Genomic DNA, 72,089 nt, shown 5'->3' on the forward strand with positions numbered 1-72,089 from the left:
GGGATGTGTAGTTTCACAACATCAGGAGAGCCACAGGTTGGCCAAGCCTGCCCTATAGTGTGTAAGCTTGCGAGTAGGGCCCTCTGACCTCTTTGCCCGTTATTCCCAAGTCTTGTTTTTTTCCCACTTGCAACTGCTGGCGCTAAATAAATAAATAAATAAATGTATCTTTAGAATTATTTACTGTTCCTCTATATAACAAGACGTTAACATATAAGTGCTCACTGCCCCAGTCAGATCCATTGAGAGAGAATGACAGTTACATATTGTCTTTATACACAGGAGTTATGGAGTCCTTGCACCCACTGTTTATAGTAAATATGCTTTGAAAATAGTTTGTTGTGTAACAACAAAGCGATCACAGTTAAGTTACAAGATGGACAGAAACATTATGGGTTTGACTGTGACTTAAGAGCAGATCCAGCAAGTGGGTGCAGGATTTGCACTTGGAAAGTCCATTAGGCATAGTCGGATCATCCATTAGGCAACCAAAACTCCCGCCTAGGGAATAGGGGGCAATGAGGGTCCCAGATTACCCCAACCTCTATTTATGTTTAGTTTTTTTCTACAAATGGAGGCCAAAACCGTATACAGTGTTAAGAACTTTCAACTTGTAATATCTGGAAATACGTTTTCCTTCTTAGGAGGGACTTTTTTAAATTATAATTCTTAATAAAATTTGTGTATGGGCCGAGGGCCGATGTCTCAGCCTGCCAGGCCTCCCCCTCAATAGAGCAGTGTGTGCACCAGGACCTGACTGAAAGAGCAATGACCAAACAGTACAGTGGAGGGAGATATATATATATATATATATATATATATATATATATATATATATATATATGCAGTTGTTGAATTATCTTTGCGTGGCCCCAAATAGATGAACCATGTTTCTTGTGTATAATCAATGCCATACTGCAATGCAGCTATGGACCCAAAGATTATGTCCAATGGTGCCATTGGAAGATCCTCATCTAGGGCAAAGAGAATTATCACCTGTAGAAACGGACTAAGAGGAGTAATGTAGACCCGGTGTAATATGTACAAGTGAATCTGCTGGTAATGTAAAAATAAAGCAGCATTGTTAAATCTATTCAACATCAAAGTTTGCTTCTTACCATGGGTACAGACAATCTCCTAGCCATTCCAGTTTAAGGGGATTCAGTCCACCAAGGGTTAAGGTCAGAAGGAGGCGGGCACAGAAATTGGGCGCCCATACGAATATGCTGCCAGCGCAGAGGAATACACATCTCAGCATATCAGCAGAAATTCCCTATTTTGTCTGTTCTTTTGTTCAGAGTAATATATATATATATATATATATATATATGTCAAAGAAATTGAAGAAGCGGGGAGCGCCAATAGTGCATTAAAAGAGTAAGGGAATTTTATTTTTAAAAATCCAAATGGGTAACAAGTAAAACCCGTACCATAAAAGGCGGTCAACCCACCGCTCGTATAACCGGCATAAGATTTACCCCACTGTGCAAAGCGGCATTCTTTAATTCCAAATCCAAATGTCAGACCACGCCCATACGCGTTTCGTCATTCGACTTCGTCAGTAGGCCTGGTCTTTTTGTTGTTCACAGCGGTTATATCAATCTTCCCAATAGGATGTCAGTGCTCAAGTCGCCTGGCCACAGCACTGACATCCTATTGGGAAGATTGATATAACCGCTGTGAACAACAAAAAGACCAAGCCTACTGACGAAGTCGAATGACGAAACGCGTATGGGCGTGGTCTGACATTTGGATTTGGAATTAAAGAATGCCGCTTTGCACAGTGGGGTAAATCTTATGCCGGTTATACGAGCGGTGGGTTGACCGCCTTTTATGGTACGGGTTTTACTTGTTACCCATTTGGATTTTTAAAAATAAAATTCCCTTACTCTTTTAATGCACTATTGGCGCTCCCCGCTTCTTCAATTTCTTTGACAGGACCATCACCCGTCCGGGATCGGGTATTATTGGGGAAGCGACAGCTGGAAATTCCAGAAGTACACACTGACAAGGGACTTCCATCAAATGTTCTTGGCAGTCAGTGAATTTGAGGAACATTGTCCCTAGTTCATTATTGGACTTGTAGTTCTACGGGACTCTCTATATATAGAAAAATTTTTACCTTGTCTTTTGCGCTCATACTATCTGTTTTCACATATATCTATATATATATCTATCTATATATCACACACATCTCCATATGATGGATCCGGCACTCCAGACTTGAAAAACAATATTTGCTCCGGTGCCCTCTTACAGGGGTAAGCACTCCCGAATGTACAGCAGACAAGAAGAAGCAGCATTCGGAGTCTTCATAACGGTGCAAAACAGCAACTAGGCTTTAATATTCAATGTTTCAGGGTCTCCCCCTTCATCAGTATAACACACAATCAAATAAATACATTGATGGCTGGACTGTGAAATGTGTGAGGTTCTCCTGAAGTGCTCAGCTTTCTGCTGTGTAGTTAGGGCCTAATTCATACCGGATCGCTGTGCTGCAAATTACACTGTCCTGCGATCAGATAGTCGCCGCCAAGGGGGGAGTGAAAATTCACCCTGTGCAATTGTACGGCTGCATGTGTACGCTGTGCGAAAATTCCCCACAGTCAGTGGACAGCTATAGAACTGTTTGCATCACCCTCGCCATCAAATGTTTTTCCCATTCTGTGCAGTGTGCGCGTAGCTCAATACTTACTCCTCCAGTGCGAAGGAATCCGGCTGATCGAGGCCGGAGCCGACATCACACCCCCTCCCTGAAAACGATTGGGAACGCCTGTGTTTTTCCAGACACTCCCAGTTACCACCCACAGATGTCCGCTTCCTGTCAATCACCGTGCGATTGAAATTTTCGCACCATCCTGTCACTGTTTGGCGACGCACGTGTGAGTTGCAGTGAATCCGCTTACGCAGTAGTTCAATAACCGCCCACTGTGCGAACACGCACAGCAGCGCTCAGGTCTGAATCGGGCCCTTAGTTATCGGCATCATTTTTACTTTTGTAAATCTGAAGCCTAGATTTACCTTCGTGTTTTGTTATAGGCATAGTCAGCTTAGACTACACCCCCCACTCATTATTATTAACCAACAAGCTCTTGGCACCAGCTGGTGACTTACATTACATGTGCTTTCTTTGTCCTACCATCTACACGCAGGGTGCTGCCATACTGATGAGGAACGAGGTTTTAAAAACGGTTTAAAAACACACTATTGTTTCAAGAACAGTCAGTAACGTGTGCCATAGCGGCCTAGGCAACCTCTGGTGGGCATTGCCTGGGAATATAGTAGACAGGTCTAAAAAGTCACATTCTACCACATGTAGCAAGTACGGCCTGTACGCATGGAGTCTGCCAATGTCTGGATTGTGGAGGAGGGATGTAGCGCCTGGAGCCTAGTTGATAACGTTACCTCAGAACATCTAAAAAAAAATTGCTCCACAGAGTTCATATCTAGTGCTTGAGAATACTGGGGCAGATGTATTAACCTGGAGAAGGCATAAGGAAGTGATCAACCAGTGATAAATGGAAGGTGATAAATGCACTAGCCAAACAGCTACAATATGTAAATTACAGTTAGGAACTCATTGGCTGGTGCGTTTATCACCTTACACTTATCACTTCCTTATGCCATCTCCAGGTTAATACATCTGCCCCACTATTAGATATGTATATCATCAGTGTCGTGGTCCTCAACCCATTGTATGAACCACACATGTTCGGTTGCCCTGGAAGACACCGTTCCCCTCAGAAAACAAATGCTGCAACATGGGGTCAAGATGATCACTTGTTACCGTTATGTAACATTTAGACTAGCCTTCCCCCACAAAACCTTAGGGCTGTAGTGCTAGAATGATTGTGGAGACATGGTGGGAGGGCAATTCATTTGACCCTTGGTCACCTTCCTCCACTGCTCATTATGCCATAGCATGTCCATTGCTGGGTGCGATGTGCTGTTCATGCACTGTTACCTGGTGTATATTGGCGTTCAGGTCAGAACAAACTGAAATGCTCAGTCAATGAGTCTACAGTGGCTCAGTTTGTAGTGTTAGCTCATGGTGTAAAGCAACAAAAAAAAAAAAAAAAACCCAACCACACAGGTGAGCAACCGCATTACACATCAGGTGCCTGGTGGACTTCACCCTTTAGAGACTTTGTGGCTCCTGAAACACAAATTCAGATTTTTTGGCAACAGCAACTCCTGCCAAACGCAGCCCAGCAATCACTCCTCTTTCAAAGATGGTATAGAAGCCAGTCATTTCTATCATCAACCCTATTACACACAGCGGATTGCATGCAGAGTGGAAGAAACTGCAATAAGTTTTGCACTGTGAGGTGTACTCTCACTTTTTTTGGGGGGGGGGGGGGGGGGGGTTGTAACTGGGTGACTTTAAATGTTAAGTTTGCTGTGGGTACAGTCTGCATATCTGCCTACCCAGAGGTAACGTACGCAAGGATCCGACCATTTCACACAGCTGGGGCTGGCCCAAATGCATCTCTGGTCCTGGGGACGTACTCAGCCCTAGATGCTTCTGGCTCAGGCAACAGGACAGCGGCTCGTTGTGGATAAGACACAGATTCCAGTCACTGAATAATAAGTCAGCACTTCTGTTTCCATGCTCCTTGCAATATGATAGATTTATCATACTGTGAGGTTTCCTCTCTTTAATACACTGCTGCCTCCAAGAGGAGAAAGCCAAGCACAGACTAGACTAGTACAGTCTACTTTTAAAGAGACACGATCATCTAAAGCTTTATTGTAAAGTGTGACTTCACATTTAGTAACCCAGTTTGGGACACTGCTCTATAATTACAGAATCTGTGTGTATGTGCAAGTTCAACCGCCTCATTTTAAATCATTGCATCAACTTCAAATAATAATCACACCCATCGTACAATGGTACCAGTGATTGATTGCTCAGTCATAAGGTCTCCTTTTAAAAAGACAACCCAGGACAGGAGATGCTGCTTAGACCCTTTGCTGAAAGACGTCAAAGAGCCTTACCTCATGCAATTTATGATGGTATGTATAATAAATGATTATTATCAATATCAGCTATTTAGTTTGAATATTGCCTGTAATTTCATTTCTGAGCACTAGGATCCCCCACATGGCGTACTGGACATAGGTGGTACACAGGAATGGGAAGGATAAGTAGGTGGGGTGTCGACGACAACACACTAGCAGTATTATTAAACTTCTAATATTTTTTTTTATTATCCTCCAAATAAAATGGTCACTATTTGACCCCAAATTCCTGGTCAGACAGCTCTCCATCACAGAAAGTCTCCTGGCCTGACTTACTGGTGTAGGCCTCGAGCATTACAGGTCATCACCAGGCAGGTATAACCACAGGAGGCCATTGCTGACTTGGGTACAAAACATTTTTTATTATTACACACGTTATGCTGGTAAAGAGCAGGAGGTATGTTATTTGCATTTTAGGATTTGGTCCTTTTCACTGCGTAATTCTGGAGGACTAAAAGGCATCGTACTGCAAGAGGTCACTCAGCCCAGCGTGTGCTTGTCGAACAGGTACTCTGCCATGCCAGGGTGGCTCGCCCACAGCTTCTTCAGGCTGGTGATGTGGTCTCCGATTTTCTTCAGGGTCTCTACGCTTTTAGACAAGAATGGCGACTCCAGGAAATCTGTCATCTGCAAAGAACAAGGGTTTCCCGAGTTTAGGGACCTTATATGCATGCAATAGGAGGACTGTGTTGCTATAGGGTGCAATACCCACAGATCACTCATTTAGGATTCTATAATGGGTATGCTCATCTATTATACAGTGTGGATTGAAAGTTTGGGCACCCCAGGCAAAAATTCATTTTAATGTGCAAAAAGAAGCCAAGGAAAGATGGAAAAAATCTCCAAAAGGCATCAAAATTACAGATTAGACATTCTTATAACATGTCAAAAAAAGTTTGATTTTATTTCCATCATTTACACTTTTAAAAGAACAGAAAACAAAAAATGGAGTCTGCAAAAGTTTGGGCACCCTGCAGAGTTAATACCTTGTACTGCCCCCTTTGGACAGCTGAGACCTGGCAGTGTCATGGATTGTTCTCAATCATCGTCTGGAAAGACCAGGTGATGTAAATCTCAAAGGTTTTAAAAGCCCAGACTCATCTGACCTTGCTCCAACAATCAGCACCATGGGTTCCTCTAAGCAGTTGTGTAGAACACTGAAACTGAGAATAGTTGACGCTCACAAAGCAGGAAAAGGCTATAAGAAGATAGCAAAGCGTTATCAGATGCCCATTTCCTCTGTTCGGAATGTAATTAAGAAATGGCAGTCATCAGGAACAGTGGAAGTTAAAGCAAGATCTGGAAAACCAAGAAAAATATCAGACCGAACAGCTCGCAGGATTGTGAGAAAAGCAAGTCAAAATCCACGTTTGACTGCACGATCCCTCCAGGAAGATCTGGCAGACACTGGAGTTGTGGTACACTATTCCACTATAGAGATACTTGTACAAATATGGTCTTCATGGAAGAGTCATCAGAAGAAAACCTCTTCTACGTCCTCACCACAAAAATCAGCGTTTGAAGTTTGCAAATGAACATATAGACAAGCCTGAAGCATTTTGGAATAAAGTCCTGTGGACCGATGAGGTTAAAAATCGAACTTTTTGGCCGGAATGAGCAAAGGTACGTTTGGAGAAGGAAGGGCACAGAATTTATTGAAAAGAACCTCTGTCCAACTGTTAAGCATGGGGGTTGATCAATCATGCTTTGGGGTTGTATTGCAGCCAGTGGCACAGGGAACATTTCACCAGTAGAAGGAAAATGGATTCAACAAGATTCCAGCAAATTTTGGATGCTAACTTGATGCCATCTGTGAAAAAGCTGAAGTTAAAGAGAGGCTGGCTTCTACAAATGGATAATGATCCTAAACACACCTCAAAATCCACGGTTGATTACATCAAGAGGCGTAAACTAGAGATGAGCGCCTGAAATTTTTCGGGTTTTGTGTTTTGGTTTTGGGTTCGGTTCCGCGGCCGTGTTTTGGGTTCGAACGCGTTTTGGCAAAACCTCACCGAATTATTTTTGTCGGATTCGGGTGTGTTTTGGATTCGGGTGTTTTTTTCAAAAAACCCTAAAAAACAGCTTAAATCATAGAATTTGGGGGTAATTTTGATCCCAAAGTATTATTAACCTCAAAAAACATAATTTACACTCATTTTCAGCCTATTCTGAACACATCACACCTCACAATATTATTTTTAGTCCTAAAATTTGCACCGAGGTCGCTGTGCGAGTAAGATAAGCGACCCTAGTGGCCGACACAAACACCGGGCCCATCTAGGAGTGGCACTGCAGTGTCACGCAGGATGTCCCTTCCAAAAAACCCTCCCCAAACAGCACATGACGCAAAGAAAAAAAGAGGCGCAATGAGGTAGCTGACTGTGTGAGTAAGATTAGCGACCCTAGTGGCCGACACAAACACCGGGCACATCTAGGAGTGGCACTGCAGTGTCACGCAGGATGTCCCTTCCAAAAAACCCTCCCCAAACAGCACATGACGCAAAGAAAAAAAGAGGCGCAATGAGGTAGCTGTGTGAGTAAGATTAGCGACCCTAGTGGCCGACACAAACACCGGGCCCATCTAGGAGTGGCACTGCAGTGTCACGCAGGATGTCCCTTCCAAAAAACCCTCCCCAATCAGCACATGATGCAAAGAAAAAGAAAAGAAAAAAGAGGTGCAAGATGGAATTATCCTTGGGCCCTCCCACCCACCCTTATGTTGTATAAACAAAACAGGACATGCACACTTTAACCAACCCATCATTTCAGTGACAGGGTCTGCCACACGACTGTGACTGATATGACGGGTTGGTTTGGACCCCCCCCAAAAAAGAAGCAATTAATCTCTCCTTGCACAAACTGGCTCTACAGAGGCAAGATGTCCACCTCATCTTCACCCTCCGATATATCACCGTGTACATCCCCCTCCTCACAGATTATCAATTCGTCCCCACTGGAATCCACCATCTCAGCTCCCTGTGTACTTTGTGGAGGCAATTGCTGCTGGTCAATGTCTCCGCGGAGGAATTGATTATAATTCATTTTAATGAACATCATCTTCTCCACATTTTCTGGATGTAACCTCGTACGCCGATTGCTGACAAGGTGAGCGGCGGCACTAAACACTCTTTCGGAGTACACACTTGTGGGAGGGCAACTTAGGTAGAATAAAGCCAGTTTGTGCAAGGGCCTCCAAATTGCCTCTTTTTCCTGCCAGTATAAGTACGGACTGTGTGACGTGCCTACTTGGATGCGGTCACTCATATAATCCTCCACCATTCTATCAATGTTGAGAGAATCATATGCAGTGACAGTAGACGACATGTCCGTAATCGTTGTCAGGTCCTTCAGTCCGGACCAGATGTCAGCATCAGCAGTCGCTCCAGACTGCCCTGCATCACCGCCAGCGGGTGGGCTCGGAATTCTGAGCCTTTTCCTCGCACCCCCAGTTGCGGGAGAATGTGAAGGAGGAGATGTTGACAGGTCGCGTTCCGCTTGACTTGACAATTTTGTCACCAGCAGGTCTTTCAACCCCAGCAGACCTGTGTCTGCCGGAAAGAGAGATCCAAGGTAGGCTTTAAATCTAGGATCGAGCACGGTGGCCAAAATGTAGTGCTCTGATTTCAACAGATTGACCACCCGTGAATCCTTGTTAAGCGAATTAAGGGCTGCATCCACAAGTCCCACACGCCTAGCGGAATCGCTCCGTGTTAGCTCCTTCTTCAATGCCTCCAGCTTCTTCTGCAAAAGCCTGATGAGGGGAATGACCTGACTCAGGCTGGCAGTGTCTGAACTGACTTCACGTGTGGCAAGTTCAAAGGGCATCAGAACCTTGCACAACGTTGAAATCATTCTCCACTGCACTTGAGACAGGTGCATTCCACCTACTATATCGTGCTCAATTGTATAGGCTTGAATGGCCTTTTGCTGCTCCTCCAACCTCTGAAGCATATAGAGGGTTGAATTCCACCTCGTTACCACTTCTTGCTTCAGATGATGGCAGGGCAGGTTCAGTAGTTTTTGGTGGTGCTCCAGTTTTCTGTACGTGGTGCCTGTACGCCGAAAGTGTCCCGCAATTCTTCTGGCCACCGACAGCATCTCTTGCACGCCCCTGTCGTTTTTTAAAAAATTCTGCACCACCAAATTCAAGGTATGTGCAAAACATGGGACGTGCTGGAATTGGCCCAGATTTAATGCACACACAATATTGCTGGCGTTGTCCGATGCCACAAATCCACAGGAGAGTCCAATTGGGGTAAGCCATTCCGCGATGATCTTCCTCAGTTGCCGTAAGAGGTTTTCAGCTGTGTGCGTATTCTGGAAAGCGGTGATACAAAGCGTAGCCTGCCTAGGAAAGAGTTGGCGTTTGCGAGATGCTGCTACTGGTGCCGCCGCTGCTGTTCTTGCGGCGGGAGTCCATACATCTACCCAGTGGGCTGTCACAGTCATATAGTCCTGACCCTGCCCCACTTGTCCACATGTCCGTGGTTAAGTGGACATTGGGTACAGCTGCATTTTTTAGGACACTGGTGACTCTTTTTCTGAGGTCTGTGTACATTTTCGGTATCGCCTGCCTAGAGAAATGGAACCTAGATGGTATTTGGTACCGGGGACACAGTACCTCCAACAAGTCTCTAGTTGGCTCTGCAGTAATGATGGATACCGGAACCACGTTTCTCACCACCCAGGATGCCAAGGCCTCAGTTATCCGCTTTGCAGTAGGATGACTGCTGTGATATTTCATCTTCCTCGCAAAGGACTGTTGAACAGTCAATTGCTTACTGGAAGTAGTACAAGTGGGCTTACGACTTCCCCTCTGGGATGACCATCGACTCCCAGCGGCAACAACAGCAGCGCCAGCAGCAGTAGGCGTTACACGCAAGGATGCATCGGAGGAATCCCAGGCAGGAGAGGACTCGTCAGACTTGCCAGTGACATGGCCTGCAGGACTATTGGCATTCCTGGGGAAGGAGGAAATTGACACTGAGGGAGTTGGTGGGGTGGTTTGCGTGAGCTTGGTTACAAGAGGAAGGGATTTACTGGTCAGTGGACTGCTTCCGCTGTCACCCAAAGTTTTTGAACTTGTCACTGACTTATTATGAATGCGCTGCAGGTGACGTATAAGGGAGGATGTTCCGAGGTGGTTAACGTCCTTACCCCTACTTATTACAGCTTGACAAAGGGAACACACGGCTTGACACCTGTTGTCCGCATTTCTGGTGAAATACCTCCACACCGAAGAGCTGATTTTTTTGGTATTTTCACCTGGCATGTCAACGGCCATATTCCTCCCACGGACAACAGGTGTCTCCCCGGGTGCCTGACTTAAACAAACCACCTCACCATCAGAATCCTCCTGGTCAATTTCCTCCCCAGCGCCAGCAACACCCATATCCTCCTCATCCTGGTGTACTTCAACACTGACATCTTCAATCTGACTATCAGGAACTGGACTGCGGGTGCTCCTTCCAGCACTTGCAGGGGGCGTGCAAATGGTGGAAGGCGCATGCTCTTCACCTCCAGTGTTGGGAAGGTCAGGCATCGCAACCGACACAATTGGACTCTCCTTGTGGATTTGGGATTTCGAAGAACGCACAGTTCTTTGCGGTGCTTTTGCCAGCTTGAGTCTTTTCAGTTTTCTAGCGAGAGGCTGAGTGCTTCCATCCTCATGTGAAGCTGAACCACTAGCCATGAACATAGGCCAGGGCCTCAGCCGTTCCTTGCCACTCCGTGTGGTAAATGGCATATTGGCAAGTTTACGCTTCTCCTCCGACAATTTTATTTTAGGTTTTGGAGTCCTTTTTTTTCTGATATTTGGCGTTTTGGATTTGACATGCTCTGTACTATGACATTGGGCATCGGCCTTGGCAGACGACGTTGCTGGCATTTCATCGTCTCGGCCATGACTAGTGGCAGCAGCTTCAGCACGAGGTGGAAGTGGATCTTGATCTTTCCCTAATTTTGGAACCTCAACTTTTTTGTTCTCCATATTTTATAGGCAGAACTAAAAGGCACCTCAGGTAAACAATGGAGATGGATGGATTGGATACTAGTATTGGATACCTGCCGACTGCCGACACAGAGGTAGCCACAGCCGTGAACTACCGCACTGTACACTGGTTGATAAAGAGATAGTAGTATACTCGTAACAACTAGTATGACACTATGACGACGGTATAAAGAATGAAAAAAAAACCACGGTTAGGTGGTATATATTATAATAATAATACAATTATGGATGGACGGACTGCCTGCCGACTGCAGACACAGAGGTAGCCACAGCCGTGAACTACCGCACTGTACACTGGTTGATAAAGAGATAGTAGTATACTCGTAACAACTAGTATGACACTATGACGACGGTATAAAGAATGAAAAAAAAACCACGGTTAGGTGGTATATATTATAATAATAATACAATTATGGATGGACGGACTGCCTGCCGACTGCCGACACAGAGGTAGCCACAGCCGTGAACTACCGCACTGTACACTGGTTGATAAAGAGATAGTAGTATACTCGTAACAACTAGTATGACACTATGACGACGGTATAAAGAATGAAAAAAAAACCACGGTTAGGTGGTATATATTATAATAATAATACAATTATGGATGGACGGACTGCCTGCCGACTGCCGACACAGAGGTAGCCACAGCCGTGAACTACCGCACTGTACACTGGTTGATAAAGAGATAGTAGTATACTCGTAACAACTAGTATGACGACGGTATAAAGAAAGAAAAAAAAATACCACGGTTAGGTGGTATATATTGTAATACAATTATGGATGGACGGACTGCCTGCCGAGTTCCGACTGCCGACACAGAGGTAGCCACAGCCGTGAACTACCGCACTGTACTGTGTCTGCTGCTAATATAGACTGGTTGATAAAGAGATAGTATACAATACATACAACAATATACTACTATACTGGTGGTCAGGCACTGGTCACCACTAGTCACACTGGCAGTGGCACTCCTGCAGCAAAAGTGTGCACTGTTTAATTTTAAATTAATATAATATTATGTACTCCTGGGGGCTCCTGCTATAACAACCTGCAGTGCTCCCCAGTCTCCCCCACAATTATTATAAGCTTTGCCTTTTATACATTGATGTGCAGCACACTGGGCTGAGCTGAGTGCACACAGACTGAGTCACACTGTGTGACTGGCTGCTGCTGTGTATCGTTTTTTTTCAGGCAGAGAACGGATATAGCAGAGAACGGATATATTAAAATAAATAAAAGTTAACTAACAACAACTGCACTGGTCACTGTGGTAAACTCTGTCTGACTCTGCACAATCTCTCTCTCTCTTCTAATCTAATTTCTAATGGAGAGGACGCCAGCCACGTCCTCTCCCTATCAATCTCAATGCACGTGTGAAAATGGCGGCGACGCGCGGCTCCTTATATAGAATCCGAGTCTCGCGAGAATCCGACAGCGTCATGATGACGTTCGGGCGCGCTCGGGTTAACCGAGCAAGGCGGGAGGATCCGAGTCTGCTCGGACCCGTGAAAAAAACATGAAGTTCGTGCGGGTTCGGTTTCAGAGAAACCGAACCCGCTCATCTCTAGCGTAAACTGAAGGTTTTGCCATGGCCTTCACAATCTCCTGACCTCAACATAATTGAAAATCTATGGATAGACCTTAAAAGAGCAGTGCGTCACAGACAGCCCAGGAATCTCAAAGAACTGGATGACTTTTGTAAGGAAGAATGGACGAAGATACCTCAAACAAGAATTGAAAGACTCTTGGCTGGCTACAAAAAGCGTTTACAAGCTGTGATACTTGCCAAAGGGGGCAGTACAAGGTATTAACTCTGCAGGGTGACCAAACTTTTGCAGACGCCATTTTTTGTTTTCTGTTCTTTTGACAGTGTAAATGATGGAAATAAAATCAAACTTTTTTTGACATGTTATAAGAATGTCTAATCTGTAATTTGATGCCTTTTGGAGATTTTTCCATCTTTCCTTGGCTTCTTTATGCACATTAAAATGAATTTTTGCCTGGGGTGCCCAAACTTTCAATCCCCACTGTATGTACAGTCACACATACACTATGCTTTGATTAATTTATCAAGTGATAAGGAATAAAAGGGGCTGACGCAGGGTTAAACATGACAGATTGCACATCTTCAGCTTTTTCACAAAGTACACGCTGCAAACCGGCACACATGCAGAGGCAGCCGCATCTCAGGATATACGCAGCTCTGCGAATGTACAGAAATATGCCCTCTCTCTATTCATGTTTCTTCTGAGTAAAGAGCGCCTAGATTACTTCCAACTCCACCCTAAAGTGCTTATACAGGGACCTTCCCCCTAAATCAGGCCTGACCAAACTGTAGCTCTCCTGCTGTTGTGAAACTACAAGTCCCAGCATGCCCTGTCACAGTTTTGCTATTAGGGAATGATAATACTGTGGCAGGGCATGCTGGGACTTGTAGTTTCACAGCAGATGGAGAGCCACGTTGGCTCGGCCCAATAATCTCCATCTCTTAAACCATATCTAAATATCTTGTGTTGCTGGAACAGTAATGCAGAAATAGGGAATTTGCCAATATCATGACCACTTGCTGGACAATGAATGAACAGACATACACCCGATTTACTCACATGAGGGTCATTCTTGCCCGCAGCCATACTGTGCAGGTCCAGCAGGGCTTGGTTTACAGTCTTCTCCATCTTAAGAGCAGTCTGAAGAGCCTCTAAACCATTCGTCCAGTCATCTTTTTCTGGTTTCTAAAATGGAATGGATACAGAGATAACAGTAATAGCAGAGGTTGCAGAATACAGGATTAGTATACACAGCAGCTTGATGGGACTGCTGAATCCCTACAAGGAACAGTTCAGGTACGGTATGGACCATGAAGGTAAAACGCGTTGTTCAGTGGTAACCTGACATTACACTGCAGCTTGGATAAAAGCCAAATAGGTTTGTTGCCAATTATATTACAGGCTACTGAAGCGAATGCAGCATGTGATACAGGTCAAAGAGCTCACAACCAAGTTACTGCAAGCAACATTGGCCCTGAATACGGTATTTATTACATACAGTCCATCTTAAAAAAAAAAAAAAAAAAACACCCCACACAGGCTGAATTCTCCACGTAGATTCTTTAATAACCAGAAAGGTCACTACTGGTGACTGGACACTCATTCTTTACCTTACCCTATCCAAATTATTTGCAGGAGAAACTGAGAGTTTTGGGGTTACACACACAAACCACCACCCCCTCCCACACACACAGTTCCTATGTGTGGAGTTTGTATGTTCTTGCCATGTATGCTCTGGATTCCTCCCAGAGCTTACTGGTAGGTGGCTTGGTGTATCAAGCAGTTAAGAATTTGGGTAAGTGGACTAGTGGAGACGTTGGCCGTAGCAACCAATCAGCATGTACCTATTTGATAGAACGTGCTTGACAAGTGTTATCGTGATGGCGAGTGGTTGCCATGCTCCACTCTTCTCATTATTTTAAACATCAACCACACAAATTGTCACCTCCACCAGGGGGCAGGGACTGATGTGCATGACCAAATTTTGTCTGTAAAGCGCTGCGGAGTGTGTATGCATTGTATAAACAAGTGCCAGTAAATAAGGTGTAGGGGGTCTACAACTGGATTTCACAACTAGTACGTGCAAGGACGCCAAATATTTCTGGAGGCCTGTTACAATGCATAGACCTACACATCATTTATTGATCTTTATACAGCCATGTGAACATAATCATTTTGCTTAAAACCATGAATTGATAACACAAGACAGCAACACAAAGCATACCACCAATTTCTAGTGACACAGATGAAGATTCAGTTCTCTTCTAAACCCAGAAGATGGAAACCACAGTCTGAGTGGTGTATGTGAGGATAGGACGTCCGGAAGTTCCTCAACAACAGGCAAAGGGGTCAATTTATCATTAGTGCCCTAAAATTGTAACATTTCTTATAATCTGATCGCATCAATTTGGATTGTTTTTCCATGCTATTTATCAACGCAGTGACGCCAAGACAACTGCTCCGATCAGCAGATGTCTGGCGAACACAAAACCCTGCCCTGGGAAAGACATTGGTGAAGGTTTACATTGCTGGGTTCTGTCCCAGTAGTTTCCCTGAGCACGTGTGGTCTTCATTCATGCAGGCATACAAGAGAGGGAGCATTCTCCGATCTCTTGTAAATTTTCTTATGTGACTGATGATGGCGTTCGCTTTACAGAGCTTGTTAAATAGTACAATTACAAGGGCCCCCATACAATTTATGGGGGTTACAGCGTGCTACCATCTGCCCATTTTATGCAGGAGATAACAGCGCTGGACCTTTTATAACAGTGATGGGGAACCTTTGGCACTCCAGATGTTAAACTACACAACCCAGCGAGCCCTGCTACAGTTTTGCTATTTGGCCATGCATGGGATGTGTAGCTCAACAACAGCTAAAGTGTCGAAGGTTCCCCATTACCGCTTTAGAACATGATATTTAGATTTAAGAAACACATGCAGATACGGTCATTTCCCCATAATCAGGGTTGAAGGCCTTAATATACAGCAAGGGTAATTCAACATACAGCCTTCAAGCCACTGCGGCACAACGCATCCCAACATGACCTGCCAGAGTTTTGTAATGGCAATGATTGTGCGCGGCATGCTGGGATGTGTAGTTAAACAGCAGCTGGAGGGAAGCATGCCGACTAAGGGGCCTATTTATCACCACCCGCATTCAGGATGCGGATGACAGGTGATAAAATCGCCCAAACTCGCACTGCGATAATTGATTACATCACAGGGATGTATCAATTATCGCATGCAGGGACAGAGCTTGCAGTCAAGCCCTGTCCCCGCGATGACACTCCGCAGCGTCATTGGGGTGTTTTTCGGAAAAAATACCCCGATGTCCTGCTGCGCATGCGCTGCGTCAAACCCCCCCCCCCCCCCCCCCCACACACACACACTCCCCCCCCTTCCCTCCCAGCAGGATAATATACTCGCCTGTTGCGGGGATCCGTTCCACGCTGCTTCTTCTGGGCTGCCCGGCGCAGGATCCTGTGTGCTGCTAGGAGCCCTGGTGCTGTAAAGTGTGCTGCCGCCTTGCAGCGTCACTTTACTGCACCGGGGTCACAGTGCAGCATATAGGGGACCCGGCACCGCTCACCAGAGCAGCCGACAGCGGCTCCCTGCTCAGGCGAGTATGGTTTTTGTTTTGTATTTTTACACTCTGATCAGCTTGTGTGTCCATCGGACACACAGAGCTGATCACTGGAGCCGGGTCCTGCTAAACTTTCTCTTCCAGGGGCAGAGAGCGCTAGGCAAACGGGTGCAGATCGCAGTGCTGCCCTGTGATCTCGCCAGTCTGAGCTGGCGAGATCACAGGGCACATGCGGATTTTTATTTTATTTTTTTTAGTAAATTTGGCCACATCACATTTCCCATTATAAGTATGGGGAATGCGATGTGGCTCACTGAAAAAATAAAAAATAAAAAAAATAAAAATAGCTCCAAATGCCCTTTAATACATGCAGGTGATAAAATAATGTGAAGACACCCTTTTTCACATTGTTTCTGTAAAAATAACATTAATAAATAGACCCCTAAACCAGATAAACCGCTAACCCCCCTCCCCCTAGTGAAAACGGATACACTATCAAGCAGCTTCTTTCAGTCTCTTCTAAAGGAGTGCGCCAAGCAGAATGAATGACTAGATAGATGACTAATACTGTACATAGACCGTGACTAAACCATGTAAAGGACAAGCACCTACTTCAACGCTCTGCAGGAAGACCCGGCCCCCGCGCCGGTTCTGATACTTGATCAGCTCCTCTGCGTGCTCCTTCTCCTCTTCTGAGCGTTCACGGAAAAACTTTGAGAAATTTGCAAGTGCTACATCATCGCGGTCAAAGTAGGAGGCCTGCAGGACAGAAGAACGAGACCTCAGCCATAAATGTGTATTACCATAGATTTTGGTTAATAATGAGCAGTGTACAATACTTTGGGTGACCCAAGTAAACACTGCATATTATTTTTGGCTAGCTGCGGTATGTACTAATGATTTTAATTAATCACTGCAAAAAAGTTATTATTAAAGCATTTTGTATCATCATACCTAGACAACCGCAATTTCCCCCACCTTATACCCCTTTCTCACCGCACAAATAACCTGGTATCGACACGGCATAGCAGAAATTGCGGGTCGCCTGACCCAGCAATTCAACCCGGAAATAAAGCAGTATTATACCCGGGTTGAATACCGGGTCAGTGGCAGCGTAAACGGGCTCCCGGGTCTATGCGTCCCGGGACCTGTTTACTACAGCAGGGAGAGGTGGCGCGGAGATGATCTCATCTCCCAGCGCCACCTCCACCCCCCCCCCTGCTGCTATGGCAATCTGCTCGGCATATTGCCGGGTTGGGGAAGCTTGCAGCAGCGGCCAACCAATGCGGATCCCACCCGGGAAGGACCCGGTTTCCAATTCCCAGGTGGGATCCGGCATTGGCAGTGTGAAAGAAGTATTAGTCTCCCAGAAAAAGAATTGCACCACTCGGGATCTGGACTGTAGTTCGACATGTGGTTTTGTTTTTTTGTTTTATTTTTGGGGGGGTTTCATGGTTTTTTACTTTTCCCATATTTGACTACCATGTCACAGATCAGAACCTTTAGTAATCTAGTGTTGCGACTGAAGCATGGCGAGCGGAGCGATCACACGCGGAGACATGTTTCTACAAATGGTGGTCACAGATGGAAAAACTATCCACACTGACACTTTTTTTTTTTGCAATAACCATATTTGTGTTGACCATTGCCATGTCTTCCTTTTGTCCATATTGACCTAAACATTGTAATGCAGATCTTGTATACCATACTTCTACAGCTTGCAGATGAAACAAAATTCAGCTGCCAGGCTGTTAACCAAACAGCCCCGTTCCAACCACATAACTCCCATTCTCTACTCCCTCCACTGGCTGCCCTAAAGATAGCCAATCATCTTCATGACGGACTTAATGGGGGATATTCAATTGTTTGAAGTCTGTTTTTTCCTGTCCAATAGCAAAAACAGACACCCAACTGACTTTCAAAGCCCTACATGACCAGGGCCCAAGGTACCTGAAGCAGCTTGCGATTCCACTCGCTTACTGTGATCTGTACATAAAGGACTATTAACAGTACCTACAATCTCCTGTAATTCACCAGGGGGTGTGTGTTTCAAGCTTTCAGCCATGTGGCACCGACTGTATGAAACTCACTTCCCGGCAGAGTTCGAGAAAAATATAATATAATATACACACGTTGCGTGCGGTGAGGTAATTGACTGGTGAGGCACCTCTCCCCCCACAATTTAAAAAAAAAAAAAAAAAAAAAAATTTAAAAACCCCTGGTGGCGGTGGGTGCGGGGTTCATGGCATACTAATATTGTTCTTTAGTCGGCCTACAGGTCCCAGCAAGCCTGGCCCAGCATGCCGGCACTTGCAGAACCACAAGTGCTAGCATGCCCGGACATTAAGGGCCCGCGGACACCTGTAAAGAAAAAAATTAAAATAAAAACACAACACGTAGGGCCAAATGTAATAGAGCGAGTTTAAGAAAGATTTGGTAAGTTTTTTACATTTTTTTTTTTTTAAAGTGGCAATCTACACTGCAAAACCAGATTGCCACTTAAAAAAAAAACCCCACCCCACACACACTGCAAAAACTTACCAAATCTGTCACTTTCTGAAACTCTCACTATTACATTTGGCCCCTGATGTTTAAATAATTTATTGTGCTGCACCTTCACCTGGGGGCAGCGGCCTTTCAGCTCTCTCTCATAGCCGCCGCCTCCCCAGGACTTCCGGCGTCTATTTTCGGAAGCTCTTGCCTGCTCTCTCCCCCGCCACTGGCTTATATAAGCCAGTTGAGGGGGCGGGGCGATGACGTGGCGAGCCCAGATTAGCTCATGGTGGCCATCTTGAAATAAAAAAAAAAAAAAATGACACTGAGGCACCATTTTTGAAATGGGAAGCCAGCTCTCTGAGGAATGGATGGCAGGGACTGGATCCTCCTGGATCCAGGTCTGCCACCAGCCACCCTTTGTCCACTGGGTCCCGCTGCCCGCTGGTCCAATCATATTTGCAGGACTGACAGGGGTGTGCATTCAGGTGGGCTGAATGCACACCCCTGTCATTGAGGCACTAGTATAGGTGCAGCTACCCCATACATTTTCAGTGGGCTTTTACAGCCTATGGCTTCGCCCTGCCCCCTGCTACCCAAACTTTAGTATTGGCAGCGAGAGGCACCTCGCCCGCTGCCTCCCACCCCAAGATGCAGGGATTTTCACAGGGGGAAATTATTAGAATAGTATAGGAAGATATCACAGAATCTGTGTTATAAATATCTTAGTATTACTTTAATCATTATGACAGGGGAGGCAGTGCCTCCGCTGACTGCACTTCCCTGATATACACACACGTAAACATCTCACTAATGAGGTTACTAGGGCTGAACCATTTATAATGCCAAGAGGCATGTTTCACACATCAATTCATTTCAGAGTTGCCAGGAAACTTCACAGATGAAGTAACGTATGCCCACTAGGTCAGTGCTTGTTTAATATCCTTAACTTCTGTTTAATGAGAGACTCAAGAATAAAACCTAATCTGTCACAGTTCTCTTGGACATACAGTGTTACAGAACAGGCTAACATCGGAACACATCACCTTACAATGCTCACAGACCTGTTTCCTGCGGAAACATTGCATGCCACCATATCCAGAAAACACTTTATGTAACTACACAGGTTTATTAGTTAATAAGCACAAATGTAACACTGTAGAAGTGCGATCTGCATGAATATAGGGGGGGTGGGGGGGCGCAATACAATTATAAACATGGCACCTCTCCTTGAAGGTTTTGCAGGGGAAATACACAGATCCTTTCATGCACACTACACAATATTATTTTATTAGTAACAGTTTATTACATAGTGCAGAAAATAAGATTTTACTTACCGATAAATCTATTTCTCGGAGTCCGTAGTGGATGCTGGGGTTCCTGAAAGGACCATGGGGAATAGCGGCTCCGCAGGAGACAGGGCACAAAAAGTAAAGCTTTTTCAGATCAGGTGGTGTGCACTGGCTCCTCCCCCTATGACCCTCCTCCAGACTCCAGTTAGGTACTGTGCCCGGACGAGCGTACACAATAAGGGAGGATTTTGAATCCCGGGTAAGACTCATACCAGCCACACCAATCACACCGTACAACCTGTGATCTAAACCCAGTTAACAGTATGATAACAGCGGAGCCTCTGAAAGATGGCTTCCTTCAACAATAACCCGAATTAGTTAACAATAACTATGTACAATTTATGCAGATAATCCGCACTTGGGATGGGCGCCCAGCATCCACTACGGACTCCGAGAAATAGATTTATCGGTAAGTAAAATCTTATTTTCTCTATCGTCCTAGTGCACAGGTTCTCAAACTTGGTCCTCAGGACCCCACACGGTGCATGTTTTGCAGGTCTCCTCACAGAATCGCAAGTGAAATAATTAGCTCCACCTGTGGATCTTTTAAAATGTGTCTGTGAGTAATTAATACACCTGTGCACCTGCTGGGTTACCTGCAAAACATGCACTGTGTGGGGTCCTGAGGACCGAGTTTGAGAACCCCTGTCCTAGTGGATGCTGGGGTTCCTGAAAGGACCATGGGGATTATACCAAAGCTCCCAAACGGGCGGGAGAGTGCGGATGACTCTGCAGCACCGAATGAGAGAACTCCAGGTCCTCCTTAGCCAGAGTATCAAATTTGTAAAATTTTACAAACGTGTTCTCCCCTGACCACGTAGCTGCTCGGCAAAGTTGTAATGCCGAGACCCCTCGGGCAGCCGCCCAAGATGAGCCCACCTTCCTTGTGGAGTGGGCCTTTACAGATTTAAGCTGTGGCAGGCCTGCCACAGAATGTGCAAGTTGGATTGTGCTACAGATCCAACGAGCAATCGTCTGCTTAGACGCAGGAGCACCCATCTTGTTGGGTGCATACAATATAAACAACGAGTCAGATTTTCTGACTCCAGCTGTCCTTGCAATATATATTTTTAATGCTCTGACAACGTCCAGTAACTTGGAGTCCTCCAAGTCACTTGTAGCCGCAGGCACTACAATAGGCTGGTTCAGATGAAATGCTGACACCACCTTAGGGAGAAAATGCGGACGAGTCCGCAGTTCTGCCCTGTCCGAATGGAAAATCAGATATGGGCTTTTGTAAGATAAAGCTGCCAATTCTGATACTCTCCTGGCAGAAGCCAGGGCTAGAAGCATGGTCACTTTCCAAGTGAGATATTTCAAATCCACCTTATTTAGTGGTTCAAACCAATGAGATTTTAGAAAGTCCAAAACCACATTGAGATCCCACGGTGCCACTGGAGGCACCACAGGAGGCTGTATATGCAGCACTCCCTTAACAAAGGTCTGGACTTCAGGGACTGAAGCCAATTCTTTTTGAAAGAAAATCGACAGGGCCGAAATTTGAACCTTAATAGATCCCAATTTGAGACCCATAGACAATCCTGATTGCAGGAAATGTAGGAATCGACCCAGTTGAAATTCCTCCGTCGGAGCACTCCGATCTTCGCACCACGCAACATATTTTCGCCAAATTCGGTGATAATGTTGCACGGTTACTTCCTTCCTTGCTTTAATCAAAGTAGGAATGACTTCTTCCGGCATGCCTTTTTCCTTTAGGATCCGGCGTTCAACCGCCATGCCGTCAAACGCAGCCGCGGTAAGTCTTGAAACAGACAGGGACCCTGCTGAAGCAAGTCCCTCCTTAGAGGTAGAGGCCACGGATCTTCCGTGATCATCTCTTGAAGTTCCGGGTACCAAGTCCTTCTTGGCCAATCCGGAACCACTAGTATCGTTCTTACGCCTCTTTGCCGTATAATTCTCAATACTTTTGGTATGAGAGGCAGAGGAGGAAACACATACACCGACTGGTACACCCAAGGCGTTACCAGCGCGTCCACAGCTATTGCCTGCGGATCTCTTGACCTGGCGCAATACCTGTCCAGTTTTTTGTTGAGGCGAGACGCCATCATGTCCACCATTGGTCTTTCCCAACGGGTTACCAGCATGTGGAAGACTTCTGGATGAAGTCCCCACTCTCCCGGGTGAAGATCGTGTCTGCTGAGGAAGTCTGCTTCCCAGTTGTCCACTCCCGGGATGAACACTGCTGACAGTGCTATCACATGATTCTCTGCCCAGCAAAGAATCCTTGCAGCTTCTGCCATTGCACTCCTGCTTCTTGTGCCGCCCTGTCTGTTCACATGGGCGACTGCCGTGATGTTGTCCGACTGGATCAACACCGGTTTTCCCTGAAGCAGAGGTTCTGCCTGGCTTAGAGCATTGTATATTGCTCTTAGTTCCAGAATGTTTATGTGAAGAGACGTTTCCAGGCTCGTCCATACTCCCTGGAAGTTTCTTCCTTGTGTGACTGCTCCCCAGCCTCTCAGGCTGGCGTCCGTGGTCACCAGGATCCAATCCTGTATGCCGAATCTGCGGCCCTCCAATAGATGAGGACTCTGCAACCACCACAGAAGAGACACCCTTGTCCTTGGAGACAGGGTTATCCGTAGGTGCATCTGAAGATGCGACCCTGACCATTTGTCCAACAGATCCCTTTGGAAAATTCTTGCGTGGAATCTGCCGAATGGAATTGCTTCGTAAGAAGCCACCATTTTTCCCAGGACTCTTGTGCATTGATGTACAGACACCTTTCCTGGTTTTAGGAGGTTCCAGACAAGGTCGGATAACTCCTTGGCTTTTTCCTCCGGGAGAAAAACCTTTTTCTGAACCGTGTCCAGAATCATCCCTAGGAACAGCAGACGAGTTGTCGGCATTAACTGGGATTTTGGAATATTCAGAATCCACCCGTGCTGTTTTAGCACTTCTTGAGACAGTGCTAATCCCATCTCTAGCTGTTCTCTGGACCTCGCCCTTATTAGGAGATCGTCCAAGTATGGGATAATTAATATGCCTTTTCTTCGAAGAAGAATCATCATCTCGGCCATTACCTTTGTAAAGATCCGAGGTGCCGTGGACAATCCGAACGGCAGCGTCTGAAACTGATAGTGACAGTTTTGTACAACGAACCTGAGGTACCCCTGGTGTGAGGGGTAATTTGGAACGTGGAGATACGCATCCTTGATGTCCAAGGATACCATAAAGTCCCCCTCTTCCAGGTTCGCCATCACTGCTCTGAGTGACTCCATCTTGAACTTGAACTTCTTTATGTACAGGTTCAAGGACTTCAGATTTAGAATAGGCCTTACCGAGCCATCCGGCTTCGGTACCACAAAAAGAGTGGAATAATACCCCTTCCCTTGTTGTAGAAGAGGTACCTTGACTTTCACCTGCTGAGAGTACAGCTTGTGAATGGCTTCCAAAACCGTCTCCCTTTCGGAGGGGGACGTTGGTAAAGCAGACTTCAGGAAACGGCGAGGTGGATCTGTCTCTAATTCCAACCTGTACCCTTGAGATATTATCTGCAGGATCCAGGGATCTACCTGCGAGTGAGCCCACTGCGCGCTGTAATTTTTGAGACGACCGCCCACCGTCCCCGAGTCCGCTTGAGAAGCCCCAGCGTCATGCTGAGGCTTTTGTAGAAGCCGGGGAGGGCTTCTGTTCCTGGGAAGGAGCTGCGTGTTGCTGTCTCTTCCCTCGACCTCTGCCTCGTGGCAGATATGAATAGCCCTTTGCTCTCTTATTTTTAAAGGAACGAAAGGGCTGCGGTTGAAAAGTCGGTGCCTTTTTCTGTTGGGGAGTGACTTGAGGTAGAAAGGTGGATTTCCCGGCTGTAGCCGTGGCCACCAAATCTGATAGACCGACTCCAAATAACTCCTCCCCTTTATACGGCAAAACTTCCATATGCCGTTTTGAATCCGCATCGCCTGTCCACTGTCACGTCCATAAAGCTCTTCTGGCCGAAATGGACATAGCACTTACCCGTGATGCCAGTGTGCAGATATCCCTCTGTGCATCACGCATATAAAGAAATGCATCCTTTATTTGTTCTAACGACAGTAAAATATTGTCCCTGTCCAGGGTATCAATATTTTCAATCAGGGACTCTGACCAAACTACCCCAGCACTGCCCATCCAGGCAGTCGCTACAGCTGGTCGTAGTATAACACCTGCATGTGTGTATATACTTTTTTGGATATTTTCCATCCGCCTATCTGATGGATCTTTAAGTGCGGCCGTCTCAGGAGAGGGTAACGCCACTTGTTTAGATAAGCGTGTTAGCGCCTTGTCCACCCTAGGAGGTGTTTCCCAGCGCTCCCTAACCTCTGGCGGGAAAGGGTATAATGCCAATAATTTCTTTGAAATTATCAGCTTTTTATCAGGGGCAACCCACGCTTCATTACACATGTCATTTAATTCTTCTGATTCAGGAAAAACTATAGGTAGTTTTTTCATACCCCACATAATACCCTGTTTAGTGGTACCTGTAGTATCAGCTAAATGTAACGCCTCCTTCATTGCCAAAATCATATAACGTGTGGCCCTACTGGAAAATACGGTTGAATCGTCACCGTCACCACTGGAGTCAGTGCCTGCGTCTGGGTCTGTGTCGACCGACTGAGGCAAAGGGCGTTTCACAGCCCCTGACGGTGTTTGAGTCGCCTGGACAGGCACTAATTGATTGTCCGGCCGCCTCATGTCGTCAAACGACTGCTTTAGCGTGTTGACACTATCCCGTAGTTCCATAAATAAAGGCATCCATTCTGGTGTCGACTCCCTAGGGGGTGACATCGTCATATTTGGCAATTGCTCCGCCTCCACACCAATATCGTCCTCATACATGTCGACACACACGTACCGACACACAGCAGACACACAGGGAATGCTCCTAACGAAGACAGGACCCACTAGCCCTTTGGGGAGACAGAGGGAGAGTTTGCCAGCACACACCAAAAGCGCTATATATATATATATATCAGGGATAGCCTTATAATAAGTGCTCCCTTATAGCTGCTTTGTTATATCAAAATATCGCCATAAATTTGCCCCCCCCTCTCTGTTTTACCCTGTTTCTGTAGTGCAGTGCAGGGGAGAGACCTGGGAGCCGTCCTGACCAGCGGAGCTGTGAGAGGAAATGGCGCCGTGTGCTGAGGAGATAGGCCCCGCCCCTTTTCTGGCGGGCTCGTCTCCCGCTATTTAGAAAAATCAGGCAGGGGTTAAATATCTCCATATAGCCTCTAGGGGCTATATGTGAGGTATTTTTAGCCTTTATAGGTATTCATTTGCCTCCCAGGGCGCCCCCCTCCCAGCGCCCTGCACCCTCAGTGACTGCCGTGTGAAGTGTGCTGAGAGGAAAATGGCGCACAGCTGCAGTGCTGTGCGCTACCTTTAGAAGACTGCAGGAGTCTTCAGCCGCCGATTCTGGACCTCTTCTGACTTCAGCATCTGCAAGGGGGCCGGCGGCGCGGCTCCGGTGACCATCCAGGCTGTACCTGTGATCGTCCCTCTGGAGCTTGATGTCCAGTAGCCAAGAAGCCAATCCATCCTGCACGCAGGTGAGTTGACTCCTTCTCCCCTCAGTCCCTCGCTGCAGTGATCCTGTTGCCAGCAGGAATCACTGTAAAATAAAAAACCTAGCTAAACTTTGTCTAAGCAGCTCTTTAGGAGAGCCACCTAGATTGCACCCTTCTCGGCCGGGCACAAAAATCTAACTGGAGTCTGGAGGAGGGTCATAGGGGGAGGAGCCAGTGCACACCACCTGATCTGAAAAAGCTTTACTTTTTGTGCCCTGTCTCCTGCGGAGCCGCTATTCCCCATGGTCCTTTCAGGAACCCCAGCATCCACTAGGACGATAGAGAAATCTCCATTGCACTTTACAATTGGATACAACGGTGACAAAACAAAACTGGGTAATAACACAGACATGTAGGAAGGCCCTGCACACACGCTTACAATCTAGAAAAGCAGGAACCCTGGGGACACAGCAGCAGACCCTGCAGGGCACTAATAGTGGCCATCTGGGGGACACATTCTGTATGAACTGTGCACTATTAGGGGGTACAGCACAGTGCACCATTAGTTGGCACTCTTCTTGGGGAAGACGCTGCATGCATAGTGCACTGTTAGTGGGGCACATCCTGCGTGCACAGGGCACTATAAATTAGAGCACTCTTGGGGAACAGGGGCAGACCCTGCATGCACAGGGCACTATTAGTGGGCACCTTATGAACACACTGTGCACTATTAGGGGACACGGGGATTAGTGGGGGCACAGGGGCATGACAGGCAGGCTCACCAGGGACAGGTAGACGTAGGAGCTGTGGTATTTCAGGTTCACCATGCGGTTGAGGCCAGCCTCGCAGTCCTGGTGGAAGTTCTGCCTGACCTGGGACTCCATGGATGATCCGGGCACAGCTGCAGCCAGGAAGAGGAACAACACAGCTAAATAAATTTTTACTGGGGGGAAACAGCCGCCCCTCCCCCTATATAGAGCTCAGAGCCGGGATAAGAGAAGCCCCTCCTCAGCCATATCTCCCTCCTCCATCCACCACACACATCTCTCTGATAATAGTAATAATACACGTCACAGCCTGGCTCCCTGACTGAGAGCTACAGGTAGCCCAGTGCCAACCCTGTGTAATAGGGATACCAGGGTGCAATACGTGACATCTTATAGTATTATTATGATGCAGATGGGAATGTGAATCATTTGAAACCAGACGTGAGAACCGCAGCCTGTATTGCAGTTAGTGCAGATGCATGGTGCATGTTCCTGTAGTCAGTAATGTGTAAATATTTAGCATGGATCTGCCCTAAATGGAATTCTGCATGTACATTTCATTTCACAAGGGTCTGCCTAAAGCAGTGGTGGGCAGCAGGCTGCAGTGATGTGGCCCCCAGTTCTTATAGGTCTTATTCTCTCTTTTTGTCCTGGCATGCTTCTACTGCAACCCGAAGGAGCTACAGATGGTCATTTGTGGCCAGCAATCATCGATGGTTTGACACTGATGTACAATAGTTTTGTCATCGATGTTGGAGGTTAGAGGTTGCACTGCATGGCATGCACAGCACTTGGGGATTGATGTATCAAGCAGTGAAACAATTGGAGAAGTGGACCAATGGAGAAGTTGCCCATAGCAACCAATCAATGGTGACGATGTAAAGTTCACTGGGATGATTAAATTGAATTCTGTAGATTCAGGGGCAGTTAGAGAGAGGAGAGGGCATGTGTGCAAACTGCTGTCCCCCTCCTCTCTATCAGACCAGTAGTCTCTGGTTTTGTGCCAGAATCTATGGCACATTTGCCAGTCTCCGGGAAAATGTTGCCTGTGCCTTATTCCCAGGGACTTCTCTAGTGCGGATCAGCAAATCACAGGGAAAATGGCCGCTGAGACCTTTCCTCTGTGATTTCTGCTGCTCTGCAGCATCAGGTGGCCAGCAGGTTTGGGAACCTGTGGACGGTGGAAAGGTAAGTATAACTATATTTTGGCACAGTGTGGGCCTCTTTGGACCCAGGCGACCGTATGTTCTCGGTAGAGGGGTGAATTTGTTTAGCATTGAGGTGTTGAGGCAGGACTGAACACATCTCTTCAGTGCATCTAGAAATTCAATGAATAACCTCATTTCCTGGCCATGAGGTATAAATATCTCCATAGCTCACTTCCACTGGTACTCCTTGAAAAAGATCCTGTTGTATCGAAACAGCGTTGGTGATGAGACCAGTGGGCTCAATACAGGATTATCTAAGAGACATCACCGTGGCAGAGTCTGCCGGAGTTTCATTACAGGTTTGAGTCCAGACCCACCTGTTGTGTCTCTTTGTTGGACTGGTGCCACTAATCGATCTTATTGGGACAATTAACTCTGCTCATGGATTTTTATGGATTTGTTCTTTTTATATTTTTTTTTTACGTTATGGTTTTGGAATAAAAAAATTGTTTTATTTGGAAGAAGTCCATCTGGTGTTATGTTGGCCCATCTAGAAACTGAGATAGGCGGATCATACTTCCCAGACAAGTGAGTGGGGTACGCAATAGTTTGCTGATTAACATCGTTATTGGGGTCTATTGTTAAATAAACCTTGATGTGCCTGTTTATCAAATACTCCAAGTGTTTTGGTACGAGGTCCATCTAACTAAAGTGGTGGCGAGATTCTGTACGAACTACGGAAATCTATAGAATCACCGTTCATTTTCATAACACAAGGGGAATCATCTCTTTTGCTCATTTTCTTTATTTTAACATTACTACACATAAGTTTTTTATTGTCTTTTGTCTTTTTCATATGTTTTATTGGACGATCATGCCCTGGTGAAGAAGTCCCAGACCGGGAAATTTTGACATAACAAAGAAAACTAAGGAGTCGATTTGTTTGATTTTCTTTGTTTTTATAATACTGCAAAGGTTGTCCACCACTGTCGCCTTTGATCCACCACTTCCTTATTTTTCTAACTGTACTTCTCTCTTTGTATCTGATTGGGCAGATATTTAGTGGTTAGTATTGGGCTGTTTCTTGTGCCCAGGTTCATTCATATTTGTATAGCTACGTCATTGTGTACAGACACGCATGAAAGATTAAATAAAACAGTCACGATCCTCAACTTCTCCAGGCCCAGATCCTTCCTCAACCAGATCTTTTTATCATGCCCTTGTTATCCTGGACTACTACAACCTCCTCCTCTCGGTTCTTCCTACCACTTCTTCCATCTTCTATCCTCAATGTATGTAGCGTGACATGTAACAGGTCAGATCATTCTAGGAGTGTCAGGTGAATTTCTTATACCACAGTATCTACTGGAAAATGTATACCTCTACACATGATACACTTGGTTTACAAAAGGGTTGGGTTGCTGCTGCAACTAGACATTCACACGCAACAGTATCAGGTGAAACATATAATAGCAGATGGCTTTCAGAGAGTGTAGTGTTTGCTTAATAATTGAAGATGACTTGGTTGGCCAATAGTAACTGCATGGAACGCAGGCAGACACTTCACACTAAGCCAGTGCTTTGCAAAATCAGATTGCATGGCGCAGAAAAATGCAGCTATCTACCTACGTTTATTTCGCAGCTCTGGAGCTAATGCAGAGTTGAACATACGCCCATTTGCACCTCGCGTCTTGTGTGTTGTCACACAGCGAGTGCTCCAGGATTAAGCACATGCAAGTACTGATGATGCACAGTCATAGAAACATAGAAACATAGAATTTGACGGCAGATAAGAACCACTTGGCCCATCTAGTCTGCCCCTTTTTTTTTTATCCTTTAGGTAATCTCAACCCTTTTTGAACCTTAATTCTTTGTAAGGATATTCATATGCCTATCCCAAGCATGTTTAAATTGCTCTACAGTCTTAGCCTCTACCACCTCTGATGGGAGACTATTCCACTTATCCACTACCCTTTCTGTGAAGTAATTTTTCCTGAAATTTCCCCTGAACCTCCCCCCCTCCAGTCTCAGTGTATGTCCTCGAGTTCTAATACTTCTCTTCCTTTGAAGAATGTTTCCCTCCTGAACTTTGTTAAGACCCTTGATATATTTGAAAGTTTCTATCATGTCCCCCCTTTCCCTTCTCTCCTCCAAACTATATATGCTAAGATCTTTTAGCCTTTCCGGGTACGTTTTGTGATGTAGGCCATGCACCATTTTAGTTGCCCTTCTTTGTACATTCTCTAATGTATTTATATCCTTCTGGAGATATGGGGGCAGATGTATTAACCTGGAGAAGGCATAAGGAAGTGATAAACCAGTGATATGTGCAAGGTGATAAACGCATAAGCCAATCAGGTCCAATATGTAAATTAACAGTTAGAAGCTGATTGGCTGGTGTGTTTATCACCTTGCACATATCACTGGTTTATCACTTCCTTATGCTGTCTCCAGGCTTAATACATCTGCCTCATGGTCTCCAGAACTGGACACAGTATTCCAGATGGGGCCGCACCAATGACCTATACAGTGTCATTATCACTTCTTTTTTCCTGCTACTGATTCATACCCCACCGCACACCTCTCTGTGCTGCGCCATCCCCTACTCTGTCCCACTCAGCCCCCCTCTATGTCCTGCTATAGCCAACCCCCTCCCCTGGGTGTTTACTTACTTCTCTGGCTAGACCTTAGGACAGAGGTTCCCAAATGCGGTCCTCAAGGCACCCCAACAGTCCAGGTTTTAGGTTTATCCATGCTTGGCCACAGGTGACTTAATTAGCACCCCAGTCTATCTGATGTGACCATCTGTGCTGAGCCATGGATATACCTAAAACCTGGACCGTTGGGGTGCCTTGAGGACTGCGTTTGTGAACCTCTGCCTTAGGAGATTATTATATAGACATTAATTAAGACACTCTTATGTGGTTATGTGTCATGATGATTAACAAAAAAACATGGTTCCCAGGGTCACCACTGTTATCCAGTTATAGTTGGGGGCTTCTGTCTGGACTTTTAGTTTAGTGACACAGTACACATTCGTTCACAGGGTCTGTGGAGTTTGGTGGGCATACCTGAGAGGTAACTAGAGATGTGTGCGGAGCCTCATGTTCTGGTTCTAATTTTAGTGCCATGTTTTGGTTATGCAAAATCACCATCAAGTGCCTTGGTTCGGAATTCATATTTAAAATCTGAATCTTGGGTTTTGGATTACTTGAAAATGGATAAAAACATCTAAAATCATGTCATTTTTGCTATCCAAAACCCCAAATTTGGATTTAAAATCCGCATTTCCGGACTGCGGGAAGATCCAAATAGGGGGCCTAATTCAGACCCTATCGATGCCCTTTCTGTAGTGCACATACGCAGCGGCCGCACTTCGCGTGCGCAACCAGTGAGATGGTGGGGCATGGTCCGGTCAATGCAGGCATGTCCGTACCATTGCGGGGGCGAACCGCGGTGGCTGCATGACATCACACGTAGCCGCTGTGACCCAAAACATGGTGGGGAGCCGCCTGCCAGCACAGCTAGGCTGCGCGGGCAGGGAGCTACTCGCCGGGTGCGAAAGCATTGCCGTTGTGCAATGCTTTTGCACCTCTGCACGGGGTGGGAGCAGGGCCTGGCATGTGGGGCGGACTAACCCTGGGCTGGGCTTCCCCCTGCACGTCAGAGATTCTGATCGTATACGATCAGGCATACCTCCCAACTAGTTAGAACCATTTCCCATACCTCCCAACTGTCCCAATTTTCGCGGGACAGTCACTTTTTTGGGGACTGTCCCGCTGTCCCACCCACGGGCCACAGTCTCCCGTGGTGGGGGTATTTGGGAAGCTCCTGCATTCGCAGCGGTGAATAGCGGTGACAGCGTCTAGTCACTAGAGGTGGAAGGACAGGGGGCATGCCAGCAGCTCACAGAGCGCTGGGCATGCCCCCTCAGTGACGATAGTGGGGGCGTGGGTCACGATCGCGGGCCCTCCAAAGAAGCCACGCCCTTTCCCATAGGCCATGCCCCCTTGTTGGGGCCTCGCCGCGCGTGTGTCCGTCTTCGTATAATAAGAAAGTTGGGTGGTATGGATCAGGTCTGAATTACCCCCTGGGACTTGATTCAGAACGGATCTCCTCAGGAGATCTGCTCCAGGTTTTGGTTTGATTCAGATCCATAAAATTTGAGTGGGTTCGGATTTCTAGAGAACCGAACTGTGCATCTCTAGAGGTAACAGGGCTGGCTAAGCAGACGCAGGTGTGTTGCTGAAAACAGCTCACACAGTAGATCCTACTCAGATGGGCTAGTACAAGTGTGGATGGTGGTGTGTAAAGGTGCATATACACAGAGAGATTTTGACTGAGCGTTTTCCCTTGAACTGGCAGTAGGAGATTTTTACTAACTTTACCAGCGATTTTGGCTAACTCATTTAAGCAAGGGGATGCTTTTTCTTTTCCAGCGACCTAGCCAAAATTGGCTTGCCTGCACAGTCTATTTTTAGCAGCGATAGCGACCTGACGGGGACGCGCATCGCTATCGCTGCCTGTGTACACATGGAGAGATATGCACTAACTTTCTGAGCTATATCGCTCGTGTGTATGGACCTTAAGATGCTCAGAGACAAAAATGCACTGTCTCAAGATGATGCAATTAAAATATCAGTTTGTATAAAAGCGTCACAGCATCAGCATAAGACGTGACTGTGGCAAAAGGCGCGATCCCATCTGCGCCTGACTCAGGATCAGCTCCACTGTGCCACTAGCCGTACTAGCTGATGCCATGCTTGCCTACTCTCCCGGAAGCTGCGGGAGGCTCCCGTTTTTTGGGGTAGCCCCCCGCACCCCCGGAAGAGTAGGCAGGTCTCCCGCATCCTGCTCACACCCTAGTGATGCGGGCAGGATGTAGAGATAATCTCCCGTATTTGTGGGTCTGTCGGATGGGGAAGGGGTTAAAATGACACAAATCGCGTCATTTTAGCCCCGCCCACCTCCTGCGGACCACGGTGTGGGGCGGGGCTTGATGATGTCACAGCCCGCCCCGCCCCCCGAAGACTCCTGCAGCGTCTCCTCTCTGGGCTTGTCCCGGAGAGGAGAAATCTAATGCAGTCAAGTATGGCTGATGCTCTGTAGACCAACAGGTGCAGTTACACCTCACTCGCATCCTATGGACTCTAGCATTATTGCAGACATGTTAATGGGCCACAGAAATAGCTGCTCGCTACACTGCAGCACATCCAGCTAAACTGAGGCCTGAGCGGTCTTAGGTCCTGATAGGCCTTTGCCAGCTTTGTGTGCTCCTGCTGCTACACTGTTCAATACAATTAACAAAACTTGGGCAGAACAGTTTGTAGGCGTTGTAAGACAGCCGTTACCACATCAGCCTGTACCTGCCCATGCATGCACGGCTAAAACATGCTGACTGGTTCTGCCAAGCAGAGATAAGAGATAAAGAACGCTGTCACTGCTGACAAAGGACACTGTGCCGGGATAAAGGTGACCTGTTGGTAATAGTTTTAGTCAGAATGGCTTAATAGACACTATGCACAATTATGAGGGTTTGTGGACCCGCATGCTTTTCATGTGATTACGATTTTAACAGCAATGGGCATTGTCTATGTGCTCAGTATCAGGGGCGTATCTATAATGGGTGCAGTGTGTGCAGTGCACATGGGCCCTTGGGTTCAGAGGGGGCCCACACCTCACCCATTTCTCCTATACTTACCTTTCTGGTGTCCATGGGTGTCCGTGTGTGGGCCCCTTCCTCTCCTGAGTCCCGTAGCTGGCAGTGCCGTTAGATCTCTGAGAGAGCACTAGTGACTCTGGCACAGTGCCAGAGTCTACAGCGCATGCTCATGTCTCCAAAAAAATGGCCGCCGCACCATTTTTTTGGAGACACGCGCATGCGCTGTAGGCTCTAGCACTGTGCCAGAGTCTCTAGTGCTCACTCAGAGCGCTAACAGCGCCGCCGCTGCTGGCTACGGAACGGGAGAGGAGGGGGCCCACACACGGAGTCTGCACACGGGTCCCCTCCTCTCTTGAAACGCCTATGCTCAGTATCTGTTCAGTGCTATCACTGATTCAGAGATGGGCAGGTTTTTCGTCTCTGGATTGCTGATGCCTGCAGGTGGCGTCTGAAGGAAAAGGCGCCTTCTTCCGGATACACAGATTAAAGTGCTGCATTCGAAGATGCAGGATCGGATGATATGGAAGACCATCGGCCAATCTGAGTGACACGAAGGTTACTCAGATTGGCCCTTGCAGCTCTGTAGTCAATGCCAGGAAGTCTGCTTCATGAGATACAGACCCTGGCCTCACCACTACCAGAAAATGGGGACATGCTGCTCGCCCGAGTTCGGCGGCCGTGTGGGATGCCGGCCTAACTTCGGATGTTTTTATAAAGGGGCAATCACCTATAAGGCAAAACCATGCCTTATAAGTGATTGCCCCTTTAAAAAAACATCCAAGTTCGTCCGGCATCCCCCACGGCTGCTGAACTCGAGCGTCATTACATCTGGCCCTCTGTGTCTGAAATCGTTCTGTAACTCCCGGGAATAACCACCATGAAGTGCGGGTTGGACACATGCACAGACTGAAAACACTGCCTTTGGCGTCCGATGCCACAACAGCCCCCACCTCTCAGTCAGGTCCAGAACATCTTTGTTACCATTCACAGATAGTAAATAGGCCAGGAAGGGAGGTTGTGCACCCTCTTGAGTGATTCCCAGAGCTGCAGGCACTGTGGTCGCCCCCTGCTGGCTGAGGGCATGCACACATCAAAGGCAAACCACCAACAAAGCACCTGCCTCTGCGTATTAAGACTAAAGGAAAGGGATAAAAATACCATTATAAAGTCATTGATGTGTAAAGAGGACTCTGCAACAATGGAAAGAGACAGAGGGCCTGATTCAGACCTGATCATAGCAGCAAATTTGTTAGCAGATGGGCAAAACCATGGGGGTCATTCCGAGTTGATCGCTCTGTGCCGTTTTTTTTTCGCAGCGCAGGGAACAGGTTACTACTGCGCATGCATATGCACCGCAATGTGCAGGCGCGTCGTACGGGTACAAAGCGGATCGGTGCTGGGCGATGGATTTTAAAAAGAATCCATTTGCACAGCCGATCGCAAGGAGATTGACAGGAAGAGGGCGTTTGTGGGTGGAAACTGACCGTTTTCTAGGAGTGTTTGGGAAAACGCAGGTGTGTCCAAGCGTTTGCAGGGCGGGTGTCTGACGTCAATTCCGGTACCAAAAAGACTGAAGTGATCGCAAGGGTTGAGTCCAGAGCTACTCAGAAATTGCAAAAAACTTTTTTGTCACACTCGCACACTTGCAAAGTGAAAATACACTCCCCCATGGGCGGCGACTATGCGATTGCACGGCTGCTAAAAGTAGCCAGCGAGCGATCAACTCGGAATGACCGCCTATGTGCACTGCAGGTGGGGCAGATATAACATTAGCAGAGAGAGTTAGATTTGGGTGGGTTATATTGTTTCTGTGCAGGGTAAATACTGGCTGCTTTATTTTTACACTGCAATTTAGATTTCAGTTTGAACACAACCCACCCAAATCTAACTCTCTCTGCACATGTTATATCTGCCCCACCTGCAGTGCACATGGTTTTACCCAACTGCTATCAAATTTGCTGCTACGATCAGGTCTGAATCATACTTGCCTACCTGACCCTCTCCATGAGGGAGAAAATGCTCTGTTCCTGGACTTTCCTGGTAATGTATGATTGCCATCACCTGTGGTGAGCTAGTTAATTGATAAGAAAGGCGTTTCACTACAGGTGATGGCAATCATACATTACCAGGAAAGTCCAGGAACAGAGCATTTTCTCCCTCATGGAGAGGGTCAGGTAGGCAAGTATGGTCTGAATTAGGACCAGAGTACCATACCCATAGGCGTGCGCAGGGGGGGTGCCTGGTGCGCACAGGCACCCTCTAATGTCTGTCACCCCCTCACACACACCTGCTGCTGCTGCAGTATCGACGATCACAGAGTGTGCTCATTTCTGTCCTCCCGCCCATTGCGCCCCCCACTCCCTCCGCTCAGTCTGGCTGTCATTCATTTGTATGGTGCAGCATCACTGACGTAATCCTACTCCCAGTTCCTCTAACCTGTGGGATGTGTTGTGATGATGTCATGCCACGTGCATGCACGCTCATGCCCCCACCCACACTCTCTCTCTCCTCATCATGTGCCAACGCCACAGAATAACAGCGTTCCTCTTGGAGGACAAGTTCAAATTCAATATCAATATATATTTCGAGAGATTAGGATATAATCTACGGTAATAAAATATACAAATTTAACATATATTAGATAGATAGATAGATATCTGTGCATCAATTCTCTATATTATTTAGTTTGCATTGAGTGCCAATATCTGGTGGTAGACATGCCTGATAGGTGGTGTTAGACATGCCCAATAGGCTGTGCTAAACACACCCTTCTAATCGTGCACCCCCTAATAAAATGTCCTGCTCACGCCTATGACCATACCTTCCAACATGACCCTCTCCAGGAGGGACAAAATGCTCTGCTCCTGGACTTTCCTCTTAATTTATGATTGCCGGCACCTGTGTTGAACTGGTTAATGGAGAAGAGCAGAGGGCAATCAAAAATTAAGAGCGTCCCTCCCGGAGAGGGTCATGTTGGGAGGTATAGAGTATGCAAAGGGTTTTCTGCAGCCTAGAACTTATTCCATAGCAATATGTGACCTCCAGGTGTCAGGGGACTGGTATGACTCTGCAGAAATCCTGCCTAATGACTGTCACACTGCAATCAATAGCATTAGCCAATTATGGGCTCAGGTGCATGGGTGATTCAGCAGAAATAGGATGTGTTAATTGGCTTGCTGGGTGAGACATCAGCCTGTGGGGCTCAGCAGACTATAAAAGCCCTCGTAGTGTTTGGGCACACACAGCCAGAAACAGTTCTTGCTTCAACAGTGATTGGACGGAACCTTCTATGGTACTTGCCATAGACAAGTTATTCCATAGCTTCCTTCATAAAGAACGAGATTACTAACTATACGGCAAGATGAATTCCCAACTGCGCCAGAACTACAGCCATGATAACGAGGCGGCTATCAACCGCCTGGTGAACCTCAAGATGTATTCCTCTTATACTTACATGTCCATGGTAAGTCCTGGAAGAACCTATGCAACTCATTACTGATATGTGTCACAGACAAACTTAACAGCTAGGGAACTGAATGGGTGGGATGTATCAAGCCTTGGAGAGAGATCAAGTGGACAGGTTGCCCAAAGAACCAATCATCATCTAGCTGTCATTTCATAGACTGTGCTACACCAATGACAGTTACAAGCTGATTTGTTGCTATGGGCAACATCTTCCAAGCAGTGAAAAGAGCACAGAAGGGGACCAGTGGAGACGTTCCCCATAGCAACTAATCAGCTGCTACCTATTTTATAGAGTACTTATTAAATGGATAAATGCTAGCTCAAAGATGATTGGTTGCTATAGGCAACTTCTCCACTCTTTCCCCTGGTTGATAAATCAACCGATCTCTCTCCAAGGCTTAATACATCTTACCACCCTCATCCATTGTTTTAAATGTATAGTAGAAGTGCACCAAATCCATGTTTTAGGATAATGAAGAATTCTGAATTTGGCTACAAGACATTTGGACTGACAGAGAACCAAATATGAACCTTTATTTGCATATTAATATTGAGCAGTAAAACATAAATAATCCTTTACCTTTTGTAAGCAGTGATATCCTATGCATTATATGGTAAGGGAATTCAGGATTGGTTAATTTGCATTTTAATGCATACCCTTGCCTAAGGTCTATGTACTAAGTCTTGGACAGATAAAGTGCCAGCTAATCAGCTCCTAACTGTCATGTTACCAGCAATTCGAGCTGATTGGTACTAAATAGCTCTCTCCAGGGCGTAGTACATAGACCCCTGTATTTGGTGCATCTCATAATGTTGTTTTATTGCTTTTTATAATATGTACATTCTAGGGTGTTGTCATGTTCTGCTAGAACAAATTAAGGGGTCTACTTACTAAGCCTTGGAGATAGATAAAGAACCAACCAGCTCCTAACTGTCATGTTGTAGGCTGTATTTGAAAAAATGGCAGGAGCTGGTTGGTTGATACTTTATATTTTTCTCTAAGGCTTAATCCATAGACCCTTGTGTCCAAATTCCTGCATTAGACAATTAGGGGTTTATTTACTAAATGCATACCAAACTTTTTATACTCCTTTCTGGGAGAAGCAGCTGGACACATTGGGGGCAGAGCTTGGTGCCTACATCTTGGGGAGAGATAAAGTAGGGATGGCCATTGGTGTGCCTATTATTGAAAGTTACCATCGATGGTGATATAGCAGGTGTCCATTGATGGTTGCATGCTATGCAATAGATGACCATCGATGGTTTCACAAACTGATGGTCTTCCCTGTACTCTCACTGAATAGCCCATGGGACAATCGCCATAAACATCGCCACAAATCATTGATGATTTGGAATCCTAAATGGTTGATAGCCATCCCTAAGATAAAGTGGAGAGAGATAAAGTACCATCCAGTTCCTAGCTGTCCCTTTTCAACACACAACCTATAACATGACAGTTAGGATTGGCTGGTACTTTATCTCTCTGCAAGTCTTAGTACATAGACCCTGGTATTTGTATCCCCCCCCCCCCCCCCCCCCCCATATGTCATAATTATACAGTATCTCACTCCAAGGTTTAGTAAATGAACCCCCTTAGTGGCCTAGTTATCATAAACCTGCAAATGAGATCTTTCCGGGTGCGATATTCGCACCCAGAAACGCATTGCAAAATACAATCGCATCGGGGGAATGTTATCCTGCACCCTCAGGGACAGGGGCTCCGAAAGACGCCAGTCTCTGCGATGGGCTGCCGGGGCTTCTGCGCATGCGCTGTCCCTCTGACCGTACATGCACATCGACCTTTTCTGCCGGAACTACAGACGCAATCTGTAGCACATAGGCTACTGTTATTCTCGGGAGTCAATTTCAGGATTCCGGATATGGGTAAATCTGGCAGCATCACATGCGGCTTCTGACTGTAAAGGGATACTTAATATTTGCGGTTAACTGACTAAATCAGGTGTTTTTGGGGATTATATACTTGATAAATGGTGCCCCTTAATTTGCTATCTCCATCCACTTTATCTCTTTCCAAAACTCAGAACATAGGGGGTCGTTCCGACCCGTTCGCATGCAGCTGTTCTGCGGTGCGAACGGGTCAGAAATGCGCATGCGCACCGGACGCATTGCGTGTCATTTCCCAGCGACGCCGCCAGCGAGAAAAGTGATCGCAGCGGCGATTGCAAGAAGACAGACAGGCGGGAGGCTTTCCGGGGTGGATACTCCCCGTTTTCTGGGAGTGTTGAGTCCAACAATGGGGTGTCCAGGCGTTTGCAGGGCGGGTGTCTGACGTCAACTCCTTGACCAGTCACGCTGAAGACATCGCAGCCGGTGAGTATGTCAGGACCTACTTAGAAACTGCACAAACTCTTTTTGCATAGCAGGGCTGCACAAGCGTTCGCAACCTTGCTATGCAAAAAATCCCTCCCCCATAGACGGCGACTAGTCGATCAGATGGGCTGCAAAAAGCAGCTTTGTGCGATCAACTCTGAATGAGGGCCAGAAACTCTAAGGAGTCTATATCTGATGACTGGATGCAGCTTCTATGGTTGGAAAAGGTGTTGTATGATATGCATAAAAGAGCTTTCTATGGTTCCTGTCTAACAATATAGAACCTATTTAATTAGGTCTTAATGACATGTATAATTATGTACTCTATAAAGTATACATTTCAGGATGCTGACACCTGACTCATTCACAGTTGTCAGTCGCCCCGATTTTACATCATACTTACCTACATTCTGGCTGCTCTCTGCGGGAGAGAGCAGCCAGGGCGGGCAGGGGAGGCTGTGACGTCGAGGAGGGGATGGGGGCGGAGAAAGGGCGGGGTCATGATGATGCCTCTTTTAAGCCACGCCCACGCTCTGTAATGCCGCGATCACCGGCATTACACTGCAGGGGGCGTGGCTATGATGACGCGATTCAGCAAGAATCTCGTCATCAACTGCCCGGACCGCCCACTTTACACACTAAGTGGGCGGACGGGCAGGGGGGACCCCACGAATCGGGAGACTTGCCTGCTCTTCCGGGGGGCCGGGAGGGTCACCCGATTTTCGGGAGCCTCCCGGCCATTCCGGGAGAGTAGGCAAGTATGTTTTACATTTCAACATGTCAGTTGTGAGATGTCATTTAAAAACTCTAATTCAAAAATGGGGTGATGCTGACAAGTGACAACAATGAAATATATCTTGTGTCAGCCTTTGATGTTGGTCTCAAGCCTCAGTAAAATGATAATGGAGTGATTATGACTGAGGGGGAAATGTGATAAGCGTGGAGAAATGAGCCAGTGGAGAAGTTGCCCATGGCAACCAATCAGCTGCTCTGTATAATTTGAAAGTATGAAAATTATAAATGTTACGTCAATGCTGATTGGTTGCCATGTGCAACTTCTACACTGGCTCTCTTTATTGCTTACTACATATCCCCCTAGTCGGGTATCTGTGTCATTTATCAGCATCAGCTCTTGTTTGTTATGACGTATTGGGTAGAATGTAAGCTCTCACAAGCAGGGCCCTCAACCCTTGTGTGCTTATCCTTCTCTTACTTAAACCATCGTCGATGGCACCAAATCCCGCAGTTTTCTGCCTCTTTGATACTTATGTCAGTGTTATTTACTCTGTAATTTTCAGTTCTTTTTCTTCACGATGTTTGTCAGCAGTATTATATACAATGAGTCCTGTTGGTGTGAGTCACAGGTTACTGACAATAATCATCTTACCCTTTATTTCAAGTCCTACTATTTTGACCATGATGACGTGGCCCTTCACCATGTGGCTGAGTTTTTCAAGAAGTTAAGCCACGAGGAGAGGGAACATGGTGAGGATTTCTTGAAATACCAGAACAAGCGTGGTGGCCGTATCATTCTGCAGGACATCAAGGTGAGATAGGAAGGAGAACTAAGGCACTCTGCCATTAATATTACCAGCATATGAGCATATCATCCGGGAGCCGTATGTAGACTTCACACTATGTTGACAAAAAAAGATGGGGACATTTACTACCTTGTCCAATATTTCAAAATGATTTCCCAATCCAGAGCCAATTTTAGAGGCTGATGATTCAAATTTAAAAATAATCAAATAAAAAAAATATCACATGGAATAGAATAATTTAATCAACATCATACATACATACATACATACATACATACATACATACATACATACATACATACATACATACAAAGAACCCAGCACTCACCAAAGTAAACTCGCTTATCCTCAACAATTCAATAAATAAATGATGGGGGTTTAGTTGGTGGATTGGCCAATGCACGGAAGCCTGCATACCGATTTTCAAGGTACCCCATCTTCATGCAGGTCCTACACTATCACAGAGTCTTAAAACCTGACTACTTCACTGCTGTTACACAAGTAGTCAGGTTTTAAGACTGTGATAGTGTAGGACCTGCATGAAGATGGGGTACCTTGAAAATTGGTATGCAGGCTTCCGTGCATTGGCCAATCCACCAACTAAACCCCCATCATTTATTTATTGAATTGTTGAGGATAAGTGAGTTTACTTTGGTGAGTGCTGGGTTCTTTGTTTGTATTTATTAGAGCGATGTGGTCATGGGCTACATGCACCCCGCCCTGTGAGTGGTAAGTACAGCTGTGTACCCCGCTTTTGTGGTGGAGAGTGCTGTTACATGCACCCCACCCTGTGAGTGGTAAGTGCATAGCTGTGCCCCGCTTCTGGTGTGGTGAGTGCTGTGGTTTTTTCTCTATGTATGTATGTATGTATGTATGTATGTATTTAAACATGACCTGTTTTTCATAAGCATAACCTGTACGTGATAGATGGGTGGTAAAGCTAAATCCTGGCTTAGGGTAAACTGTGTTTTTTGTTTTATTTTTGCAATAAGCTCTTCGTTGCCACCTAGCAAATCAGAGCGGTACTGCAGTTTTGTTTGCTGATGTTTGGTTCCTGCACTATTAGGGACCTCCAGCTAGACCTTGGGGATCAGGGTGTAGCGGTCAAACACTTCCAGTGCCACCACCTGTTAATCCCAGTGCTGAGAGATCAAAGAGCGGCAATCTTATTATACCACTGGGCATCCCTACACAACTGTTGTATTCTTATTTTCATACATTGAAGACTTTATTGCATGTACAGTACCTGTAAAAAATTACCACTCTGTGTATGCCGATTACTTAATGTGCCATGGGCTTTTTTGTTCCCCAGAAACCAGAAAGGGATGAGTGGGGCAGCACCTTGGAGGCCATGCAGACTGCTATGAATCTGGAGAAGACTGTGAACCAGGCTATGCTGGATTTACACAATCTGGCAACTGATCGCAAAGACCCCCATGTAAGTAGCTAATGTAAATGATGTACACAGTTATTGTTGAAGATCTTGTACTACAGTAAGAAAACTGTCTGTACTAGGATGTGTTGGCAGGGCCGGATTAAGGTTTGTGGGGGCACCTACCCATAACATTGTGCATACTGGCCATGTTATAAAAAATGATGATGTGCAAATACTCCCAACATCACAAATGTGTTAAACACACTGTAGTGCCCCCAGCATAGCTGACTTTTCTCTTGAGGACTGGCTGGGGGGCTCCCGAAAATCTCCCAGAGCCAGACACCACCCACTTACTGAGTGAAGTGGGCGGACCCCAGCTGAAATCCATGCCCAAATGTGGTATTTGTTATGCAGAGCAGCCATTTTACATTTACATGACCTCCAACGTCCTAAACAGATTAAGGGCCGGATTCAGTCGTAGGCATCGGACGTAAGCGGCCAGTGTTTTGACTCTGCACATATGTACGTGCTGCACAACGCATGCATCCTGCCGGGAGCTGTGGAATTAATTTGGATGAAGAGGGAGGCAATTTAGGTGGGTGTTCCTGGAATGTAATAAGGGTGTGGGCATGTCACCGCCATTGACTGCATATTTTGTTCCTTTTGCACCGCCGTAGGGCTGGTGCAATGTTAGATGGTGATGTGTGACTGATAGTGAGTCTTACACAGTCGCAGATTAGCCCATTAGTAGGAAGCCCACTGGCTGCATCTACCTCTGGATATGCCCCTAAATTACCTTAGTCTGTCATGAAGGGGTTAAACAAAAGTGGAGGCAGCCATTTTATGAACTGGAACATAACTAATGAAAAGGAAGTAAATTAGCCAAAGTTCTAATGACATCACTCAGGAATGGTGGAAGCAGGTATCTTGTGGGTAGGACCAATATTCCTGAGAATGCTGAGTGTAAGTTAAATAGGAACTTGGTGATGTCACATGTTGGTAGTACTAGTGACACCTTTAAAATGGCTGCCTCCATTTTGTGTAGGTGTCGGGTATATGGAAAATAACTCTTATTTGTTCTCAGCAGTCTTTTGGGATAAAATATAAGGATAGAAGTCTAGGGTGATGTTACATAAAACAGATTTATCCTAGGAGAATTCCGTTCACTTCTAAGTTTTGATGGATATAATTTTCCTCACATCTGCAGCTCTGTGACTGCCTGGAGTCTAAGCATCTGAGGGAACACGTGGAGCGGATTAAGAAACTCGGGCACCACATTACCAACCTCAAGCGCCTGGATGTCCCCCGGAGTGGTATGGGAGAATACCTGTTTGACAAGCACAGTTTGGATGGGAGCTGCTAAGAGTATCCTGCATCACCGCAAACCAGAGAACAGCAGATTATAAATTACACCAATATTAAAATGTGTGCTGTAACAGTATTTACTGTGCGTGTCAATACAAGAGCTACATCATTACGTTTTTTTGCTTCTTTGTGTGTTACTCCTAGTTCAGCTTGTCGCTGTAGAGCTTCTTTCCACCTGCAAAATGCTCTGGAGGAGATGTATCTATTTGTAGAGTGATAAAGTTGAGAGAGATTGACTCGGAAGTCTATTCAAGAAGCAGTGAAAAGTGTGAAGTGACCCAGTGGAGAAGTTGCCCATTGCAACCAATTAGCATTGAAGTAACATTTACAAATTGCATACTATACAATTGTACCGAGCAGCTGATTGGTTGACATGGGCTACTTCTCCACAGGCTCACTTATCCACACTTTATTCACTGCTTCATGAATAGACCCCAAAGTATCAGCCAATCAGCTCCTAACTGCTATGTTACAGGCTCTGCTTGAAAAATTTAGTTATGCACTGAATGATACTTTATCTCTCTTCACTTTATCACTCTCCATGGTTTGATACCTTTCCTCTCTATGGTTTACTTGTCGTTAGAATTCGGTGCAGATCAGTCATCCATTCTCACTCTTTATAAAGCCAGACTATAGCATAGGCCCAGCCTGGTTTATGGTGAGGGTGGTGGAGGGTGACATATTATAGAACTAATACAATTTAATGCACCTTTGTGATGACCGTTTACTAAGTAGAAATTTAAATCACGTTCTACAGAGGAGTGATATAAATGGGAGCAATAAGGCAAATGTTACATTGAAAGGTGCATTTTATATCAACATATCATTCAATACATTGTAATCAAGCCCGGCGCTACCTGCTCAGCAATGGGGTGCAGTGCAGGTAGGCGCCAGGCAGGAATTGCTGCGCCTGGGTCCCCTGCTGCCGCGCCTGTCACTGCATGACAGGCTGCGGCGCTGGCAGCTGAAAGCCTCCTTTCCACTCCTGTGACAGTGACTGGTCGGCTGGAGGGAGTGGAGCTACATAGACGGAGGGGCGGAGCTAAACGGGACCATTAGACTGCAGTGCCACAGAGGAGGACATGCTGCTCCAGATCCTGTCAGCCAGGGAGACTAAGTGGGAGTGTGTGTGTATGTGTGCGGGGGAGGGGCGGATGTGAATAAACTGCACTTCTGTGGGTGTTATGTGTAAGCTGCGTTACTACTGGGGTCATTACGTGTTAGTGGCGCCACTACTGGGTTCGTTACGTGTTAACAGCGCTACTACTGGGGCGTTACATGCAAGCTGCGCTACTACTGGGGTGTTACATGTAAGCTGCGCTACTACTTGGTTTATTATGTGTAAAGTTTGATTATGCGATTTCCCTTGAACTCGCCCAAATAGCACAGACTTTGTCTATGTACGATTTTGACTAAGTGCCAATTTTGACTATACTTTGTACTAGATAGTACACTAGATGGTCAAGATTGACTTGCCTGCACAGTCTGTCTAGTCTTGCGATACCGACTTCGCGGGAGCTCACATCGGTATCGCAAGCTGCCTAACACCATGAGATGTGCACTAACTTTCCTTAAGATTTTTACTATATAGTCAAAATCGAAAGGAGAAATCTCACTGTGTACACATCTTAAGACTCAGGCAGGGAGTGTTTCAGGGGAAATTCTGAAGTTAATACAGAAGATTATCCTGATGCTATAGTATACAGGACCTGCAATTTTGTTACACTTTGTACAATATTCATTTCCATCTGGGCTCCAGATGGTGGCACAAAGAGGGTTTGCAGAGAAGGTATGACTCTCCTGTAGCCTCGAGATCCAGCATGTAACTCACACTTGCCTACCTGACCCTCTCCATGAGGGAGAAAATGCTCTATTCCTGGACTTTCCTGGTAATGTATGATTGCCATCACCTGTGGTGAAACACCTTTCTTATCAATTAACTAGCTCACCACAGGTGATGGCAATCATACATTAGCAGGAAAGTCCAGGAACAGAGCATGTTCTCCCTCATGGAGAGGGTCAGGTAGGCAAGTATGATGTAACTTGACAGTTAGGAGCTGATTGGCTAGTGCATTATCACCTTTTACTGTATCACTTCTCCACGCTTAATACATCTGACCCAAAGTTCTTAGTGCCAGACACTACTAACCCACATACTAGTCATACTACAAGAGTAGCATCTTCATAACACAATGATCCACGGGTGGCTATGGGGCCGATTCAGACCCGGACGCTGCTACTGCAGTGGTTGCAGGCTGAAGCACGGCTAGACTGGCAAATGTCCAGGGTTTCACAAGGTGAAGGGGACCCACTGAGCTCCGGCGTCTGGATAGGTCCAAATCCGCAGCCTAGATTTCTGGACTCCCGGATCAAAGTGTGCCATTACCGCACCAACACTGCTGCCTGCTTGAGCCTCTGCGGTCTACCGTTTACCTGAGGAGGCTCCTCTGACATTGAGGTTTGCCTTTGGAGGTTGGTGTCCCCCACAGCTGCCTGTTGGTGTGTCTGGGAGGGCCTCTGACCAGCATTCTGTACAGCTACCTCTCTGTCTGCTGGTTCCCTGTTTGGCTTTGTTGGTACCTACAGAGCTGCACATGTAGACCTAGACCTAAATCAAATTGGAGGCCCACCTTGAGAGTTTGCCAGGGGCCTTCAAGCCTCTAGTTACACTACTGGGCACAACACGACGGTTTAGAATACTGTAGCCACATCAAATCAACAGTGTGGAGCTTTCACAGTAGATGTCAGGGAGTCTCTGTACCAGGGGTGTCTGGTAAAGAGCAATCTTAGGATAAACAGCCCTGGGGAGAGAGAAGCTGGCCTTTCCCACACTAAGGAAGCCCATGGCACATACTGTGACTGGAGAAACTTAAATATCAGCTTAGAATGACTGTGTATCCTGAACTAGGACTGCAGGGGAGGAAAGACCACCACGAAGAAGCCTGCCACTTGCACTACAGAATGTAACCCATAGCAGTATTTGTTTAACAAATGTGCCTGAGATAATCATGTGTGTCTATGATATAGTCAACTATAAACAATACAGATGCTATGATTGTGTGAAATAACTTTTGTTTTAATTCAAAAATGGAATGTGATACACACATACGGTATGTTGAAAAAAGAGGGGGGGGGGGGTTAGGTGGTAATGGAAGTATAAAATAGCAAAAAATTAGTAAAAAAAAATAGCAAAAATTATATTAAGATGAAACACACTATGATGAGTGTGCATTGAGTCCACTCAGAGGGTGGCGTCCCACCGCTCTGTTATAGATATTGTCCTGTAATAGTTATGTCCAGAGCCAACTAAATATATGTGTGTATATATATATATATATATATATATATATATATATGTATGTATCCTGTGATGAGGGTAGGAATATCCGAGGTCTGCAGGAAGGGTCCAATGCTGATATTTTGGGGTACCTCTGGGGACTGCTGGGGTTCTTTACCTGAGTGTTCGGCTTCGTCTTCCTTTCTCCCGCCGGCGTCCTGCTTCACTCAGGTAAGGGACTCTGTAGGAGTGGAAGAGGCACAGCGGACAGCCCAATCAGGGCTAGAAGCAGTTCCCCTATTCTCTCCAAGACAGTGACTGACTCCCAGCTGCCCTGAGGACCGCGGTGTGCTTATACCTAGCGACAACGCGGCACCTCGGGATGCTGGTGAGGACGGTCGGTCCGGAGTTCTAACTACTCGAGTACCAGCTTCTTATCTATCCCGCACCGCCAGCAGCCCCCTGGGGTACCCCGAAATATCAGCATTGGACCCTTTCTGCAGACCTCGGAAAGAGAATTGGTGCAGGGTTAGGTAGGTGGGCAGCAGGCCCAATGCAAGTCCCCCAGATAGCCAGCAAGGAAGCCCAAAGCTATTGTGTGGATGGTAAGCCGGCGCTAGGCCGTGGTAGCTCTTGATTCGGCGCTAGGCCGCAGGTTGCGTATGTCGGTGCTACGTCGCAGGTGTGGTAAGTCGGCACTAAGCCGCAGGTTGCGTAAGTCAGCGCTACGTCGCAGGTGTGGTAAGTCGGCACTAAGCCGCAGGTTGCTTAAGTCGACACTAGACCGCGGGTCGCATAAGTTGACGCTACGCCACATGTGTTGAGTTCTCAGTTTTCCCCACAGCCAGGCCCCCATGAAAGGTAGGCTGTCAGAAGTTACGCGTTGGTGAGTACCACAACGTTGAAACAGTATTACGGTATCGTGTGGTAACCTCTGTATAAGTGTCTCTCCATCATAAAGCGTAAGCAGCGCCACGTCCCGTGGGCTGTGTTGTGTGTTCTCTTACAGGAGCAAAGAAGAAGGGCCAGTCGTCTGGCAGGAATCAGAGGATACAGCTGGTGAGCGGAATTGTGTTTCGTGTGTTGTCTGTGGTGTATGTTGCCCCTTCCCCAACCTCCCCTTTGGGCATTTTCGTTCAGGGTCGCCCCTGGTGCTTTGCACCACTACGGGAGCACCAAGTCTGAGGCCGCAAGTGCCAATGATGACCATTCACTGAGCCCAGTGTAGGTCACCCCTGCGTAGTGTGTCCCCCATTCTTTTCAGTTCACCCCAGGAAGTTCTTCTCCATGTCTGGACGTGTGCCAGTATTGTCTGAGTTGTCTCGACGGTCTGAAGGTGGAGGATGGGAGCCGAGTGGTCCATAGGCTTGGTAAGTGAGCGCACCGGTCCTTTTGTTTTGCAGGGCCCCACCCCCGTGCCTCTTACAACTACATAGTAAAATAATGACAACATTCACAATCTCCTTTCCAGGAGAGGCCCAGAGAGGAAATGCATCTTGCCACTGTGAGGACCGGGCTGCACATCAATCGGTCCTGTCCCCAAAATGCCGCAATTCACGGGTGGCTGAGTAATAACGTCAATCTGCATCATTTAGCCCTTCCACATGGCACTGCAATTCCCCGTATGATCTCCTCATCCTACCCGCCTCACTAGGAAGTGGGCAGGATGGAGGAGAAACGACCACTCTTCCGTGAGTGTAGGGGACTGCCCGAAAAATCAGGAGACTCCCAACACTTGCGGGTCAGTAGGCAAGTATAGATAGTAATGTTCCTTTTGCTTTGTTGGAGCACCTGAAACAGATTGCAAGCCCGGGTGTTAGGGGGGGTGTGGCCAAACATGGCCACATCCGTTCAAGAAACTAGTAACTGAGGGGGGAGATATATCAAACCTTTTAAAGAGGACAAGTGGAGAAGTCGCCCATAGCAACAAGTCAACTTTTACCTACCATTTTATAGAATGTACTTAATAAATATTTACTATTAGCTGATTGGTTACTGGGGGAGCAGTCCCACCACACAAGCACATTCCTGGGTAATCAGTATCTGTTCTCCTTTCTCTATGCCACTGTCCTTTAGTGGGAGATGATTGCCCGTCTGGTATTCTGATACATTATTTGGACATGGTAAGGGAGAGATGTATCAAACCTTGGAGAGAGATAAAGTGGAGTAGTTGCCAAAAGCAACCAATCGATGTCTGGCAATTCAAATTCTGTGCTAGATAAATGACTTGAAGATGACTGATTGTTTTGAATAACTTCTCCACTTTATCCAAGGTTTGATACATCTCCCCCTAAGATATAGGGATCCTTAATATAGAAAATACAGACTGCTTTTTCCACACTGGGCCATTCTAGAAAGCCTCCAGGACTCAGTATAGGCTTTTCTGGAAGACTCCTAAAAGGACTACAGTAGTTCCCAGATGCTCTGCAGGAACGGGTCTTGCAATGTCGGATGCCGGACAGCAGCAGACAGTCTGCTGCTGTCTCGGGAGTGGGGAGGGAGCAGAGATGGACTCCATTTGTGAAAATGGAGGCATGTTGCTGCCATTTAGGGGGTGGGAAGAGGTCAGGTATCTCCATGGTAGGACAGAGATTTCCTGGCCTCTGCAACGGGCAGCGGGTGTGTTCAAACTGAAATCTAAATTGCAGTGTAGAAATGAATCCGCCAGTATTTACACTGAAAACAATAAGAAACAATTTAACCCACCCTAATCTAACTCTCTGCACATGTTACATCTGCCCCACCTGCAGTGCACATGGGTGGTCATTCCGAGTTGTTCGCTATTTTTTACATTCGCACAAGGCAAACGCAAAACTGCAAACACGTTGCACAATTGCGAGCATATGCCCACAATGTAATTTTACAATCACGTACGCAACAATACACAAAGTAGGCGTATGCCAAATGACATCGCAAGAATGCGCTCCTAACGCATTTCTACAAACTGCATCGTAAAAGTCACAACTCATCGTACATGTGCACAACCTTCGCAATATTGCACATGCTATGTTCTTTTGCTAAAAAACGCACAGCAATTTTTTTTTTTTTTAACCTAAGTGTTGTAACTCTTCAAGCCTTCCTCAATTAAGATACCAATTAGTGAACTGATTTTTAATGGTATTGTTCAATTAAGTTTTCAAAGAATTCCAGCAGAACACTTTGAAAACATAATTGCCCATTAACAGGTTTTAAATTTAAGAGCAAGTTGTTATCAGTGGCGGATCTTGCCACGGGCAAGCAGGACTTTTGCCCGGGGCGCCGCCTTCCGGAGGGCGCCGCACCATGGCAAGATCCTCCACTGTCAGTGTGCGCCCCAGCAGTGTCCCCCCGCTGTGCCCCCCCTCCCGCTGTGAGAAGGGAACCAGACGCTATGCGTCTGGTTTCCCTTCGTGGCGCTGGTCCTCCCCCGCTCTGAAGGGAATCAGACGCTAAGCGTCTAGTTTCCCTTCATGGAGAGGACCTTTGGTGTGCGGTGCGCGATGACGTCATCGCGCACCGCACAGCATTGTGGCATAGACGCTAGGGGTCATAATTGACCTCTAGCGCTTATGCTGTGCTATGGGAGAGACGTCATGACTGACGTCTCTCCCATAGATCCGAGGAGAAGAGCGGCGCCGGTCTGCAGGGTCTGGAAACAGGAGCGTGGTACAGTAAGTATACTTTTTTTTTTCTTTTTTTTTTCAGCGGCGCTACAAATGGGGGGCGTGACTGACCACGCCCCCATGTTAAGCCACGCCCCTAACTTTTGCCCGGGGCGCCGCAAGGGCAAGAACCGGCCCTGGTTGTTATATATGTCTAAACTGTGCATTAACCATGCCTGTCATAATGTTTTGTTTTTTTGTGTGTTGTGTTGTAGTGTGTGTGTAACTGTTTTTAGTGTCTTAATGTTTTTAAAAAATCCTAACTGCCATACCTCAGACTTAGTATTTTTTGGTTTTTAAATTACTATTCTTAAGCACAATTGCATAAATGGTTTTATATCACAATTACCTGTTGCCAAACAAATGTACCTTTTTTGCATTGACTCAAATCAAACACACTCTCAAATGTGAAACTTTTTTTTATTGTTTTGAAATTTTTGGTTTTTTTTTTGAAAAGAACATATATATATATATTATTTTTTTTGGTAAACATAATGTGCAAAATATTTTAATTACATTTTTTTTTAAAACTTTTCCAGCTCTGCCACCTCCGTGATGAGGTCCTGCAGCCAGGGCCGGCGCTACCACTAGGCAGCTGCCTATGGGCGGCGACCACTGGAGGGCGGCACCGCTTAGTGAACGAAAGTGAAAGAGAACACACACTCCTCCTATTCTTTAAGAGGAGCAGCTCGTTGGCGCCTGGCCCACCACGTCTGACTGTCTGCCTTCAAACGTGAGTTGACTGTGTGCCTACATCAGTTCTTCAACCCTGCCGTGCCGCCGCCCCCCCACTTCTGCGATCATAGCCCACAGCCACAGCCATAGTGGAACAAATGTGTTATAATGTGCAGCCTGCTGCCGCCTGCGCTCCTGAGTCCGGGGTCCCGGGTGACGGTCCCACATTATGAGCTGACTACCCACCGCTCCACCACGCGATGGTCTCCCGCGGGCGTCCCCCCCCCCCATCACCCCTGCACAGTGACTGACAGGGCACATGAAGGAGTCACCCGGCCGCTGGCCTGGTCCGCTCCGCTGCCGCATCGGGCGCCGCCTCTCCCTACAATCGAGTGCCAATTGTTATTTGCGCTCCCCCCGCAATCCCGCGACTGGCTCCCGCATCTGGCTCTGTTTGTTACCTCCACAGCTATTGTGCTCCGCTGCACTCTCTCTCCCCCCCCCCCCTTCCTGCATCTTGTTCCTAGCTAGGTTCATGTCTCTCCCCCCCCCACCCTCTGCTGCTGCTGCCTCTTCTTATTACCAGCTCTCCCCCGCAGCTATTAGGCTCCCGCTGCTCCCCCCTCCTGCATCTTGTACCTAGTGTCATTTCCCCCCCCCCCCCCCCCCCCCTCTGCTGCTGCCACCTCCTCTTATTACCAGCTCCCCCAGTGGCCTCCCATGTATTACCCACTCCCCCCCTCCGTTATTGGGCTCCCGCACTCCACGTCATTATGTCGCCCGCCACCCCCCCCCCCCCCAGCCCCCCCACGATTGAGCTCCCGGACCCCGGACTCCCGTATGTCACCGGCTGCCCTCTCCGTAATTGGGCTCCCACATGCCGCTTCTTGTCACACGCATCTTGTATCCTACTCTCTCCCCTCCGCCCCCCCCCCCACGCCTTCCCCCGACCCTGCTCCCGCTGCCTGTTACCTGCTCCTTCATCTTGTAACCTGCTCTCTCTCCACGCCCCCCCTCCCTGCGACTCTGCTCCCGCAGCTTTTTAATCGCACACACTGGGCTCCTGCATGCATCTTGTAACCCGCTCTCCTCTCTCTGTGAGGGCGGGATGTACTAATCGATGCTACTATTACAAATCTGCCGCGGATCGGCCGCAGTGAGAGTTCGGGGCTGAGTTTCCCCACTGATTGTCCGATTCAGTCCTGGTAAGGGCGGCGCTGCGGGGTCCGGTAACCTCAATGTTATTCTATTATTGCTGCTGCTAAGGGCTGTATCTGGCAGTAACTCCCCATGCCACGCCCAGGACGGGGGAACGATCCAGTTACTCAGCTGCGGCACAATGTACGTCCCGTGTACTCGGGGTGGCGGGGGCGATCTGACCGTGACAGAGCTGGGTGCAGGGTGAAGCTGTGCCTGTAATACGCCAGACGCTGCCCAACTACAGTACCTCTGCCCTGCTGCCCCTGCCTGGGTGAGAGTAGCATGAGGGCTCCTAACGGGGGGCTTCTGATTTTATGTAGTGTGTGTCATTTACAGTGCATCTTACTGTGTCATATTTTATATTGTGTGTGTCACTGTAATAATGTGAATTTCGGCTCATTCCGTGTGCTATAATGTGAACTGCGGCTCATTCAGTGTGCTAAATGTGAATTTCGACTCATTCAGTGTGCTACAGTGTGAATGTCGGCTCATTCCGTGTGCTACAATGTGAATTTCGGCTCATTCCGTGTGCTATAATGTGAATTTCGGCACCAGTACTAGATAGTATAAGGGGTCCTACTATTGTGGTGCATAAGGGGTATAAGGGGTGTTAAACTATACTGAAGGTCACGTCCCCTTTTGAGTGGCCATGCCCCCTCTGGAGCGCACGCGCGCTAAATTGCAACCTTTACTTTTCCATACACCCACTTCAAAATTTCTACTTCGACTGGTGTGTGTGTGTGTGTGTGTGTGTGTGTGTGTGTGTGTGTGTGTGTGTGTGTGTGTCTGTCTGTCTGTCTGTCTGTCTATCTATCCGGGAGCAGGGCCGGATTATAAGAAGGGCGACTGGGGGGGGGGGGGGGGGGGGGGTTATGCCTTAAGTTTTGCCTAGGGTGCCAAGAAACCTTGCACCGGCCCTGCCTGCAGCAGACTCCTCATTCTGCCCAAAATGGCCCGAACTGCTGTGGTATCTCCAACTGCACCATCTGAAATGAATGTCCAAAATAGATTAAAAAAATTAGTCACATTACACATTATAGAAGGAGGGCACAAAGCACACTTTTAATGATATAGTAAGTACATCATGGTTTTCATTTAATCAGTAGCATCCAAACAGGTCCAAGCATGGCCTGCAAAGAGCTCAAAACAAAACCATGTTGAAGTGTAGCACACCATGCTGGGATGTGTAGTTCCTTTACATCTGGATTGGCAGGAACTGTTTTTTTTTTGTCTCAGCCTCACCACACTGCATCTCTACATCTTCAGATTAACTACATATACTAGCATGCCCACACTCCATGAAAGGCTGCCTTACTACATAATTGGAGACCGGTCTTGTTGTAATGTGTTGAAACTCCACATTTGTCAAGTCACACTTTTATAACACATGTCCACAGACTTAGACTGTCACACAGGGGTATAGGTGAAAGCACCAGTGGCCCTAATTTCCACCAGAAACACCCTAATGATCTGCTGACAGACTGTACTGTAGAATGCAGCATTTTGATGTACCTACACATTGTCGACTGACACACTGTCGAAATATGCTTCCACACCCACTCAAGGTTGTGGATCATTAGATCTATAGTGTGTAGGTATTCAATGTTTAGGTTCACCACTATAGGTTGGCAATGAGTAGTTTGACAGGGTTGGAAGGGGTACAGGCTATTTATGTGCTAGGTCGACAGAACAAAATTTGGATATGAGGGTATTTTGATATGTTGTTGTTCTTTTCTTTATAGAGGGACAGGGACCGGACCCCAAATTATTTTACTCGGCCACCTCGCATGGCTGCCTTGGTTTTTCTGGATTTGTACAAGGTGACTTGCTCCACTACCGCTTACCTACTATACAATTTACGTTACAACCTGAGTCCACGTGGCTTGTAAATTAGAATATAGTTTATAATTTTTGGAATGTCAACAATAAAATCATGTTGTGCTTGTGACCTGTCGACCTAGCACATGTTGACCTACAGAGCCTGTCAACCTTTCAAACAACTCAAAATACTGACTGTCTACCTATAGTGGTTGGCCTAATCTTTTTGAACATATACAGTGTGCAATGTGATTCGGGAGTACATAACGATTTTTTTTTTTAAATGTGGTTAGAAAATGGCCCCAGTACAACACTGCATGTATTTTTAAATAAATTTAAACTTGGTTACAAACTCAAATTTTTTTTTAAATAAAAAAAAACTTACCAACTACTACAGGATGTCCTGCTCCCTCCACCTCCTCGGCTGGCTCTGCGGCCCATTCTGAAGTGGGGGAAGGAGGATGGATGGGAAAGGAGGATGGATGGGTGAGTTGGTTATAGAGGGTGGGTCCGATTGTGAGGGGGAGGGGGGTTGAGAGGGAGGTTGGGCAAGAGTGGGTGTTTGGGCAAGAGAGGGTGAGGTGGGTTGAGAAGGAGATTGGGAAAGAGAGGGGGAGGGGGTTTGAGAGGGAGGTTGGGCAAGAGAGGGTGCTTGGGCAAGAGAGGGGGAGGGGTTTTGAGAGGGAGGTTGACCAAGAGAGGGGGAGGTGGGTTGAGAAGGAGATTGGGAAAGAGAGGGGGAGGGGGTTTGAGATGGAGATTGGGAAAGAGAGGGGGAGGGGGTTTGAGATGGAGATTGGGAAAGAGAGGGGGAGGAGGTTCGAGAGGGGGGTTGGGAAAGAGGGGGAGGGGGAGGATGATGATGAGGAAGGGGAACTTTGAATTTGGGGTTCAGGGTGTTGAGGGAGTGAGGGAGTTTGGGGTGGGGAGGAGGCTGGAGGTGAGGCAGCCGGTTGTGTTGCTTGCCCGGATCTTCCCTGCCATTGTGCTTGCCCTAGAATCACATTTTAAAAAGAGGAAAAAAAGGTAATTTCCATGTGCATTCACAAATGACATTGTTATGTTCATTTATTAATACAAATACAAATTTATTTATGGCTTCAGCCTACAGCCTGTGTGCTGAATCCCAACACCACTACATATTATTCCCTAACCACTGTGGTTCCCAGTTTGTCCTTCAAGCCCTAAGCACACACACTCTGTAAACTGGCTAAGTTCAATGGGGTCGATTCAATTCGGCAACAGTTGAATAGCGCCGGGAGTTTGCTCCCGACGCTATTCAATTCAGCTCCAGTTAAGTCGGCGATGGCCCGTTCTCGCCGACTTAACAGGTAGTTTTGTCGGGAGAACGGGCATTCTCCGACTTAACTACCCGCGGCAATGCTGATTCCCGACAGAATCAGCCTCGCGCCGGCCGCGCGGCAGCACTTTTGTCGGGTTTCATCTCTCATCCCCCGGGGATGAGAGAATTCCAGACAATTGAGGGTCAGTCGTCGCTGTATTGAATAGCGCCGGGAGCAAATTCCCGGCGCTATTCAACTGTTGCCGAACTGAACTTGAATGCTTTTTATTACTGAAAATATTAATGTAGTTGAACTAATAATTTGCAATGCTAATAATCTCACTTAATCTTGTACATACACATTTGAATGCGTTGTACTTACTGCATCGGATTTGCTGGCGCAGCCGTGCCAGCAACTCAGGCTGTTGGCGGCGGAGGTCAGACCACCGCCGCTCAAGCTGGACAATGGTCCGCCTTGTTCTCACTCGCGTCGGCAGTGTGCGGCAGACCTCCGCGTAGGCCGCTCGCTTCACCCGATTTGGGACGTATGGTCCCGCGCGGCCTACGCATCGGTCCATCACTGCGGTTAGCACCTGCAGCTCTTTGTGGCTAAACGCGGATGCTCGCATGGTGCTTATGGCATTTTCCTTACATGGGCATATATTTATAGCGTGTGGTCGCATTTCATTGGCCAAAATGTTATGGTGTCATCTTTATTGTTTAACTTTATTGATCTGTGTACAATATACTGTTAACATTCTTTCATGTGCAACAGCGAAAATATGCAGCAGGCACAGCAAAAAATCTAAAAAAAAATAAATGAAAGGCTTGTTTGTTTATTTTGTAACACTAGTTATCCAACTTCTAAATTCCCTTTTTTTATTTTAAAAAATTAAATTAAACCAAAACCCCCCCGCAAAAAAAAAATTAAAAAATATCTATCTACCCATTGACATCTCTCTCTCTGTATATATATATATATATATATATAGATTTCACTCTCTCTCATATATATATATATATATATATATATATATAGATTTCACTCTCTCTCATATATATATATATATATATATATATATATATTGTATAGTTAAGGGTTTTTAAAAAAAAAATTAACAAAACACACACACACACACACACACACACACACACACACAGAGAGAATGCGAGTGTACGAGATATTTGAAAACACTTAACTCACCACATTTTGCAGGACCAATCAGCTACACAAGTCACAATGTTTTTTTTTTTATGGGCAGATGGTTTGGCATTTTGTTTGTAAACATAGGAGAAAGAAATAAGGACTAAAAAGCAAAATGTGGTTAAGGGTGTTGTGAAAAGTTTTTTTTTTTAATTAATCAACCAAAAAAAAAAAAAACAGGAAAAAAAAAATAGGTTGAAATAAGTTTGCACAACTGAATATAAACAAGCCAAATGGGACACTAATCCCAATGATGTACAAAATAACATCTCAATACAGATGTGATTGCTAGCATTACATCAATAATCTGTTCACAGCCACTTATTAAACTACTCAGAACACAAAAACAAGAAAAACACTGAAACATTTACAATGTTATCAAAAAAATCCACGATTACAATTTTGTGTAGGCAAAACCTACACGTAAACCGTGAACACAGATTAATAAATTTATGCAGCATTTTATCTATAGTGCTCTCATAACATAATCATACCTGAAATACTCCTGGACAATTCTAGCCCTGACGGCGTGACCCCGCTGACTTTCAGAACCACCACGGAAGGCCGGCCAACCCCTGGCACCTCATCCAGCAATTCCTCCGACTGCGGAAGCTCCAGCCGACTCCTTACAGCAATATTGTGTAGGATAGCGCACAGGATCACGATTTTACTTACCATTTCCGGCAAATACATGATGTCGCCACCAGTGCGGTGGAGCACACGAAACCGCCCTTTAAGAACCCAAATCGTGCGCTCCACCAGCTGTCTAGTGGCAGTAAGCGCGGAATTAAATGCCGACTGTGGCCCTGGCCTGGGTTTGCTGTAAGGAGTCATGAGCCAGGGGGTGCAAAGATATCCACGATCTCCTGTTTTCGAGAAAAAAGAAACAAATTTTTTTTTAAAAATGTAATTTGTACAATATGAGTGTTAAAAAACACCAAAACAAACACTCACCCAATAGCCACATGTCTTGGCCTTCCATCATTCTTAATCTTTGCCAGATCCCTGATTGCCTAATCACATGTGAGTCACGGGAATTGCCGGGGAACATAGCATTCAGGGACAGGATCTGGAGGGATGGGCCACAACAACCATGACATTCAGAGAATGAAACAGTTTCCTGTTTCTATATATTTCTTCATTATGTTTTGGCGCAACAATGGCAACATATGTCCCATCCACAACCCCAATTACGTGTGGGAAGCGACTACCACCTTCCTGAAATTGCCGCTTCACCACAGCCAGGGCACCAGCTTCCAAAGGCATTGATATGAACTGCTTCACTCTGGTGAGGAAAGCATCCAGGACTCGTCGCAGTACCTTACTAAAATTGCCCTGAGACATACCAACAAGATCATCAGGCATCCCAAAAAGGGTGACATGGGTACGGTAAATTGGTGGCCTTGCACGCCTCCGTTGCCTTGGAGGATAAGGAGCCGGTTGGGGTGGGAGGGCTTCCGCAGCCACATATATGGACATCTGCATCTTCAAATAAAGGGATGAAACATTAAAACACACAATCATTTTACAACACACATTGCAACAAAACAATTTCTGGGTATGGCAGTCCAAAAACTTACTTCAGGAGCGTATTCCATATCTTCATGTGGAAATACAGGAACAAACACAATAAAAAATACAGTTTAATAAACATTCCCTGTGTAGCAACAACATTGTTATCCTTGTAACAAAAATAATAAAAAAAAACACAAAGGCACAAATATTCAATAACTACTAGTTTGACAAACTCAAACTTATATGATTAACCTACACAGTATGGACTACTACAAAATGAAACAAACAAATTAAGCAAGCAATGACACGGACATGCAACTTACAAACTAATAGAATAGGTCCGCAAAGGAAGAACAAAACAAACTGCCTACTTTGGCACACAAAATAAATACAAAAACTAAAGGATAAAGAATATCACTCTGAGAATAGGCCCAAACACACTGTAACCCCTCCAACACCAGGCCACCATTGTACAGGCTACTTACCTGCTCAGAAAAAATAAACTCCTCACTTCAGGGGTACAAATTTTTTTTTGACTTTGGCACTCCAAATACAAATGAAAAATAAAGAGCAACCTACAGGAGACAAAAAAAGACTCTGAGAATAGGCCCAAACACACTGTAACCCTTAGAACGCTAACACTGCAAATTACATGTTAAGAAACAATTAGAGAAAAAATATATCTACAGAAAAATACTTCAACAAAGATTATATTACATAAACTGTTCTACAAAAAAAAGACAGCATTGTTCACCCCCTACATACTTTTGTTTTTATTCCAAAAATTATTTTTTGCCATTTTTAAGGTTAAAAAAAGCACGGCGTCCGCTACATAACATAAAAAAAATATCAATATAGCAAACGCACATTAGTTTGCAATGTACAGCGTAAAAACTTACACAACTCAATAGTAATTTGCCTACACGTCCAGCTATCTCCTCTCCAGCTTCATTCCAAACACCCACAAACACAGCCCGCATGCAGGACGTTTAAATAGCCAGTACTGCAAATACTGGAAAAATTTGTGTAATTAGCACCTGTGCAATTTCCCGCACTAAAAACACACGCAGCTATAAATCGCCAGACAGCTGTGCCAACGCACATGCCATCAGCAACATGGCTACTCCAGAGCAAATGGCTGCAGAGTTAAGCTTGGTGCAGCAGCAGTTGTCCACTCTTAACAGCCAGAAGGATAGTGCTTCGGCAGCAGATGCTAAGAACTGACAGTGGTGATGAAGAAATAGCAGGACCCAGTACTGGCGGAACCCCATCTTCTGGCCAACACACACAGGGGTATGCTGTGAGTCCCCTGCCAGAGACAGATACTAGGGAAACTGAGGTAGATTCTGGACTACTACCACAAACCCAAACAAGCCAAGTGAAGAGGAAGATGGTGAGCAGGTGCAGGACGAGGCCTCACAGGCTACGACCAAAAAGAGAAGGTGACAGCCCGCATTTTCAAAGAGGGAGCTGCGAGTTCTGGTCACACAACGAACCCATGGACAAAATACACAGAGGCAGCAAAAACATGGGTGCTGCGACAAAAGACCGCATCTGGAGGGACATTACGGATTGCGTAAATGAAGTCGGCTCAATTGTCCGCACCGCACAGGAAGTTAGAAGATGGTAAGTGAATATTGACATACAATTTTATTTAATTTGTAACAAAAAAAACTTGGCTATATGTGATGTTGCCTGTATCAACCAAATACATAACATGTGTACAAGTAAGCGAAACAGAGTACTGGCTTCTGTGATGTGAAAATCGCCACTGGCAGCTGTTTGTTGCTATGTAAGCAAATATTTGTACATGTTTGAAATCTGCAGATATGTAAAATTATATTTTTCATGCTATTGTTTTCTAGCCATGTTGGCTTATTGCGTTTATTTAATTTCTTTAGTAATTGTGTGTTTATTTGAAGGTTATGCAGTCTAGAAAAGTGTACAGTAAACTTTTACATTGCATATTTACATTTGTGGACCAAGGGCACAAACATTGAATATTCTTATTTGCAAATTTGTTTTCACAACAGTTAACTGTGCCTAGAAAATTAACTAAGTAAAAAAAAAAAACTTGGGTTACTAGGGACAACATGCCATAGTATTCAAAATGGTCACATGTTACAAAACAATGGCCCTCATTCCGAGTCGTTCGCTCGGTAATTTTCTTCGCATCGCAGCGTTTTTCTGCTTAGTACGCATGCGCAATGTTCGCACTGCGACTGCGCCAAGTAATTTTGCTATGAAGATAGTTTTTTTACTCACGGCTTTTTCTTCGCTCCGGCGAACGTAATGTGATTGACAGGAAATGGGTGTTACTGGGCGGAAACACGGCGTTTTATGGGCGTGTGGATAAAAACGCTACCGTTTCCGGAAAAAACGCAGGAGTGGCTGGAGAAACGGAGGAGTGTCAGGGCGAACGCTGGGTGTGTTTGTGACGTCAAACCAGGAACGACAAGCACTGAACTGATCGCAGATGCCGAGTAAGTCTGAAGCTACTCTGAAACTGCTAAGTAGTTTGTAATCGCAATATTGCGAATACATCGTTCGCAATTTTAAGAAGCTAAGATTCACTCCCAGTAGGCGGAGGCTTAGCGTGTGTAACTCTGCTAAAATCGCCTTGCGAGCGAACAACTCGGAATGAGGGCCAATAATAACAGTGTGTTAGTAAGTATCATTAAGCATAGGCTGCATTATGTGGCTCATGTTGTTCGGTATGTCCAAAGGAAGATTACAATCTAGAAAACACGGCATGTTTGCATTAAGCAGATGTAGTTTGTAAGTTGCTTTATTCACACTTGATCAAGGAGAATATTTGTTAAAAAATAAAAAACATATGCTTTTAACAGCAAAGTTAAAAAATGAAACAAAAAAAAAAAACCAGTACAATATTTGTCAGTGTGTCAGATTTGTACATGGTAAATGGTAAATAGGTATGTGTAAAAAGAATTACTGGTAAGAGTCATTTGTAACTGCAGTGTTTGCCAATTATTTGCTAAGCAGGTGACTTAGATTGCCAATTAACAGTTAAATATGCCCTAACACACTTATTGCAGAAGTTAGCAAACTCTGAGTAGCTGCAGACTTAAGGTGTGTACACACGGTGAGATCTTTTCTTCCGATTCTGACTATATAGTCAGAATCGGAAGAAAAGATAGTGCAGATCGCAAGGTGAAAGTCACCTTGCGATCCTTATCCAATCCCGATGCGCGTCCCCGCCAGGTCGGCATCGCAAGAAAAGATAGACCGTGCTGGCAAGTCAATCCTTGCTAGATCGGTGTACTATCTAGTTCATATCGCAAGTGTTTCTAGTACCTTGCGATATGAGCTTGTGATGCCGATCTCCGTCATCTGGCCACTCCCCGCCGGGTCCATTTTCTTTACTGTGCGGAGGAAGAAAGAAGCAGCAGCAGCGGCAGCACGTGGAGGAGAAAACCATCCAAGGAAACGTAAGTATATCAGCAGCGGGGTTGGGGGGCAGCACTGGGGGGGCACCGTATCTGCACTGGGGGGCACCATAGGGGGACATATCTGGCACTGCGGGGGGACATATCTTGCACCATGGGGGGACATATCTGGCACCGTAGGGGGACATATCTGGCACCATAGGGGGACATATCTGGCACCGTGGGGCGATGTATACTGGCACTGGGGGGGGGGGGATATCTGGCACTGTGGGGCAATGTATACTGGCACTGGGGGGGGGGGCATATCTGGCACTGTGGGGCAATGTAACCTCGCACTGGGGGGGCATATCTGGCACTGTGGGGCAATGTATACTGGCACTGGGGGGGGGGGGCATATCTGGCACTGTGGGGCAATGTATACTGGCACTGGGGGGGCATATCTGGCACTGTGGGGCAATATATACTGGCACTGGGGGGGCATATCTGGCACTGTGGGGCAATGTATCTGGCACTAGGGGTGCACCGTATCTGGCACTGTGGGGCAATATATACTGGCACTGGGGGGGCATATCTGGCACTGTGGGGCAATGTATCTGGCACTAGGGGGGCACCGTATCTGGCACTGTGGGGCAATTTTTCTGGCACTGTGGGGCACCGTATCTGGCACTGTGGGGCAATTTTTCTGGCACCGTGGGGCACCGTATCTGGCACTGGGGGGGCAATGTATCTGGCACCAGGGGGGGCACTGTATCTGGCACTGTGGGGCAATTTTTCTGGCACTGTGGGGCACCGTATCTGGCACTGTGGGGCAATGTATCTGGCACTGTGGGGCAATTTTTCTGGCACTGTGGGGCACCGTATCTGGCACTGTGGGGCAATGTATCTGGCACTAGGGGAGCAATGTATCTGGGACTGTGGGGCAATGTATCTGGCACTGGGGGGCTCTCCCACATGCGGCTCTCCCCCCTCCTCCGCCGGCTCCGTCCTCCCACTGACAGGAGCAGCGGCATGGCCCTGCAGTGTATGCGGCTCTCCCCAGCAGCAGCAGGTTAGTCTCTCTCTCTCTCTCTCTCTCTCTCTCTCTCTCTCTCTCCCCTGTGGATGTGTTAAGTATAATATTTTTTTTTTTTACAGGTACCCCTACCCTATTGGATTCTACTGGACAAGTGGACGTGACCAGCGTGGGATGTAGGTAAGTAATCTGTCTCTCATTTTTACAGGTACCCTATTGGATTCTACTGGACAAGTGGACGTGACCGGCGTGGGATGTAGGTAAGTATGTGTGAGTGTGTAAGTGTGTTTTAATAAATTTTTACTGTCACGGTGTGCGAGTTGTGTTTTTATTTAGGTATTTATGTTGTTGTAGAACTACAGGTACCAGCGACCCCATTATTTCCCTGCATGCTGGTACTTGAGGTTCTCCAAGTACCAGCAAGCGGGGGAGGCTTGCTGGGCCTTGTAGTTCCACAACAAAAGACAATATTCTCTTCTTTAAACACATGACTATCAGCCTCCCATCCACCGCCCACGGATGGGGGGACAGCCTCGGGCTTCACCCCTGGTCCTTGGGTGCCTGGAGGGGGGGGGGGGTGACCCCTTGATTTAAGGGGTCCCCACTCCTCCAGGGAACCCCGGCCAGGGGTGACTAGTTGGGGGGGTAATGCCACGGCCGCAGGGACCTCCATAAATGTATCCCCCGGCTGTAGCATTATGTCCCTGGCTAGTGGAGTCCGGTGCTGGTTTTAAAAATACGGGGGATCCCTACATCTTTTGTCCCCCATATTTTTGGAACCAGGCCCGGACTAAGAGCCCGGTGCTGGTTGTCAAAATACGGGGAACCTCTGTCCAATTTTTCCCCAGTATTTAAACAACCAGGACTGGCTCAAAGAGCCCGAGGCTGGTTATACTTAGGAGGGGGGACCCCACGCATTTTTTTTTAACTTTGTTAACACATTCAGACCCTTCTCCATTAAGTTAATGGAATCCCTGGACAACAAAATTGCATTCATGTCCTCCTCCCACTCCCTTCCCAAACAGTAATTATTATTTTTTCTATAAAAATGTATAATATATTACAAGTATGATGAGCAGGCAGGCTTGGAGATGCAAATTAGTGGTGGAGGGCTGGGTCAGTTGATGGTGGGCGACTTCGTAAGCCATTGGTGGTGGCAGCGCGCATCGGCTCATAGGCAGTAGTGGGCATTGGCTCGGCGGCGGTAGGGGTCATCGGCAGGATTCGGCGAACATTATGGCTGTAGTGCCTCACCAGCCACTAACCTCACCGCACGCCACTGGTAAAAAGTGGACTCTTGCCTGCCGTGATGTATAAAATGGGGATACGTGCCTGCCATAATGTGTAAAAAGGGGGACACTTGCCTGCCGTAATGTATAAAATGGGGACTCTTGCCTGCCTTGATGTGTAAAATGGGGACTCTTGCCTGCCGTGATGTGTAAAATGGGGACTCTTGCCTGCCGTGATGTATAAAATGGGGGACTCTTGCCTGCCGTGATGTGTAAAAAGGGGGACTCTTGCCTGCCGTAATGTGTAAAAAGGGGGACTCTGCCTGCCGTAATGTGGGGATTTAATGTATCAAGGGCATTGCGGAGTGTGGCATAATATGGTGCAGGGGGCATTACTGTGTGGGGCTTAAGATGGTAGAATTTTTATTTCCCTATGGTGGGCGTGATCTATTGGTACACGGTCAAATAGTAGGGTATGAGATAGATACATATATCCTCTGTTCAGGCGGCACTCACAGCGAAGAAACAGAACAAGAGCCAAAAATGCTGTCAGCATCTTTGGCTCTTGTCCTGTTTCTTCACCGTGAGTGCTGCCTGAACAGAGGATGAATATTTGGGGAAGGAATGTTCCTTTCTTCAATGGGAGGGCACCGGCCTGTTTAATGTAATTTACTTGAAGGTATTGGAGTGCCACCTGACTGGTCGTTGTGTATATATATATATATATATATATAAAATAGTATTTTTAGGCTTTTTGTATGTGACGGTTGTATTTTGTCGGCTAATTGTGTTATTTTATTTTCAACCAGCAATGTCAGCTGAGGAGTACCGCCAATTCTGGTCAGGATTCATTGATCTGTACCGTCAGAACGAGTGCCTGTGGCGTGTCAGAAGCCCGGACTATGCCAACAGAATCAAGCGGAATCGGGCATATCAGCAGCTTATTGAGTACAGTAGAGGCAGAAACTCTGATGTCGATGTGAATTGGGTGAAGAAAAAAATGTAAAATTTCCGAACAGTGTTCGTGAAGGAACGCAAGAAGGTGCAAGATTCACAGCGATCCGGAGCCGGGACTGATGAGGTCTATAAACCGACGCTCTGGTACTATGACCAAATTCAGTTCATTATAGAGCAAGAGGTGCGGGTAAGGTCACGGGACGCTCTAGATCCAGAGTCTCCAGTTCTTGTCGAAGAGGAGGCCCAGGAGAGTCTGGATCTGGTAAGTACACACACATTTGTTTCATATGCCACCCACCAATTTTGACATAGACCTAATTTTTGTTTTTCTTATATTGCAGGATGCTACCCCGGAGCTGGAGGTGGAGCCTACCACAGGCCAAGGGGCAGAAGTGGAGGAGCCGGTAGCGGAGCCGGTGGCACCGCCACAGGCGCGCCCAGGAAGACCGAGGCGCACGGCAAGGAGGACCGCTTCTGCCCCCTATAGCAACCTCTCTGTCTCCCAGCAGTTTTTTCAACGCGCTGAGGAGGTTTTGCATAGGCCCCCGGATGCCGAACAACAATTTGGCAATTTTATTGCATCGGAGATGCGCCTGATGACGGATGACCAAAAATTCATCCTCCAACGGTTAGTCAATGAGGCTGTCTCACGCGGCAGGCGCCAAACACTGGTGCCGGCGTGTGAGATAGTGCCAACTGACCCTTGGTATCACCCAAATTTGGCCCGTCCCCCCTTCCCAAACAAACCCCCCATGGAGCATGCGCCGGTAAACCCCCCTCAGCAACCGTTTTTTTTTCCGTTGGGAGCCACACAGCCCAGCCCCTCCCCCCAATATAGCACCTCGTCCAGTGGCATGTACTCTGACATGCCGAGTACACAGTCCTCTGTGCTGGGCGACCCACGCTTTTTTAATTTATAATTAGTTTTTTGTACCCGGTTTTTTTAGTTTTGTTGGAAAAATCTGCTGGTGACCTTATCCTACGCTCTTGCTCAAAGTGAACTGTATTGAAGTCATTAGTACTTCAGCGTCGGTTTTGTGACCTCACTGTCCCGGACTACGGATCGTTGTGATGACTGCACTTCTTGTGTTCCTTCACGACTGTTTGGAAATTTGATGATGTTCTTCACCCAAGGCAAAATTGCACTGTTTGCCTCTACTGTACTCGGATATGCCCGTTTCCTGTTCTGTTGGCATAGTCCCTGTCCAAAGGCACTCGTTCTCATGGTACAGCTTATGAATCCTGGCCAGAGTTGGCGTTGGCATTTAATATTTTTATAAAGTTTTGGAAAAAACAAACTGTGTGGTGTATTTTTTTAAAAATGTAAAGGGGCTTATATTGTGTTATCGGCAGGTAGTAAAAACGCCCTATAGCATATTTTTTATGTTTTGTTGGGGTCATGTTTTATTAGAGGCTAATTCAGACCTGATCGTAGCCCTGCATAATTTTGCAGGTCTACGATCAGGCACACAGTCATGCAGGGGGACGCCCAGCACAGGGCTAGTCTGCCCCACATGTCAGGCCCACAGAAGTGCAAAAGCATCATACAGCTGCAATGCTTTTGCACTTCAGTAGTAACTCCCAGCCAGCACAACTTTTGCGTGCTAGCCGGGAGCTACTCGTCGTCGGCCGGGTCACAGCGGCTCTGTGTGACGCCACGTTGCTGCGGCCTGCCCCCCCCCCCCCCCGCACAGTCTGGCCACGCCTGCGTTGGCCGGACCGCGCCCACAAAACGGCAGCCGAACGCCGCCGTGCCACCCCCTCCCGCCTCAGCCTGTCAATCAGGCAGAGGCGATCGCAAGGCCACGACAGCTGTCGGCCATTCGGCGCACTTCTGACCTGATCGCTGCGATGGACTGCAGCAAGCAATCAGGTCAGAATGACCCCCTTACTCAGAAGCATACACAGACCAGTAAGATCCGTGCATGCTTCTGTGTAAAAATGTTAAGAAAGTGTTTTAAAAAAAAAAATGATGTGCAGGTCCCCCCAAAAAACATAACCTGCCTCGGGCTCTTTGAGCCGGTCCTGGTTTCAAAAATATGAGGGAAAAATGGAGTAAGGGTCCCCCATATTTAAGCAACCAGCACCGGGCTCTTTGTCCGGTCCTGGTTCCAAAGATACGGGGGACAAAGAGAGTAGGGGTCCCCCATATTTTTGAAACCAGCACCGGGCTCCACTAGCCAGGGAGGTGATGCCGCAGCCGGGGGACATTTTTATACTGGTCCCTGCGGCCGCAGCATTGTGTCAAAAAAGAATATTGTCTTTTGCTGTGGAACTAAAGTCCCAGCAAGCCTCCCCCACATGCTGGTACTTGGAGAACCACAAGTACCAGCATGCAGAGAATTAAAAGGCCTGCTGGTACCTACAGTTCCCCAACAAAAGAAATACCCCAAGAAAGACAAAACACACACACCGTGAAGGTAAAAGTTTATTGACGCACACCGACACACTCGCACATACTTACCTAGTGTCCCACGCAGCCCCTCGGTCCTCTTGTCCATGTAGAATCCATGGGTTCACTGGAAAAAAAAAAAAAAACAGCCACAGAGCAGAAATGCACGGTTTTAAAAATGACTGACAGTCGAAAAAGACACTCCCCCCAACCCTTTAATGCCATCCCACTATTATAATGAGATAGCCAAAATCTCACATAAGCCAAAATCTTAAGCACACAAACACAGATCTCAAGAAAAGTTAGTCAAAATCTGTACTATCTGGGCTCCAGGGAGTTCAAGGGAAATCTCAAGTAAAAATAGGACATAGCAAGAATCTCACCGTGTGTACACACCCTTACTTCTAGGCTGCGTTCACCTAATGAACATTTCTTGTGTACCATCAGCTACGCATTTCTGCACAAAACACGCCTACTTCCGTTTGCATACTCCCCCACTAGCCGCCCACTTACATGCCCATTTCGTTAGATAGCGAAGCCAAGCCTCTGCACCGCCTCCATCACACCCTGTTTTCGTTAGAGTAGTGCGTTCTGAAAATCCGTTTGTATTTTTGCACAAGCGTCATAACACTGGCTCTGCGCACGCGCATTGTAGCTTTTGCGCATGCGCAGTTTGCAACTTTTCGCTGATTGCGATGCGATGTACTGCTGCGAACAACTCGGAATGAGGGCCATGGTTTTTCCCAATTGCTAACTTTTGGTTTGCTAACAACTCTCAGTAACCCCCTAAATTTCATGCAGGGAAAAGAAAGAATCCAAAAGATAAATTACTTAAGTGAGAACAAAAATCTGTTGGAACAGAAAAGAAAATGAGACGTAGGTAAGATGAGTGGGCTCTGTTACAGTCTGGACAGAGGTGGGGGTCTGTGGGCCTAATTCAGACCTGATCACAGCAGCAAATTTGTTAGCTAATGGGCAAAACCGTGTGCACTGCAGGGGAGGGGGGGGGGGGCAGATATAACATGTGCAGAGAGAGTTAGATTTGGGTGGGGTGTGTTCAAACTGAAACCTAAATTGCAGTCTAAAAATAAAGCAGCCAGTATTTACCCTGCACAGAAACAATATGACCCACCCAAATCTAACTCTCTCTGCACATGTTACATCTGCCCCACCTGCAGTGCACATGGTTTTGCCCATTAACTAACATATTTGCTGCTGCGATCAGGTCTGAATTAGGCCCAGTGTTCCTATGGGAGAGGTAGAGGATAACAGACTGCAGTGACACTAGGGGGTAGATTTACTAAGATGGGAGTTCTATTTGAGATGGGATGTTGCCCATAGCAACCAATCAGATTCCAGGTATTATCTTCTAGAAGGTGCTAAATAAATGAGAAGTAGAATCTGATTGGTTGCTATGGGCAACATCCCATCTTAAATAGCACTCCTATCTTAGTAAATTTACCCCTAGGAATGTAGGATACAACCAGAGCATGTACAGTAATTGCTAGCACTCGGGGATTTTGTAACACAGTAACATTACATCTATAAAACATGTCACAAGGTGTCACTGTTTCTTCTGTTTGCTACAACATTTACATTTATGGTTCCTGAAGTCTGTAACTCAGGCTTTGTTGTGGCTTTTAGTGTGATTTAAAAGCACTATTAGAAAACCTCTTCTGTGGCTAATAAATACTGTTTCTTCTACGCTACTCCATGGCAGCCATTACTCTGGGATTTATCCCTACTCCTAGATTTTAGACAGGAAGTTTTTTCCTATTTTAGGCTCCGCCCCTCTGGGAATATAGGTCCGACCGCCCCTGGCTTCCCCAGTCTTTTTCCTGTCTCCTTAGATAGTGACAGTGTAGTCGTTTGTTGTTTTGTCAAATATGAGGCTTACCAGGATTTTCCCGGCCTAATGCGCCTCTGTGAGCCGCTGCTGGAAGGGGTTTGGCACCCGGGATCCATGGAGGAGCATTGTAATTGCTGCCTGTGGCAGTACATAATGCTGTATGGCATCATTATAATTACTACCTGTGGAGTAGAAATGCTGCCAGTAACTGATAATGGACGACTATAATTGTGATAGCCGGGCAGCGGCAGGTCCATCAGTGATTTTAAAAAGCATTGCACACCAGGCCGTTTCATCACATAAGCAAGCAGTTTATTCACAGTTCAGAAAGGGTTATCACGGCAGTAACATTTAACTCCTTGTTCTCCTCTCCAGCGCAATATTCATATGGGTTACATCAAGTTACATCTCCTTTCATTTGCTTCACGGGCAATAACAGCATTTACAGTGATGTGACATCATTACAGTACAGTACATACCAGCGCAGTTTCTGGGAATCAGTAGTGCGGCTTCCGCAAACTGAAATTCATTTTAGTGTGCTCTCCCCCATTCGCTAGGGGCTCTATCTAAACGGGATCTCATGTACACGTTACTGGGGGCCTTCCGCCAAACGTGGTTCCTACCACTCACCCAGCTCGTCATATCCCGCAGACTCACACCTCCCGTCCTGCTTCTTGGGTACCCCTGAAGGTCCTTTGTTCCTGGTTCCTTCCACTGTACTCTGCATACTGTGGCTCTCACACTGCACTCTCCATCTCTCACTGAAGCTGCTGGCTCTCCTGTCACACTGCAGATATGGGCTCTCCCTCTCTTCATAGCAACACCCACACGCTGCTCTTCTTTCCATCATGCCGGGGACTGTGGAGTGCCATTCTTGTTCCACAGTCCCCAGCCTGCGTTTCTCCTGGACACTTAGCCTGTGCCCTCCATCCTCAGTCCTCAGCTCACACTGAACTGTCCTGTGCTTTGTTCCTTTTGCTAAAATCCCCCTGCACTTCCTGTCCTAACCCCCTACATGTGGCAGGGTCTGCAAGTAACTGGTGTTGGGGCCATAAAACTCCCCCACTCACTGATAAGAATCAAAAGGCTCTTGGAACTTTCCAAAATCTGTTGTCTCCTAACATTCCAGTATGCCACATACACCTCTGCTAAAAGCTTGCGTGTCCCCACGCAATCTACCTATGAGCTTGCAAAAAGTCTAGCAAGGAACAGTCTCTTATACTCTATAGCAAGGTCAAAACATAACACACAGTAAACAAGGATAATTGCAGTATACATCACACACAGTATAACAATCACATGAGCAGAAAAACATGGCATGCAAACACACAATATAACAATCACATGAGCAGAAAAACATGGCATGCAAAACATTACATGAAATACAAATCACATATACTGCTGCCTTTTTCCTCTGAATTACAGTCCTGGGTCACAGATGATCATGAATGTTCCAACATCTTCTGGCAATTGTGCCAAACACTTAGAACCTGCCCATGCCGACCCTTGTCTCCCCAGTTCGCTGGGTGAGAAGAGGTAGGTGGCTTTCATGGGCCCCTCCCAATAAAGTTTTCCCCAAATTGTCAAATAAATCTTCGGTACCGATCCTGTTCGTGACGCCAAATTGTGATAGCCGGGCAGCGGCAGGTCCATCAGTGATTTTAAAAAGCATTGCACACCAGGCCGTTTCATCACATAAGCAAGCAGTTTATTCACAGTTCAGACAGGGTTATCACGACAGTAACATTTAACTCCTTGTTCTCCTCTCCAGCGCAATATTCATATGGGTTACATCAAGTTACATCTCCTTTCATTTGCTTCACGGGCAATAACAGCATTTACAGTGATGTGACATCATTACAGTACAGTACATACCAGCGCAGTTTCTGGGAATCAGTAGTGCGGCTTCCGCAAACTGAAATTCATTTTAGTGTGCTCTCCCCCATTCGCTAGGGGCTCTATCTAAACGGGATCTCATGTACACGTTACTGGGGGCCTTCCGCCAAACGTGGTTCCTACCACTCACCCAGCTCGTCATATCCCGCAGACTCACACCTCCCGTCCTGCTTCTTGGGTACCCCTGAAGGTCCTTTGTTCCTGGTTCCTTCCACTGTACTCTGCATACTGTGGCTCTCACACTGCACTCTCCATCTCTCACTGAAGCTGCTGGCTCTCCTGTCACACTGCAGATATGGGCTCTCCCTCTCTTCATAGCAACACCCACACGCTGCTCTTCTTTCCATCATGCCGGGGACTGTGGAGTGCCATTCTTGTTCCACAGTCCCCAGCCTGCGTTTCTCCTGGACACTTAGCCTGTGCCCTCCATCAGGGCCGGCTCTAGGCACGTTCGACTAGAGCGGCCGCGCGGGGCGCCACCCTTAATGGGCGCCGCGCGCTGGCGCCGCCATAGTCTTACCTGGAGCCGGCCCTGTACACTGCTGGCAGCTCTCCCCACCGTCCCCGGCCTTTCAAAACTGTGCGCTGCGCGGCGCCGGCGTCTGACGTCAGACGCCGCGCAGCGCGCACCAAGCAGCCGGGAACAGTCGGTGGCCCTCAGGCTCAACAGCAGCACGTCCCCTCCCAGCGTCGCCGCAGGTATGTTGGGATCGTCGGGGCCGGGTACTGGCACTGTGTGTGGGGGCACTGGCACTATGTGGGGGCATTGGCACTGTGTGGGGGCATATCTGCACTGTGGGGGCACTGGCACTGTGTGGGGGCATATCTGCACTGTGGGGGCACTGGCACAGTGTGGGGGCATATCTGTCGCTGTGGGGTCATATCTGCACTGTGGGGGCATTTATGAATCTTGCACTGTGGGGGCATTGGCACTATGTGGGGGCATTGGCACTGTGTGGGGGCATATCTGCACTGTGGGGGCACTGGCACTGTGTGGGGGCATATCTGCACTGTGGGGGCACTGGCACTGTGTGGGGGCATATCTGCACTGTGGGGGCACTGGCACAGTGTGGGGGCATATCTGTCGCTGTGGGGTCATATCTGCACTGTGGGGGCATTTATGAATCTTGCACTGTGGGGGCATTTATGTATCTGGCACTGTGGGGGCATTTATCTGGCACTGTGGGGGGCATTCATTTATCTGGCAGTGCGGGGGGGGCATTTATCTGTGCACTGTGAGGGGGCATTAATGTATCTGGCACTGTGGGGGCATTTCTGGCACTGTGGGGGCATATCTGCGCTGTGGGGGCATGTATGTATCTGCACTGTGGGGGCATGTATGTATCTGGCACTGTGGGGGCATGTATGTATCTGGCACTGTGGGGGCATGTATGTATCTGGCACTGTGGGGGTATTTATGTATCTGGCACTGTGGGGGTATATCTGCACTGTGGGGGCACTTATTTATCTGGCACTGTGGGGGGCATTTATTTATCTGGCACTGTGGGGGCATATCTGGCACTGGGGCATATCTGGCACTGGGGCATATCTGGCACTGTGGGGGCAT

The 72,089-nt window shown here is 46.8% G+C and overlaps 2 protein-coding genes and 1 long non-coding RNA gene across 3 annotated transcripts; 1 reads left to right on the plus strand and 2 right to left on the minus strand.

Annotated features, from left to right (window-relative positions):
- Window positions 1-5,364: 5,364 nt before the first annotated feature.
- Window positions 5,365-26,551, minus strand: LOC134966012 (ferritin, lower subunit). The gene is made up of 4 exons (XM_063942461.1): window positions 26,297-26,551; window positions 16,775-16,921; window positions 13,639-13,764; window positions 5,365-5,649 (listed from the first exon to the last, which is right to left on the minus strand). The coding sequence occupies exons 1-4, from the start codon at window positions 26,396-26,398 to the stop codon at window positions 5,503-5,505; spliced, it is 522 nt and encodes a 173-aa protein (XP_063798531.1). The 5' UTR covers window positions 26,399-26,551; the 3' UTR covers window positions 5,365-5,502.
- Window positions 26,552-36,264: 9,713 nt separating this feature from the next.
- LOC134966011 (ferritin heavy chain B-like) lies at window positions 36,265-43,280 on the plus strand. Its single transcript, XM_063942460.1, has 4 exons — window positions 36,265-36,554; window positions 40,288-40,434; window positions 41,741-41,866; window positions 43,011-43,280. Exons 1-4 carry the CDS (start codon window positions 36,453-36,455, stop codon window positions 43,164-43,166), a joined length of 531 nt encoding a protein of 176 aa, XP_063798530.1. The 5' UTR covers window positions 36,265-36,452; the 3' UTR covers window positions 43,167-43,280.
- A 13,120-nt stretch (window positions 43,281-56,400) lies between these two features.
- LOC134967014 (uncharacterized) lies at window positions 56,401-57,867 on the minus strand. The gene is made up of 3 exons (XR_010188768.1): window positions 57,846-57,867; window positions 57,220-57,750; window positions 56,401-57,131 (listed from the first exon to the last, which is right to left on the minus strand). It is a non-coding gene; the product is annotated as an uncharacterized LOC134967014 (long non-coding RNA).
- Window positions 57,868-72,089: the final 14,222 nt, after the last annotated feature.

This window comes from Pseudophryne corroboree, chromosome 10, assembly GCF_028390025.1.
Source record: "Pseudophryne corroboree isolate aPseCor3 chromosome 10, aPseCor3.hap2, whole genome shotgun sequence".
In the NCBI taxonomy this organism is placed as follows: Eukaryota; Metazoa; Chordata; class Amphibia; order Anura; family Myobatrachidae; genus Pseudophryne; species Pseudophryne corroboree.

Excerpts from the sequence above, each read along its gene's own strand:
- LOC134966011 (XM_063942460.1), top strand. The coding sequence starts at position 36,453 with ATGAATTCCCAACTGCGCCAGAACTACAGCCATGATAACGAGGCGGCT. Across the intron at positions 36,555-40,287 it reads CTTATACTTACATGTCCATG|TCCTACTATTTTGACCATGA; the intron begins GTAAGTCCTGGA and ends CTTTATTTCAAG. Across the intron at positions 40,435-41,740 it reads TCATTCTGCAGGACATCAAG|AAACCAGAAAGGGATGAGTG; the intron begins GTGAGATAGGAA and ends TTTGTTCCCCAG.
- LOC134966012 (XM_063942461.1), bottom strand. The coding sequence starts at position 26,398 with ATGGAGTCCCAGGTCAGGCAGAACTTCCACCAGGACTGCGAGGCTGGC. Across the intron at positions 16,922-26,296 it reads CCTACGTCTACCTGTCCCTG|GCCTCCTACTTTGACCGCGA; the intron begins GTGAGCCTGCCT and ends TCTGTCCTGCAG. Across the intron at positions 5,650-13,638 it reads CGGGCAAGAATGACCCTCAT|ATGACAGATTTCCTGGAGTC; the intron begins GTGAGTAAATCG and ends TGTTCTTTGCAG.